This window comes from Arachis hypogaea, chromosome 5, assembly GCF_003086295.3.
Source record: "Arachis hypogaea cultivar Tifrunner chromosome 5, arahy.Tifrunner.gnm2.J5K5, whole genome shotgun sequence".
Classification (NCBI taxonomy): Eukaryota; Viridiplantae; Streptophyta; class Magnoliopsida; order Fabales; family Fabaceae; genus Arachis; species Arachis hypogaea.
In genome coordinates, this window is record NC_092040.1 from 37,114,185 (window position 1) to 37,186,273 (window position 72,089).

Here is a 72,089-nt window from a genome sequence, read left to right on the forward strand (position 1 = left end):
AGAGTTTTTATTATTCGCATTTCATAATTCCTTCGAGTTAATACTCAAAATGATCTCTGAAATTTGGAGACAGACTCAATTTGATCCTTAAAATTTTAATTGACTCAATTTAAACTCTCAATTTTTAATAAGTGATTCATGTGAGTCCTTCCGTTAATCTCCATTAATGGTACGCTTACCTGGAACATTAAGTGACACATGAGCCTAACATGTGACCTGATAAAATTTTGCTGACATGGAAAAAAAATTTTATACTCAATATAACCCCCTTTTTAATGAATATAAAACCCTAATAAGCGCCAAGTTTCCAAATTGATATCGTTGTTATTTGGGTGTTGGAGAAGATGATGAGGAGCACCAGTCAAGGTTCAAGCTGCAACAAGTCTTATTTACATGGAAGTTTGGGAAGGAATCCAAATCGAGCTAGATTTGGAAAGGTTCCACACTGGTGTGGTTGTGAAATACGTCCCCTTTTTTGTTGGTCTGGAACAGAAGCAAATCCAGAGAGACAATTTTTTGGATGTCCAAACTATAATGTAAGTTCATGAATTACTTTCTTCTTGAATTTACATCTTCTTTTTGTAATACATGCATAATTTATTTTATGGTTCTTGTGACAGACCTCTGGGAATAAATGGTGTAGACTTTTTGTGTGGGCAAATGGCAAGGAGGAAGAAGACATGACTGATAGACATGAAAATAAAAAATAGCGTTGAGCATTGGAAGATGAACGTGGGTTGGAGAATTAGTGTAATAGAATTAGAAGCTGAAATTAGGATTTTAAAAGTATGGAATAGTATTTTGAGTTTTTCTCTTGTTTTGTTTGTAGTTGTATTTATTGGCTATGCCTTGAGTGTAAAAAAGTGATGAATGAAATTGAATTAATGTCACTACAATTATGTTTTTTACAATACAAATCTATTTTGTAAATTGTAAGTTGTGACTAAACCTACAAATTCAGTGAGGATATTACAAATATGTATGATTATGTAAATTAAAAGTTATAACTAAACCTGTAAAAGTAAAATGGTAAGAATAAACAAGAGACTGATTACAAATCTGCAAATAACAGTAATGAACTAACTTGTCATATATATACCAAATCTCTAAATTACAAAATAAGTTATAATAATAAACCTTGAATATGATTTCATAGGTCAACCATAGTCATGACAATGACTATTGTAACACATGATAAACCAAGAGTGATGTCTAGAGTATCATCATGACAGACACAAAATAAAAAGGCTATTTAAAAGATTCCAAAACAAAGTCCTATACAAGACATGACAAAAGACATAAACAACCACTGACACAAATTTCAGCCACAAAACGGCCACAAAATAACCTCAAAACACACAACTTTGAATTACATTTATCAAGTCATCCACAAAAGACAATATAATTTAATCTCTATTTCTTTCTTAGTGCTTTGAAGCCCGAAGTGGGGACAAATTTCATAAATTCTGTAAACTTTGAGTGAAGGTGGAGGTGGAGGCACCTACATGTAATTGAAAATATTTAATAGATGATGAATAAAACATGATATTTTCATAAACGTAATGAATTAATGTGTTATATAATGGGATCTGCTCTATAATTTTTGGCTGTGAAACAGCGGATTGGGTGATGTCAATCTCTGAATCCTATGGAGCATCCACAGTTTGTATGCCAATAGTTGCCGCAGCATTATTGGGTGCATTTGCATTAGCTTCATCTTGAGATTTGGATTTAGCTACAACAGTTGTTGCTGCTGCAGCAAGAGCACAGGCAATATCATCAGCTTTTCTATTAGCACAACTTCTTTTAGTGTGTCTTTTAACACCACAGTAGGTACAAATAAATTCTTTGTACTTTCTTTAACTTTGTTGCAGTTTTAAACTTCTTACTGTTCGAAGGCTCCTCATCAGCGTCCTTTCTCCTTTTCTTCTTAAAATTTCTGGTCTTCTCCTAGTTTTAGGTGGTTGAGGTTTGTTGTATTCAGATTTTTCCCACAGCTCCTCACCCGGTATTGGATTTAAGGAATGCATGCATGTATGTATTCCTATACGTTTCCATAGTCAGTCAATGATGACAAAAGTCTTCGAAATTTTTATTTATCCCTGAAATTGCTGCACATACATGGACACACGGCATGCCTACAAATACAAATTTTTATTAGTCATAATCTAAAACTCTTAAATGCAATACATCAAAAATGTTAATTAAGATATCATGTTGGACCTGTTATCTGCCAGAATCTACAAGTGCAGATGCTTTTGCTTAAATTAACTGTCATGTTAGTATGCCAGCCGTGAATTTCAAACCTTTGGTAGCCATCATCTCCACACCATATAGGTGTCCACTTTTGCGAGTCTTTCCTGATCTTCTGCAGCCGACTTTGTTGGATTGGGGGTAGCTTGCCAATATGGTGAGACAATTTCACTTTGTTTTTGGCAATTGACCTCATTGCAAACATTCGAACCTCCTCTAGTAGTATTATAATTGGAAAACTCATGTACTTCATCATCATGAGGTTGGAAAACTCCATGCTCAAAATATACGTGGACTCTTTCTTGGTTCATTCATGCAAGATAGCACATCTCTATTAATTCCTTGTCATGTAAAAGTGCTCTCATTCCACTCTTTAAAGGTCTCCTAGGAATATGCCACCAATATTCAATAATGTTAGCATAACCAAGATCCTTGTAGTAATCCCTAAGTAAAAATACATCCAATCTATCTTCATCTAGTCCAGTTAATTCATTCGTATTGTTCGTTTCGTAAACTACACTGCCATCATTCTTAGTAACAAAACTGCCTCCGTAATGATAGACAGTAGTTATCAAATCACCTATCTACAAATATAATTCAAACAATTAAGAACTTAACTTCAACATCCAACGCCTTTTATATCATGCATCAGATGACTCTACATTAATATGCCAAGCAATCTTTTTTCAGAATAGAAAATATAAAAAATCATATACAAAAGTTATCTCTGTAACAACAGTTACACACTTTTTGTTATCTATAATTAACAGCTACGCATTATCACATTGACAAGTATAATCTATTTACTCATTCATGAATTTCTCATTTTATACTTTTAGAAAAAAATATCATTACTGAAAAATTAACTAAGTAATTTGTCAAAAAAACACAGTTAATACTAATCATAGTAAAAGCTCAGCTATTGAAATCATCTATAAAGAGAAACTGGTACATAAAGAAGTGGTAGACTTCATTAACTTGGATGTGCTTTCTTCTCTGTAACGTAGTTAACATTAATTATAACTAGTCTTAAAAAAAAACCTAACAGAAGAGGATATCAATGACTCAAACTATCTTCTTTCACAATGCACCCAATCCATTTGAGAATCAAATAGAGCACAAATCAATGGCTTGTAAATCCCAACCAAGAGAAGACACAAAACATAATATTGAACCCAAACATAAAATGCTTGCGTTACTAACCTTTTTTGGAGAAACAGTGGTGCACAGCTTCTTCTTCCTTGTGCTAGCAAACGGGAACACGTGCGACGAGTTTTGCTGGCGACCTACACTAGCAGTGACTTGATCTTCCACAGTATGGTGCATGTGAGAGAATGAAGAAGAAGAAGAAGACTTTTCCTATTTTGAGTAGTTTGATCATTGGGTAATATAGTGTTGTTGAATTTTAACCTCAAAATGGCTTTAAACGATGTCGTCTGAAGAGAGATTACGCGCCAAGGAGAAAACGACGTCGTTTAACAAGGCTGGGTATCAGGCTCACGTGTCATTTAGCGTTCCAAGTAAGCGTGTCTTTAATGGAGATTAACGGAAGGTCTAACGTGAGTCACTTATTCAAAATTAGGGGTTTAAATTGAGTCAATTAAAATTTTAGGGGTCAAATTGAGTCTGTTTCCAAATTTCAGGGACCATTTTGAATATTAACTCTAATTCCTTCACATCAGAAAGTTGTTTAAATGCCAAAATGCTAATTAATTAATTAGCTAATTATTAACCAGATTTTAAATGATAGATCTATCTGTTTCACTTAGTTTAATTTGTGAATTGTGATTAGCTTGCTTTAAATTGTAGTAAAGACTAGATGGATTAGAAGTTTAAGCTATGATTGAATTATAGAGCAGTAGCCAACACTAAAATTGGGGAGTATTGTTTAAATAAACTAATTAAAGTTAAATTTAAAATTTGAAGGTAGCTGAAATTTAAATCACCGCACTTTAATTTTAATTTGTTGCTGAAAATATCATTGAATTAGATTTTTTTGTTTCTTAAAATCATCATTGACATGAATTTATTTCTAATTATCACCACTAAACCTTGAATAATTTGTTGTGCTAGTTTTTTTATTGCTTAAAATTATCACTAAGATGAATTTTTTATTGATTATCATCAGTGAACCTTAAATTTATTGCTGGCTTACTCAAACAATTACTTAACTAAATATTTTTATTACTAAAAATTATTACTAAATTAAATTTATTAGTGATTGAACTTTGAATTTATTGTTGTCTTGTTGAATAATCACTTAGTACATGAAAATGAATGTTAATGGGAGATTTTTGCTAGAAATTATTATTTCTCCTTTTTTTGATGATTTACGGTTTAATATCATGTTTAGTTATGCTTAGAGCTAGATAGATTTACATGGCTGTTCATTTATTTTAATGATTTATTATTTGTTATATGTCTTTAATTGTTACAAACATTAGCTAAATACATATGATTCATTTTGGCCAAAATATTTGAGATTAGTTAGCACCTGAATTTTTAGATAGATTTGAACTATAGATGTAATTGAGGTCGAGAAAAAACAGTTTACAACAAGTGATCACAATTGGCTAATTGCATCGACTATATTGTCTTTTTTTTATTCTTATAATTTTTATGATGGTTTAAAAGTTATGATGGAATAATATTTTTTCTGGGTCTGATCAGGTTATGATGGAAAAAAATGAGGTTTGATTAGGTTTAAAAATGAACCTCAGCAGTTAGAATGATCGGAACATTTTGGTCAAATTATCGTTCATCGGCATGAATTTTTCTAGTTGAATCGATGTTCTGATCAACATTTTACTTAAATTTACTTGACTTAAGGTGTGCCTTGTGCAAGTCGAAGATGAGACACTTTAAATTTTCAGTATATGTTTTTTTAAGCTGGATCTTTTCCCTTTTGTACAGAAGGAAAAAAAATTCATCAAATGGAATTCTGCTATATTAGTTTTATATGGTCAATGTTTTTCTTAAAATTTGATTGCAACAACATTTTCATCCATTGGCCTATAATGAGCTCAATTTTTTATGTTAAATGCAATTGTAAATAACTTAAAAGGAGGTGAAAATTATAGTTTTGTCATTATTTATGCTTAAGTCCTTCATAGTTGATATACAATCCATAACTATTCTATACATTAATATATAAATGTATTAAAAAAAAGAAAAAAATAGACAATTAAAATTTAAACGATAGAAAAATATGAGGTGGTCAAATAAGATCTACATGTAAATGGTCTCTTTATAGATATGATATATGACAAAATTCAATAATATTGTTTGATTCATATAACTGACTCTATTTAATAGTACAAAGCTTTGTTGTTGTTGTTTGTTGTTTGAAATTTAAAATTGAAGGTAATATTTATACCGTCAATGCGTATCTTGACACAGATGTTAAATCATTTTGCTCAACACCTACCACATGGTATGGTAAGGTTGCTAATTAGCTAAATTCATAAAATTGTTTCAAGATAATCATGAAAAGAAATTTGTTAGTATTTTAGTTTTTAAAATAATAGATTTTATTATTTCATCTTTCTTTTTAAATATTATAATCATGTACGAATAATATAATTTGGCTGTAATAGTTTTGCCCACAGTGAAACTAAAGCAAAGACTACAATTCATTTAAGCATGTTGATAATGAATTAAATTAAAAAAGTAATATACTCATTGTTCTTATCTTGACCCAACACTGGGGTCCAAGTTTAAATAAACCAAAAGGCCCGATCTAAAGATTGGCCTCTCCGCATATCCGACCTCTTCCCAAAAAATTGGATGTAACACAGACTTCACTGCAAGGAAGTTGGGATCGAAGGTCAGTTGGCAGATAACACTTATTCAAATAAGTAACTGCCCCTAAAATCTCTCAACCCACTTTCAGGAGCCATACCTTAACTACCCTAAGATAAAGGGACGGTTATCTATCTTAAAAGGTGGCACTACTCCAACGGTGGTTATTGGATCACCACTATAAATACCCTGACACTCCTCAGGTATCTCTAAGTTCCAATATTCTCAAAACCTGCTTAGGTCCCCTACTGACTTAAGTATCGGAGTGTCTTTGCAGGTAACACCTCCCATTCTTTCACATACACAACTTGGATAGCGGCTTCCAAACATAAACCAAGTCGGAGACCACCATCCTCTAGCGCTTGGGCCTCACAAACAAGCCCAATCACCATAATTGATTTCCTTTAACGAATTAAACGAAATAAATCAGGAAACACCTTAAGAGCATCAGTTCTGTTATTAAGTGCAAAAATCTTATTTTTATATAATAGAATAGATAGATAATAAAGATATTTTCTTAAATTAGTATAATTATGCATTATTCATTAAATATTAATTGTAATATTGTAATATAATTATAATAAAGATATTTTTTAAAATAAATTTATTTAGAGAAATATAAATTGGTTATTAATAACCGGTGTCATTATCATGTAATTATCATATTATTATTATTATTATTATTATTATTATTATTATTATTATTATTATTATTATTATTATTATTTTCGATTGATAATTGATAAGTAATTTAATAATACATTAAATATTGATTTTATATAACTATAATAAAGATATTTTTTTAAATTAGTATAATTATGTATTATTACTTAAATACTAATTATAGTATAATTATAATAAAGATTATAAAATAAACTTAAAAGCGAAAACAGTGCATTCATTTTGGCGGAAAAATAGATTCATGAGAAATTGACACCTCACTTCCATTAGTATGTGGAAAACCCAATTTTAGTATATTAAGTAGATAGATAGAATTTTAATAATAATACACGGGTAATTGAAATAGTTTATATATGGGTTTTTCAAATTATTATTATTATTATTATTATTATTATTATTATTATTATTATTATTATTATTATTATTGGATAATGAATAAGAATTAGAATTATATCAATATTTTTAAAATTAATATAATTAAAATGACTAAAAATATTTAAAATTAATGTACGTCATTAATATCATAAAATTTGATTATTTTATGATTAGATTTAAATATTCTTGTCATGATTATCACGACCGGTGCAATTATCATATTATTATTAGTATTATTATTATTATTATTAAAATGATTAAAAGAGTAATTTAATAATGCATTAAATATTGATTTGATATAATTATAATAAAGATATGTTCTTAAATTAGTATAATTATGTATTATTCATTAAATATTAATTATAATTAATTATAATAAAGATATTTTTTATAAAATAATTTAGAATAAAGAATAGGAAAGTTCATTTTGTAGGGAAAACGGAGTCATAAGGGATCGACACCTCACCTTCATTAGTCGGGAGAAAACCCAGTTTTAGTATATTAAGTAGAAGTAGATAAGTAGATAGATGTTGATCCCGTAGATTTTTTTAAATAGTTATTACACGTAAATGATGTTGTGCTTGTTTGAGCGCCATTAAATTGATAAAAAATATCTTTTTTAATGAAAAAATATATTTTTTATTTTTTAATATTTGACAAATTTTTAATAATAAAAATAAAAATACTAAAAAAATAAAAAAATTTTGAAAAGCTACAATTTAGATTTTTTTTAAAAGATCTTTTTCGTTAAAATAAGATATTTTTCACATAATAAATTAATAAAAAAATATTTTTATCTTATTTTACCCAAATATAATTGATAAATAAAAAAATCTTTTTACATGAGATATCCAAATATAAAATTACTTTTATTTTATAAAAAATCTTTTAAAAAAGTATCATTTAAAAAAATTATTTTTGAGATTGACGCCCAAACAAATCCGTTATCTCCCTTAACTCAAATTATACTTGACTTATATTTTCTTTCTTTATTTTAAATTGTTTGATGAGTTAGAATGAAATTTAATTTGGTATCTATATGTAATTATGTATTATATCCATATATTAATTATTTGTTAGACATTTTCAGTCACATTAGTATTTAGTGTACAAAATTATCTCTATTAACTATTTAATTTAATTCATATTTTCAGTATTTCTCCTTCATTTACTAATAGAGGTACTAATGCAAAAAATAAAATTAATTACTCTTATATAATTTTTTAAAATTTAATTATTTTAGATCAAATAAAATTTAAAAATGAACAGTTATTTTGAATTATAGCATAAATTCATTAATTACCATAAATAAGAACCAAAAGAAGAAAAAATATATTTCATTATTAATTATTAAAATTGACTATCATTTCCGATTCTCCTTTATTAATGAATATATAGGACAACTAGTGCGACTTTCCATTCAGTTAACAGGGAAGATTTTTGTGTCCAAAAGAAGGTATCTACCTCATTAAGGAAAGAGATAAAGAAAATTTATAAAAGGAAAGAAATATTGTAAACGGAGAAAAGGTTCATGCACCAAATTAAATAACATAATCCATTCATATGATACATGAGCAGATATTCTACTTTCCAGAAATAACATTACCATGTTTTCAGAATGAATAATGTATTGTATTTCATTTAAGTTCATCAGATCTTTCAATTAACCAAAATAACTATTATATAACAACATCAAGAAGGGTGAATATAATCATCAACTTATATATAACCCTTAAGAGACATTGTCATAGTGACTTAGAGAGGAATAAAACATTTTGAAATGGCATCCATAGAAGGCACCAACAGCATGAAGCAAATAGTTTTACAAATCCCAACGTTCCTAAATGTCTACAACGATGGTAGCACAGAACGCCTTGGAAACATGCCGAGGGCTCCACCATGTCTCAATGACCCTGAAACCGGTGTCTCCTCCAAAGACATTGTCTTCTCCATTAACCCCCTCCTCTCTGCTCGACTCTACCTTCCCAAACTGAACGCCAATGATCAGAAACTCCCCATCTTGGTCTACTTTCACGGCGGCGCCTTCTGCCGTGAATCAGCCTTTTCAGAACATCACCATGAATATTGCAACATCGTAGCATCCCAAGCAAATGTTTTGATTGTCTCCGTGGAACACAGAAAGGCCCCAGAGCATTATCTCCCTGCAGCGTACGAGGATTGCTGGGCTGGTCTCAAATGGGCTGCAACTCATGCCAATGCCACCCAAAACAGCCACATTATCAGTGAACCATGGCTCATCGACCACGGGGATTTCAGCAAGATCTTCATAGGGGGTGATAGCAGCGGTGGAAACATTGTCCACAACGTTGCCATGCGTGCCGGTGTTGAGCCTTTACCTAACGGTGTCAAAATCATTGGTGCATATATGAACCACCCTTACTTTTGTGGTTCGAAGCCAGTTGGGTCGGAACCGATTGAAGGGTTCGAGAAAAGCTTGCCGTATATGGCATGGGGTATTGTGTACCCTGATGCTCCTGGTGGGATCGATAACCCCATGGTGAATCCAATGGCTCCTGGGGCACCCAGCTTGGCTACCCTTGGTTGCTCCAAGATGTTCATTTCGGTTGCCGGCGATGATGTATCGTTTAGGGATAGAACTGTTTTGTATTACGAGGCCGTCAGGGCCAGTGGCTGGAAAGGGCAAGTGCAATTGTTCGAAGAGAAAGGAGAGCAACATGTTTATTACATGTTCCATCCCCACACTGACAAAGGCAAGAGATTGATCAAGCATGTTACTGATTTTCTTAAACAATGAAAGACAATTTATCAGCCATGATTATATGTAATTTGCTATCTTTAATTAATTTAGTAATAATAAAGTTTCAACTTTCAACAATATACATATATATGTCACGTTTTCGTGTAAGGCGTTCATGGATCGGATTCGATCCGCGTGTTTGTCTGAATCTCATCGAAAATTATAGATATGGATTCGATTTGCAAGACTTTTAGATTGGATCGGATCCGCACACTAATTGGATCGGATTGTAGATTTTGTGTTGCTATCCGCGTATCCGATCCACATATCCGCAAAAATAAAGAAATAAATAATTAAATATTCTTTTTATGTTTTATTTCAACTTATAATTATTGTATATGTTATATTATTTTAATTTATTATTTAAGAAAAGCATGTTTAATATTATTTTAAAAGTAAACATATTTAAAAGAATAAAAAAATGAATTTTATTGATATTTTTTAATAAAAATAAACTTTTAAAAATATTTTAGTATTTTACAGATATATCTGATACCCGATCCGATCCGCACATCGGATCCAACTTTAAAAACTGCGGATATTGGATCTGATTCGATCCGATGATTTTAGTGCGGATCTAATCAAAATTTTAGTCATATTCGATCCGATCCGATCCGCATTCACCCTTATCTGTGGCAATGCAAGGCTACTATTATATTAAATTTTTTGAAAAATATGTTTTTTTACGTCTAACTAGTGTATGTTCTCGTACCCTATACGGGATAATACATAAAATTATATAAAAATTTTTATTAAAAAATTAAATAATATATAAAATAATTATTATTATAAATATTTTACAAAGTTATAGTTAAAATCAAACTTTCAGAATTTTTAATATTAAAATATTAAAAATAATTAGTATTTGTCTTAATTAATTTGAGTTTGTTAAGTGATCATCTCACTCGTTCACTTAAACAACTATTAGGAGTTAGAATCTCGTATTGTGTATATAACAATCCATTGGCTAGCGATAAACCCTTAATAAATGGAGTATCAATACGTGGTTAGACTTGGCAGGAGTTTTCGAATACGCGGGTATCCGACCTGTCCATACTCGGATGGAGAGGGTAATAACTTGACTCGAGTCGGGGCATATTTTACTCAGGACAGGGCATGGTCGTGTTTAAGGTGTACCCGCCCCGGATATATACATATAAACACTTTTTAGGAATTAAAATTTGCCTCACATCACAGATTCAGTGATTCATAACTTCAGTCTATACTCTATAGCCATGCAAGATAAACTCAGTCATCCTCACCCAAAATTTTCTTCTTCTCGGCTTCTTCACAAAAAACCACATAGCTCTTGTCATCGTTGTTGCTGAATCCATCGCCGCCTACCCCTTTACAGCCAGGGATGGACCCACGTTTAATATAAATGGGGCATTTTCCTCCATAAAATTTTTTTAATAAAATTAATACTTATATACATATATACCACTTATTATATTATATTTGTATCAAAACAAAATATAAATAGTTCTTTTGTATTTTATGTTAAAAAATATTTTGTTAAACTTAACACATAATAATAATTATATTGTTAAATTTGATTTAGTATGAAAAATAAATAAATAAACTTAAAAAATAGTGATAATTAATTTTATTATATTGTTAATTAATTAATAATTAAATTAAAACTTAGTTTTCTAATTAAATAGAACTTAAATTATTTGTTATTTTTTAAAAATTGTTTAAGATAAAAAATATATTATCTATATATTAATATACTGTAATTATTTTGGTTAAAAAATTTATTTATACTATAAAAATTATAATAAGTAGATTTGACAATTAAATATGAGATAATAAAAAATAAAATAATTGTTTAAAAATATATATAAAAAATAATATTTAGTCATGTTAAAAATAAAAATAAGTCCTTATAAATATTTTTTTGTTATTTTAAATATTATACTATGTGTATGAAATTATATTTTTATTATTTTAAATATTATAATAATAATAATTGTGTGTATATTTCTAGTTCTTATCAATATGTATTAGATAGTTCTAATTTTAAATTTTGAATATATCTAAACCAATTTGGATTGGTCAAGTGATCAACTTAGTCGTCCGCTTAAGTAAGTATTGAGGGTTCGAGTTCCGTCTCGTATGTATAGCAACTCGTTGCCGCCCAATTGTAGATTCTTAAATGGAATTCAAATTCATGATGAATTAGTCCTTAACTTGTTGAGTATCATGGGAAGTAAAAAAAATATCTATACCTAAATTTTATTATATTTTTACCCCCATTACTAAATTTTTTTGGGTGCGTTACTGTTCATAGCTCATGTCATCATCGCTGCTCATCCCGTTACTGTCACTGTTGAGCCCGTCGCCACCTTTTTTCTACCGAGTCCCTTTTCTCTAGGTAAATTTCTCTCTCTCTCTCTCTCTCTCTCTCTCTCTCTCTCTCTTATTGTGAGTCTGTTAAGTTCTTCTCTTCTTCCACAGACTCATCATTTAGTCGCCGTCGCTATGAGCTCGGACGTTGCCGTTGCAGTTTCATCTGAGTCTGTCACTGAATAAAATAGAATTTTTATTCAAGTTAAAAATAGACATGCATGAGATCATTTTTGCATGTAATTTCTAAAATTTTTTATCCAAATTTGATCTATGTGGTTGAATATTTTAGTATGGGATCATCGTGATTTTGTTACGACACTAATGTGATAAAAGTTTCGGTAATTTCATAACTAATATATGAGATATGTAACACCCTAATATTCAAATCCTTAAGCTCGAGTCATAAGTCAATGATATTACGGTGGTACGACTCTCAGGTGAATTTTTAATATATAAATATAGGTAAATTTAGAAAGCAGTATTAATCGAGAAGCCTGAAAAGAGTAGAAATAAAATAGCGAAGACGTATCACTCACGTTTCGACAACGAAAAGTTAAACTGTTAAGCCAAACGCAATATACGGACAAGACATAAAGGAGATTAAGAGATAGATAACAGATAGATATTTATAGCATAAGTAAATAGCCACTAGTCGCGACCCGCGAAGTTTAGGCCGGCTAGGGTATAGTATGAAAGTAGTTGACAACAGTATATCCTAATCTCTCCCAAAGGAAACATAAGAGCCTCTATAGGCAAGTTTCAAAAGAGTTCAATACATAATATAATCTTTTCAAAACAAAGGTGGAGAGATTCTAAGCAAAACACAAAGTAGAGAGAATAAATATCTTCACCGTTTCTCAAACGAACCACAGCTCATTTCTGAGCACCTAAACCTGTATCTGAAAAATAAGAGACATATACGGAATGAGAACCCCGGGCCCATGGGTTCCCAGTACGGTAAAAGTGCCAAATAAATACAATGCACTGCAATAAAAACTCACTAAGCAATCCTAAACTTCTTCACCAAATATCCAGCCTAGATTCTCACTAATCCATGAATAGGCTACTGTTGTAAGGGGATACTAAATCTAGTTCATGTTACACATGTTTCCCAACTCGCTGACTCTTCCACGAATCAGACTCAGAATCATAAGCAAAACCATCACCAGTTGTTCTACCTCAGCAATTTTGTATCAATACATCATACCCTCACCTGGAGCTAGTGAAACCACATCACTGCGTCTTCTCAGGGAGCTCAAATTATCTCATCAAGAACAGCCCCAACATCCACCGACACCAGCATGAGGGGACTCTCAGTTGTACAAACACAAGCAATACAGGCAAGTAATACACAAATAAGGTACAAGTAGAACAAGTAGCACATAATCAGGTAACATAGCATATATGATGTAGAAATCCAAAACAAATAGGCAAACCCAAACAATTCAAACATATGCAAATGATGTATGCCTGCCCTATGGCTGATGATATCATCTATCAGTTATCAAGCCAACCCGACGTGTCTGGTAGCTAACCCGGGCACAGTCTCTCTGTTGCGTATTAATATCATCAGAGGGTATATGCGCCCTGTCGCCATTAGAGGGTATCTGCGCCCTGTCGCCATTAGAGGGTATCGGTGCCCTGTCACCCTTACAACCAAAGAGAAAACACAAGCATGCTTACATTCAACACTTTCCATCATTATTCATTTATCATATTCGTTCATTTATCATATATGCCTTTATACTCAGCCATAATCCATAATGGCTTTGCCGTAACTCGGCAATAACTCAGCCATCCGGCTCACAGTTCAATCCAGAACTAGCCAATTTATCAACATGGCTCCGCCGTATCCGGCAATAACTCAGCCATCCGGTTCACGGTTCAATCACGAATCAACCATTTATCAATAAATATAGCCCTTCGGCTCATGGCATACACGGTACTTCCACCGCCATCCTCCGTATCTCATATAATCATCTTTGATCATCATTGATCATAACTTTTCGCCTTGCTTCATTCGCAAGTTACCCATCCCCTAGCGCATTTCTCATTGTTAGGCATATCATTATGATTTAATACATAAGGGGTGAGATCGGAGGCTTAGAATTATGAGATTTAGCTTTTAAAACTCAAAAATCAACTTTGGGATGAAAATAGGGCTACGCACACGCGTGGATGGTCACAAAGCTCATCGATGCGTATGCATCATACACGCGGACGCGCGGATTAAAACACAGCCAGACGACGCGTACGCGTCAGCCACGTGTACGCGTGGGTGCATTTGCGTCCCAGGCACAAAACTGGCATAACTCTCGGGAAAATGGCTGGGCATTGGGTGCAGCGCATCAACGCGCACGCGCACACCACGCGCACGCGTGGATGGTGCCTTCTTGAAGAACGACGCGTACGCGCCAAGTGCGCCTACGCGTGGAGGGTCATTCTGCTAAGAATTTTTTTAAGTTAAAAGCTGCAGAATTCACAGATTCAACCCCCAATCTTCCGACAGACATAACTTTCTCTTTTTAAATCGTTTTTCGCCCTTTCTTTGAACGGCATGGACATCCTGGATCCAATTTCACTTCTAAACAAGTTTGGCACAAAACGGAGATCCAGAGTCCAAGTTATCTCCCATCAAAGTATGCCCAAAAACCATGTTTTCATACAAAACCACAAGGTGCCCTTTTCAAAACAAGCCATTTTCAACCCTTTTTAAAATCAACCAAAACATGCTAGTTTCAACCCTTTTCGAAATCAATCAAAATATACCAAAATCAACATCAAGCCTCCTCAACTCATACATTAACACTTTGCCACGATTCACAAAACCGCCATATAACCATTTTTACCCATTTCAAACAAATGGCTAAATTACAAACACATCAACATGTCATACATCCTTCCTCATCCCAATTTCCTACAATACTATTTTCAATCAACCATCATTATACATAATCAATGTCATACTCACTATCACGTGGTTTCACCCACAAATCAACCTTAATCATTCCTCAAGCATATATCACAACATACATATCTCTCATGCATTATCATACCATCAAGACATCAATAATCATAATCACATATATGACCACAATATTTCTCAACTAAAACCAAACATACCTCATCTACATAATTTCACCCAACATTACCAAATTCCACACTTCAACTCCTCAAACCTTATTATTCAATAACCAACCCAATCATTCACATATTCATTATCTGAAATTCATCCAATCACTTGTGTCATCATACAATGCACACATCAATTTACCTTCCTTACCTTTTTCCGGTCTCCGGCCCAAAATTTACGGCCTCCGGCCCAATCTCACAATTTAAATGCATAAACCACAAATTAATACTCATTACCCAATACATCAAATTTTCAATACACCAAGCATACAAGGCCACACAATTCTCAACCCAATCATTAATTCACATTACATACCAACTATGCATATTAGCACCAACCATTTACACAATCCAAACTTAATCCTAGGGACATCTAGCCTAGGAATTCTCATCACACCACACGGTACTTGAATGAAACTTAAACCGTACCTCTTGTAGCCAAACCAATTGAGCCTCTTCTATGAAAGCCTCCACCAATCCTTAGCTCCACGCCTCACCAAAGCTCCTCAAGAGCAATACCAATCTCCCAATTGTGCACCAACATTACCAAATACACTAACATAACCAATATCACATACATACATCAATCTAGGGCTCATAAAAATGACAAATCACAAGGGTTTGAGCACTTCTTACCTCAGCCCATATGAAGTAGGGATAGAACCCACTTGGAATCCATGTTGGAGGATCCCTAAACACCCAAAATCACAAGATTTTAACACTAACTACCCAAAAACATGTAACAGTGGAGAATTTCGAAAACTGGACAGAGATGGTTGGAGTACTCACCACAAAACTTAGATAGAATTGTAGAGGATGAGAAGAGCGACTCGTGGCCGCAAACGGCTCGTCAATCGAAGCTCCGTAGCTCAAGTTATGGTGGTTTGAAGATCAAAGAGAGTTAGGTTTTCTATCTTCCCTTCTCTCTTCCCAATTTCAGCACCCAACACCCCTTCTTTAGGGAAAAATGAGCTGAAATGCTCATAACTAATGTTTATATATGTTGGGTCTTGGGCCCACTTAGGCCCGGTTCACTTATTTTTATCCGTTGGCCCAATTTTGGACCAAAACCTTTAAGATTAGCACTCTAAATCGCACTTCAAATATTTCTACCTCCCCTAATTATAATTTCTCATTTCTTAATCCTATTTACTCATAATCAATTTTCTCAGCTGCAGTACCAGACAGGTCTCAGCCGGTACTGTCGGTCAAAATTCCACTGCGCGCTTTTACGCAGAAAACTATGTCTTCCGACTCGGAAAAATTGACTGAATCCAAATATCATATTTAAATCATCAAATTCTAATTGCCAAATCTTCCAACCATATTTGATCCTACTTAACTTATTATTTAATTAATTTTGGTTAGACCGGGTATTACATTCTACCCCCTAACAGAAATTTTCGCCCTCGAAAATTCCATCAATCACTACGAGTACGTGAGCATAGTCTGCCTTTATATCAAACGCATAACAGTTCCAAGGTTCTTTTTACTCTGCATGCTTCCATTGCCGCGCTCTGATTTCTCTACCCCTGAGGGCTCGGTCGTTCGTTCAACGCCGACCAACAGCCTCGTCCCTTACTTTTACCGTCTCATCAACTCACACCTTATTAAATCTCAAATCATGTCATCAATAAGATTGCCATCATCGTTAATCATAGCCATTATCCCACATCACTATAATCAATCAACAATCATCACCACACCTTAATCATACTCCATCACTATCCTCTCTCTCTCTCTGCCAAGCCAATTCCTCTAATCACAGTTCAACTCCAAGCATAATCTCCAAACTAACTTTCTTATTCTCAAACCCTCAAATTTCTTCATGACTTGATGATATAAAGTCTCTGGCTTATCAATCAAAAACCCCTTTCATTTCTAGAAATCAAATGAGTTTGGAATAGCAAGTTAACAAAATCATAAGAGTCCACATTTCTTTTAATAATCTATAAAAGCATTTGAAACACATCTCGTTTGTTAAAATTACTCATATCAAAAATCATCTTCAAAACCAAAACCAATACTCTTTCAAATTCTTGGGGAAAATTTTCAACAGTACCTCCCCAAAAATTGGAGTTTACCACCTGTCACAGGTTCCCTCAAACCAATCTCAGTACTGCATCAACATTTCGATTTAATGGTTTTTCACATTCGTATTTTAAAACCAATCATTATAAATCTCAATCTAAGTCCAAGGTCATTATGACCAATCATCATAGTACTCATCTCTCAAACACCACAACTTGCACTCTCTCATCATCTAAATCCAATTGTGCATTAATGATAATTTCCTCATCCACTTTAGAACCATCAAAGCTCGAGGCCGCAATCATTTCCAACTATTTGGGGATCATTACTTGCAGTAACCCACTTAACCTTTCTTGTATTCAAACATAAGATACTATAGTAAACTTTTACAGCTCTTATTTGTAGCTATCCTGTGTTACTGCTTCCACAAGTTTCCGTTGCTTTATTCTGATCTCTCGTCTAGTACGAGCTCTATCACTTACTTCCTCAAGTACTCAACCACAAATTAGCATGACTGGCATTCACTAGATTTCTATCTATGATAGCCAAAACCACATACCAACTTAATCGTACTTTTAACACGTTGTTACCAATCTTTCGCTTACCAATTCCCAAACCGTCGGATCTAACAGTATCACCCGTTATTGTAGTGAACACACGACCTTGTTGTTGGCCCTTGGTAGTATTCCGGTTGACCTTCTTAGGACGTTTCCAGGACACATGTCCAACTCCTTTACAACCATGCAAAGTCCCAATCTACCTCGACACGGAGTTCCCGGATGATGGCTTTGACATCGCCCACCAGTCATTCCACTCTGAGGTTGCTTTCCGTTAAAGGCCTACCTAATCATTTATGCTCACCAAACCTTCTATTAAGATAACTTAGGGTTATCTAGAACAGATCATAATTTTTCATTCGACCATGTATTATGAGTGAATACCAGCCTTCAGCATTATCTAAAGTGGTAAAGAATTAAGTTATCAGTTTTCTTATTACCTCAGGTACAAAAATCGGACCTGGCAGTCTCCTGGTCCTTCCGGTGTGGGCAATCTCTGACCAAATGTCCTAGCTTTCCACAATTGTAACACAAACCCGAACCATAACGACACGGTCTATTTGGGTGATGACCTCCACATCTCTGACAGCTCAAAACATCTGAAGCAACCACTATTTGTTTTTCCCTACCTTTTCCTTAGGAATTCTTATTCGTCGCAAGGTCATTTTGCCTTTGGGGAAAACGTTGTGGATAGCCTCTTCTCTTAAACTCTTGACCCCTTATTGGGTATTCTCGATTGTACTCCCTGCGGTGGGACTCCCAACGGTCATTCTTCGCCTCAACAGCCTTCCTCACACATTCTTCAGCAATACGGCTCTTGTTCACAAGTTCGGAGAAGACCCTAATCTCCATCGGTCCAACGGAGCTCAGGATTTCACTTCGAAGTCCTTCCTCATACTTAATACACTTTCATTCCTTGAAGTCTCCCAGAGTTCCTTGACACATACGAGAAAACCTGAATAACTCCTCAAATTTATCCGTATACTCAGATACGGACATTGTACCCTGCTTCAGCTGCAGTAATTCAAGTTCCTTGACCGTTCTAGCAGAATTCGGGAAGTACTTCTTATAAAATTCCACTTGGAAGGCACCCCAGGTGATAGAATCATTCCCCTGCTTCAGGAGACGTCGAGCCCCTTGCCACCAATGCGATGTTTCCCCCGTGAGCAGATAGGTAGCAAATTCAACACACTGCTCTTCAGGCACCAATTGCGCTTGCAGTGCTCACTCCATGGCCTGAAACCAGGTAACTTAGGTGGATTAACCTTTAAGAAAGTTGCCAGTGTCATCGGGCCCTGAGCTCCACTTCCGCCATTGCCATTATTGTTTATCTATTGCCCAAGAGCCTCCGCAGTGGCCTGCATAGTAGCAGCCATATTCTCCAATGCCGCCATAAGGTTTACTGGGTTATTCGGGTTAATTTCTGGTTCCTGAGTACTAGTACGATCTCTCTCACGTCCCTGACTGGGTCCACGAGGCGCCATCTGGTTCCTATACACACCAAACAATCGATATCAAGTTGATCAGTCTCAATATCGGAAGTATAGTGCTTCAAAGTACCAAAGGTACACTCATGGACTTCATGCTAGATGTATCGGTTTGATACCCTAACTAGCACAGGCACAGACTCAGAGTATGCATTGAAGCATAAGCAGTTCCATCCCTCAGGCTCACGAGGACGAACTGCTCTGATACCATAATGTAACACCCTAATATTCAAATCCTTATGCTCGAGTCATAAGTCAATGATATTACGGTGGTACGACTCTCAGGAGGATTTTTAATATATAAATATAGATAAATTTAGAAAGGAGTATTAATCGAGAAGCCTGAAAAGAGTAGAAATAAAATCGCGAAGATGTATCACTCAGGTTTCGACAACGAAAAGTTAAACTGTTAAGCCGAACGTGATATACTGACAAGGCATAAAGGAGATTAAGAGATAGATAACAGATAGATATTTGTAGCATAAGTAAATAGCCACTAGTCGCGACCCGTAAAGTTTAGGCCGGCTAGGGTACAGTATGAAAGTAGTTGACAACAATATATCCTAATCTCTCCCAAAGGAAACATAAGAGCCTCTATAGGCAAGTTTCAAAAGAGTTCAATACATAATATAATCTTTTCAAAACAAAGGTGGAGAGATTCTAAGCAAAACACAAAGTAGAGAGAATAAATATCTTCTCCGTCTCTCAAACGAACCACAGCTCACTTCTGAGCACCTGAACCTGTATCTGAAAAATAAGAGATATATACGGAATGAGAACCCCGGGCCCATGGGTTCCCAGTACGGTAAAAGTGCCAAATAAATACAATGCATTGCAATAAAAACTCACTAAGCAATCCTAAACTTCTTCACCAAATATCCAGCCTAGATTCTCACTAATCCATGAATAGGTTACTGTTGTAAGGGGATACTAAATCTAGTTCATGTTACACATGTTTCCCAACTCGCTGACTCTTCCACGAATCAGACTCAGAATCATAAGCAAAACCATCAGCAGTTGTTCTACCTCAGCAATTTTGTATCAATACATCATACCCTCACCTGGAGCTAGTGAAACCACATCACTGTGTCTTCTCAGGGAGCTCAAATTATCTCATCAAGAATAGCCCCAACATCCACCGACATCAGCATGAGGGGACTCTCAGTTGTACAAACACAAGCAATACAGACAAGTAATACACAAATAAGGTACAAGTAGAACAAGTAGTACATAATACGGTAACATAGCATATATGATGTAGAAATCCAAAACAAATAGGCAAACCCAAACAATTCAAACATATGCAAATGATGTATGCCTGCCCTATGGCTGATGATATCATCTATCGGTTATCAAGCCAACCCGACGTGTCTGGTAGCTAACCCGGGCACAGTCTCTCTGTTGCGTATTAATATCATTAGAGGGTATCTGCGCCCTGTCACCATTAGAGGGTATCTGCACCCTGTCGCCATTAGAGGGTATCGATGCCCTGTCACCCTTACAACCAGAGAGAAAACACAAGCATGCTTACATTCAACACTTTCCATCATTATTCATTTATCATATATGCATTTATACTCAGCCATAATCCATAATGGCTTTGCCGTAACTCGGCAATAACTCAGCCATCCGGCTCACAGTTCAATCCAGAACTAGCCAATTTATCAACATGGCTCCGCCGTATCCGGCAATAACTCAGCCATCTGGTTCATGGTTCAATCAAGAACCAACCATTTATCAATAAATATAACCCTTCGGCTCATGGCATACACGGTACTTCCACCGCCATCCTCCGTATCTCATATAATCATCTTTGATCATCATTGATCATAACTTTTCCCCTTGCTTCATTCGCAAGTTATCACATCCCCTAGCTCCTTTCTCATTGTTAGGCATATCATAATGATTTAATACATAAGGGGTGAGATTGGAGGCATAGAAGTATGAGATTTAGCTTTTAAAACTCAAAAATCAACTTTGGGATGAAAACAGGGCTACGGGCAAGCGTACTTCACGCGCACGCGTGGATGGTCACAAAGCTCATCGACGCGTATGCGTCATACACGCGGACATGCGGATTAAAATACAGCCAGATGACGTGTACGCGTCAGCCACGCGTACGCGTGGGTGCATTTGCGCCCCAGGCACAAAACTGGCACAACTCTCGGAAAAATGGCTGGGCATTGGGTGCAGCGCATCGACGCGCACGCGCACACCACGCGCACGTGTGGATGGTGCCTTCTTGAAGAACGACGCGTACGCGCCAAGTGCGCCTACGCGTGGAGGGTCATTCTACTAAGAATTTTTCTAAGTTAAAAGCTGCAGAATTCACAGATTCAACCCCCAATCTTCCGACGGACATAACTTTCTCATTTTAAATCATCTTTTGCCCGTTCTTCGAACGGCATGGACATCCCGGATCCAATTTCACTTCTAAACAAGTTTGGCACAAAACGGAGATTCAGAGTCCAAGTTATGTCCCATCAAAGTATGCCCAAAAACCATATTTTCATACAAAATCACAAGGTTCCCTTTTCAAAATAAGCCATTTTCAACCCTTTTTAAAATCAACCAAAACATGCTAGTTTCAACCCTTTTTGAAATCAATCAAAATATACCAAAATCAACATCAAGCCTCCTCAACTCATACATTAACACTTTGCCACGATTCACAAAACCGCCATATAACCATTTTTACCCATTTCAAATAAATGGCTAAATTACAAACACATCAACATGTCATACATCCTTCCTCATCCCAATTTCCTACAATACTATTTCCAATCAACCATCATTATACATAATCAATGTCATACTCACTATCACATGGTTTCACCCACAAATCAACCTTAATCATTCTTCAAGCATATATCACAACATACATATCTCTCATGCATTATCATACCATCAAGACATCAATAATCATAATCACATATATGACCACATAATATTTCTCAACCAAAACCAAACATACCTCATCTACATAATTTCACCCAACATTACCAAATTCCACACTTCAACTCCTCAAACCTTATTATTCAATAACCAACCCAATCATTCACATATTCATTATCTGAAATTCATCCAATCACTTGTGTCATCATACAATGCACACATCAACTTACCTTCCTTACCTCTTTCCGGCCTCCGGCCTAAAATTTACGGCCTCCGGCCCAATCTCACAATTTAAATGCATAAACCACAAATTAATACTCATTACCCAATACATCAAATTTTCAATACACCAAGCATACAAGGCCACACAATTCTCAACCCAATCATTAATTCATATTACATACCAACTATGCATATTAGCACCAACCATTTACACAATCCAAACTTAATCCTAGGGACATCTAGCCTAGGAATTCTCATCACACCACACGGTACTTGAATGAAACTTAAACCGTACCTCTTGTAGCCAAACCAATTGAGCCTCTTCTATGGAAGCCTCCACCAACCCTTAGCTCCAAGCCTCACCAAAGCTCCTCAAGCAATACCAATCTCCCAATTGTGCACCAACATTACCAAATACACTAACATAACCAATATCACATACATACATCAACCTAGGGCTCATAAAAATGATAAATCACAAGGGTTTGAGTATTTCTTACCTCAGCCCATATGAAGTAGGAATAGAACCCACTTGGAATCCATGTTGGAGTATCCCTAAACACCCAAAATCACAATATTTCAACAATAACTACCCAAAAACGTGTAACAGTGGGAATTTCAAAAACTGGGCAGAGATGGATGGAATACTTACCACAAAACTTAGATAAAATTGTAGAGAATGAGAAGAGCGACTCGTGGCCGCAAACGGCTCGTCAATCGGAGCTCCGTAGCTCAAGTTATGGTGGTTTGAAGATCAAAGAGAGTTAGGTTTTCTCTCTTCCCAATTTCAGCGCCCAACACCCCTTCTTTTGGGCAAAATGAGCTGAAATCCTCGTAACTAATATTTATATATATTGGATCTTGGGCCCACTTAGGTTCGGTTCACTTATTTTTATCCGTTGGCCCAATTTTGGACCAAAACCTTTAAGATTAGCGCTCTAAATCGCACTTCAAATATTTCTACCTCCCCTAATTATAATTTCTCATTTCTTAATCCTATTTACTCATAATCAATTTTCTCAGTTGCAGTACCAGACAGGTCTCAGCCGGTACTGCCGGTCAAAATTCCACTGTGCGCTTTTACGCAGAAAACTATGTCTTCCGACTCGGAAAAATTCACTGAATCCAAATATCATATTTAAATCATCAAATTCTAATTGCCAAATCTTCCAACTATATTCGCTCCTGCTTAACTTATTATTTAATTAATTTCGGTTAGACCGGGTATTACAAGATAGATCAGATTATTAAAGTAATAAGAGAAATGACATTCAAATTTACGCGTAAAATTTATAAGAGGTGATTATCTCAGGAAAATATATATTTATAACCCAAGTAGAAGATTATTAGGAAATTATTATTTCTTAATATATTTTGGATAATATATATATTAATTATAATCGCAAATTAAGTAATTTTATATTAAATGACTTATATAATGGTGATCTCATTTATTATCATAAATGTTGAATTAAATAAGTCTTTATTACTTTTGATTTGGATAAATAACATTAAAATTATATATACTATTTTATTTGAGTTTTAGGGTTTAATGAATGTCACACTACTCAAATATAAATAATGACTTCAGGATTTTGGTCTCCAACACATCAAATTCGCCTTCGTAGCTCTTTTTCTACAGTAAAATTGTGATTCATTCCTATCAGAAATACAGAAGGTTTTGGTTGACGAAGATCAAAGAACCACAAGAGCCAAGCTCTCTGATCTCAATCATACTCTCGAATGAAGAGACGCTTCCGCGTTCTTAGTTATATTTTTTAATGATTTAATATGAATGATCTTGAGATTGAGAAATCCTAAAATTTTCAGCTAAAATAGAAATTTTATCAAATGATAATAAATAATTTTATTAAATTAAATTATATTAATGTGATCATTGCATGATAAAGAATGCTAGAGAAATAAATAAATAATATTTTAAGAGTATAGAAATATTAAATTGTCATTTCAATTTATTTTTTTAATCAACGATAATAAATATCTTAAATTAATTAAATTTTTACAAAAATTATACATCTAAAACTATTTCAATTTTTCAAAAATATTTTGAAAATTCAATGGTTCAATGAGAGGTTGACTATTGAAAATTTTTATATAATATTTTTAAATTCGTATTTTCAATAAAAAAATGTACTTAGTTCTATCCATTCTAAATAATTATATATTCACTATTACTTATCCATCTAAATAATTCTAACATTGATAGAATATTATTTTTAGATACAAAAAATTTAAAATATATTTATTTTATTTCAAAAATTAATATTCATATTTAACTTAGAATTCCAATAAATATGGCAAAAAATATTATATTTTTTAGTTAAAAAATAAAGTAAAATATCTATAAATATATTTTTGTACTTTAGCTTTAGATTTTTCAAAAAAATTTGGCAAGTTAATGAAATCAAATCATATTTCTATAACATATATAAGAATGTATATTACACATAAATAAAAAAATAGGTATAGTAAGAACAAATACATAAATTAAAATAAAATTTATAAAAATAAGAACCAATAAAATATTGAAGGAAAGAAATATAAATAGAAGAGAAACAAAATTATTAGACGGAAGAGAAATAATTTAATAAATTTTATGTCTATATAAAAGAAGAATAAAAAGAAAATATACAGTACCTTATTTGATTTAGCAATATTTATGGGAATAAACACATAGAATAAGAGAATAAAAAATAGTAATAAAAAGAAGCTAAACATCTGAATTAATATAAAAAAATAAAAAACAATAAAATAATGATAATCTATCATAATCTTAATCTTTTAATATAATTAATTAATAACAATATAATTAGTCTATCATAATCTTAATCTAATCTTTTAATATAATTAATTTTAATTAAATAATCAAATAAATTGAATATAAATATGTCTAATCTAATCATATAAAGAAATAGTAAATTTTCTACAATTAGACATATTATATATATATATATATATATATATATATATTGGGAATAAAATATCACTTTAAAATGAGATTATTATTATTAATGACATATAAATATTAAAATTATATTAATACATTAATAGAAATACATTATTATAAAAAAAATTGCAAGAATTAAAATAACTAAAATTTATTAATTTTAATTAGTTAAATTAACATAAAATAAGAAAGAGATGATTAATCAGATTAAATAAATTAAAAAATATTACTAAATAGTAAATGTCACAATAATTATATTACTAATTGAAAAAAAATTAATTTAATCAGAGAAAATTTTTATTAAAAATTGACAATTAAAGATCATCAATGAATAAAAATAAATAGGATATAATACATTAAAAAATAATTTTGGTAGTATAAAGAATAAAATTAAATTATTATATATAATTTTTATTTTTTACCTTATTATGATTGAAGTTAACATTAATGGTAAAAAAACTAATTTTAAATAGTCCCAATTTGTATTTTACAACACAATTAAAGCACAAATCATAATTTTTTATTTTGTGATTAATCAACATTTTTTAAATTTTTTGGTTAAGTCTTCTGTATTTTATAATTGATAAATTTTTTCTACAAAATACAAAGTATATAATTAATTAAAAAATCAAATAAAAGATAAAAAAATAGAGTAAACATTTATTTTGAAACTAAAAATTATTTGTTAATTGTGATAGAAATTTTAAAAATTTGTATCTTATTATATAATCAATTTTGTTACTCACTTTAACTTTATTATTTATTTATTGTATCTAAAAAAGTATATAATGTCACACTTATTCTAAAAAATTTGAAATTCTTCAAATACACGATATAACATATAATTTAAGAATAATAAAATAAAAATATCTAGAATTTTATAATAGTATTTAAAATTTTCAATGGCGATAATACAAAGTGTTTAAATCGATCAAATGAATTCAATAGTTATTCTTTGCACATTTTATTTAAATTTGAATTTTAAAATTTAATTTGTATCTTTTTTTTCCTAATATAAATTATTTTTGACAAAAAATAGAGAAAAAAATTTATTAGACCAAAAAAATATCTTATTAAAAAATTATTATAAGGAGATTTATAATTAGAGAAGAAAAGAATAAAAGTATTAATAATAATTAAGAAAAAGAAATGAAACTTGTATTAAAGAATGTTAGAAAAGAAATAATAAAGTTCATATTAATAATAATAATATTGAGGAATGATGTTGCTGCTTTAGGCTTCTAACCTTCGTTTTTGGCCATCTTTTTTCTTTTTTTTGCTTTTTTTTTAAATTATCAAGTCATAAGAAAATAAAGAATAATTCAAGAAAACGAAAACAGTAAGATCAAAAATAGTAAGATCAATAGTAACTATACAAATCAAAATACATAGGAGAAAAATAAACTATTATATGATAGAATTAACATGAGTATATTTCATCATTAAATAAACAAAGTTAACGCACAACAAAATTATTATAAAGAGAAAAAAAAAGAAAAAAGAGTTAAAATATCCAAAGTGATAAAAAGATTATTTTATAGAAGACTATAAAATAATGAACTTCTAACTAAATTAAATTGTATTTATTATTATTATTAGAAAGGGTAAGAGAGAGCAGTAGAAAAAATGTTTGTGTGTATTCAAGTTATGTAGAATGATACAATATACATAGAAGGATATTTATTGGTGGTAAGAGAATCGAAATAATAAAGACGTAATATCCTATAATAAATACTCAGATATGTTAAATAATGCTAATTGATCCTAATTATACTCTAACAATTATATTTTGATATACATAATATTAAATTGTGTGATACTTATATATCTAATCAAATCAATTAGTTGATATAATTAATCCACCGTAATAAATTATATTTAATGAGTTAAAAAGAAATAAATCAGAAAATATTCTAAAAAGCATGCCACGTCAACTTTATTATTAAGTACAAAAATTCGATTTTTAATTTATATAATAGATAATAGATAATAGATAGATAGATAATAGATAATAGATAATAGATAATAGATAATAGATAATAGATATAATAGAATAGATAGATATCTCATTATTCATTATTTTAACTTATCTATTATATATATATTTTTTATATTTACCACTCAATATATTAAAATATAATTTATATCTAGATAGGAATTACATAGATATTTAATTAAAAGAGCATTTATTTTTTTAAAATATAATAACAGTTTTAATTTCTTTGATTTTTCTTTTTACATTTTTTTTGTGTTTTTTAAATAAAAGATAAACCTATAACAAAAATAGGAAGAGATGGTAGTATTTATTGAAGAGAAAAAAAACAAATATAATTAAAATTCGTACATTCAAAATATGTTTGAACAGAAAAATGAGATGAGACATGAGAACACACAAACACTTGGCTTTAATGAATCTGTTTACACTATTCAACTCAGTGTTCTTTAGCTTTCTGCTTTCTTCTCTTTTATTTCATATAAATTTATCAGTGCATACATCATATAGAGTATTTTTTAACTGCGTCCTAATCCATATATTATCTTTGCTAAACAAAATATAAAAGAAAAAAAGACCGTAAATAAATTAAAGTTATTATTATTTAAAGAGAAAAGAATAGATTAGTATTTTTTATTTTAAATTAATTAAGATCTAAATGAAAGATAACGTTAATTTAAAAAGTTAAATTAAAATTAACTCAAATATTGATATTTAAATTATAAAAAAATTGATTTTTATATTTTATAAAATATTATACTCGCGGTAATTATAAATATGACACTACTTAAAATTAAATAAATTGTATAAAATTCACCTATAAAATTCTGTACCAAAAAATGAATTTAATTTTAGTATATTAATAATATAAAATATTTTATATAATAATTCAATTCAATTAGATTTATCTATTTAGATCATTATTGAAAAATAAATTTAACATACCGACATACAATTACTTTAAATTAAGCAACAATTATCAATATTATATAAGGGATACACTATTTCACTAAGAGTGACTGCCATAAAGAATAATTTTTCAATTTTCTATACTAATATTGGAAAGTTTATATAATACTATATAATAATATTATCATTATCAATACTATATGATATCAAAAAAAATTTACCGTGCTAATATAATATTATTAATATTATATAAATCATCTTTGTATTTATTTTTCTATGCATATATAATATTTAATTAACACATTAAGACATATATAATATTTTGTTAATACATATATAATATAAAGTGATTTACAAATTATTTTATTGAATATTATAAATTAGAGTGATTTATAAATTATTATTAATTTGTATATAATGTATAATTAAATTTAATAAATTCAATTAGAATAAAAAAATAAATTATTTATTTTATTTCAGATTTTATAAATAAATAAATTAATTAACTAATATAACAAATTACAATTAATGTAGTAAAATTAATTAAATAATATATAGGGCAATTTACGTTTTTAAATTGTTTCAACCCCAAATTTACGCAAATGCATTGTTTCAAAAATGGTTACGCAATTACGTTGTTTCACTATATTATATAAACCACTACTGGCAGTAGCGGTTTATAATTGCACAGAAACCGCTAGAGCCTGCAGCGGATTCTGTTCAAAAAGTGCAGCATGGAAACCGCGGCAGCCCATCGCGGTTTATGTTTGAGAGAAGTTGGTCATAAACCGCTGCTACCAGCAGCGGTTTATGTGCGTGGGGATGTGTGCGTAAACCGCTAGAGGCTATAGCGGTTTACGTTAAGTATGCATGACTATATAAACCGCTGAGCCAGCCGCGGATTATGCAATTGGAGGTTGGGAGAGGAAATTCTAGAGAGAGGTCAGAGCAAGTTGAGAGGGGGTCCGAGGTATTTGAGCTGCGACTTCCAGCGGGATATCATGGCAGAAGACAGAAGGAGCATGTACCGACTGAACAGTGTTGCGCATGTTGCCGGTTCCATTGGTGACGAGGTTAGTTAATTATTTTGGTATTTTTTTAGGCTTAGCAATTTTTTAGCTAGAAAAAATGATATGAACGCAAGCATATACGGATTTTATAGATTAGTCCCTTTTAGTTTTAAAAATAGTATGAAGGTAAGAATATAAAGAATTTTTTTTTGGAATTTTATTGTTTAAGATTTGTAATACTTTTATAATTGTGGGTGTTATCTAATAAGTTAAGTTTGTTGTCATTTGTGCTATTGTAGTAAGTATTTTACAAATTAATTTCGCTGGTTTATTGACTACTTATTTATAGATTTTAGGGATTAATTTGTTTACCGGTCAAAAATTTGTTGACATTTTTAAGATATGTGTTATTATTAGATAGGGAATTTCGTTATGGATTGGAGAATTTAATTGTATTCTGTATTTATTGTGCTGTTTTTTGCAGCCCACTAGGTATATATACAGTGTGAGACGGCAACAGAATATGCCCATGCATGATAGGATCATCCCGTATTTAGAGAGGGTTGGATTGTACCATTTGGCCAGACTAAACAGCCATTGGTTCTGGTTGGATGAGCCATTGGTTAGTGCGATCGTTGAGAGGTGGCGTCCTGAGACGCACACGTTCCACATGCCTTTTGGAGAGTGCACAGTGACATTGCAGGACGTGGCTTTTCAGCTTGGGTTGCCTGTCGATGGGGAGGCTGTGAGTGGTTGCCTTGGTGAGTTTGATACATATATTGAGGGTGGTCGACCAGCCTGGGAGTGGTTTCAAGACCTATTCGGTGAGCTGCCACCACCGAATAAGGTCAAGCAGATGACGGTCCACTTTACATGGTTCCACGAGAGGTTTAGTGTGCTACCACCAGATGCGAACGAGGAGACAGTTCGCATCTACGCACGTGCCTACATCATGATGCTTTTATCTACTCAGTTATTTGGGGACAAGAGTGCGAACCGGGTACATATACGGTGGTTGCCATTTGTGGCGAACCTTGATGAGATGGGGCGATATAGCTGGGGTTCGGCTGCGTTGGCTTGGTTGTACCGATGTATGTGTCGGGTAGCAAACAGAAATGTGACTAACCTTGCGGGTCCCCTCCAGTTGCTACAGAGTTGGATATTCTGGCGTTTTCCCTCGTTGAGGCCGTCCGGGTTTGATTATTTCTCTTTTCCACTGGCATCCAAGTATGGTTTATGTTTTTTTCACAGGTTAAAAAATTTATGTTGTGTTCCAGAACCGGAACCTCCATGGGCTGCACCTATTGGTATATCATCTTCACTGTCCCCACCAATATCGAGCGGCTCCTCATCGGAATCATTATCACAAAGCGCATTCTCAACTCGATCCGGTCCAACCTCAAACTCAACCTCAGCACGTTCTGGCTCGATAGGTAGAACTACCGCTGCTACCACAGGCAGTGATATCGATGCACCGCCCCGTGTGGTCGACTGAGGACCCGGTGCCGATGCCCCAGAGCTATCCACACGATCTTCCAACTTCGTAAACATCTCAGGTATCCTCACCTCCGGAAAACTACGCCTGCAGTGAAACAAGACCTGCAGGTCTTCATCCGACCCTATCACAAAGGTCTCAAACCACACACCGGTTGACACAACGGTAATGGAAATCTTGTAAAACAACTTTTTAACCTGCTTCGTACCACAGGTACCAAGCTTCTGTAGTATGCTGAGCTTAATCTCTGTCAATGTACTTGAAGCTCGAATAAAAATACTAACCGGTTCTTTATCTGTGAATTTCACACCGTGGTGTTTGCTCTTTTGAATTTTTCCAGAGCAATGGACCAAAGCCACAAAACTATCCTCCCCATCCATTTGTGAATAACACTCTACCTCTCCACATTTTGCCCCTCCATGGTTTATATAGGGAACCCAATGACACAGAATACACGTAAACCGCTATGGCCACCAGCGGTTTACGCACGCATTTCAACAAACATAGACCGCTGCTGGCAGTAGCGGTTTATGAAGAACCATAAATAAACAGAATCCGCTGCAGGCTCTAGCGGTTTCTGTGCAATTATAAACCGCTACTGCCAGTAGCGGTTTATATAATATAGTGAAATAACGTAATTGCGTAACCATTTTTGAAACAATGTATTTGCGTAAATTTGGGGTTGAAACAATTTAAAAACATAAATTGCCCTAATATATATTATAATAAATTATATTAATATTTAAATATCTAATCAAATCAATTAGCTGATATAATTAAATCATGGTAATAAAATGTATTGAATGAATTAAAATAATTAAATCGAAAAATACTCTCCGGAACATGCTACATTAACTCCATCATTAAGTGCAAAAATTCAATTTTTATATAATAGAATAGATAGATAATTATATATTTTTTAAAAAATATTTTTAACATTTAATTATATTTAATTTTATTTTTAATATTTTTAAATTTTAGCAAAATTACTTTAAATATTAACTCCATCTAAATCACTAACAAAGCTAAGTGATCTGACAATTGAAAATTTGACGTGGCAAAAATTGGTAACAATAGACACAAAAAAAAGTGAAATTACATATTTGCCTCTTTCCCCCCAATTAAATGTTTAACTTTCTCTTTTCTTCTCTCACTCACTCACTCCCTCACACCACACCCTTTCATATACCCTTTCACTCACCCATTCTTTGTAAACAACTAAAATTAGGGGAGAGACACATCTGACTCACAGCGACAGGAGGCTATCATCGGCAGTTCCAAGTGCACCGATGACATGACCCGTAGCAGAAAGGAGATGCCACATAGGCGCTTCTTCAGACCATCTCCAGTAAAGAACTCATCCCAATTCTTGTTTATGACACATCTGTCATAAAAAGTAACTCCACATCAACTTTTGCATCATAAACAAAAAATAAGAACTCAAAGCATTTCTCTCTTCTCCATTAGGAGGAACTAACTTTAGTCCCAGTTGTAGTCCCACTTAATTAATTAATTAATTAAAATACTTAAAATCAATGTAAAATTAATTTTTTTGAATAATGTAATTTCACTACTAGAAAACTAGTTATTACAGACGGATATTTTCGACGAATTTTATCCCACGGAAATACAGAGATAATTTCAGAGGGATTTTTTGTAGGAAAACAAAAAAAATAAATTAGCATAAATTACAGACGGAAAAGAGAATCCGTTGATAATTCCGTCAGAAAAATTAATTTTTTTCCGTGAAAATGGTTACAGACGGAAAATCCGTCTGTAATTAAATAGGCAAAACGCTGCATTTTATTAAATTATTACAGACAAAAAATCCGTCTATAATTTAAAATATTCCGTCGGAAAATGTTCATTTAAACCTAACTCTATCTCCCCTCTCTCGAGCTCCATTCACATTATACACAACTAAAACCAACTACTTCCTCTCTCCGTCCATGAGCTTCTTCCTCTCTCCGTCCACGAGCTTCTTCCGCCGCTGCCGTCATTGCTCGCATCGCAGATCTCTCTCTGTCATCCCTTGTGTTGCATGAGCCCCCTCCTTGTGATTCTGTTGCTTAGGGTTCAATTTTTCTGTGCCAATTTTAGATTTATTAATTTTTCTTTGCAGTTTCTATCTTCTTGTTGTTGTTGATGTTGATTGAGCTTCTTCTTCCTGTTGCAGTTTCTATCACATGCTGGTATCTCGAAACCGATGGTAATTTTGCCTTTTCCATTCTCTTTCTTCTTTTTAAATGTTTCTAATTTTCAGCTTAGGGATTTGATCACCTATTTTGAGCTTGTTTCACGATTCTATTCTATTTTTGATTTTTTTTTGTGTGGATAAATGCATTGCTTTCAATTATTCATATTTTTCGTTCTTATACAATGTGCGAAACACTTGGATTTCAATTTTATATATATATATATATATATATATATATATATATATATATATATATATATATATATATATACTTGAAGAGGCTACTGAAACTTTTCAGTTTCACCATTGTAACGCTGGTTTAATCTATTTCTTCTCATATTGCACATTCTTAATTAATCAGTGTTCAATTCCTATGTTTATGTATGGTGTATTTTTCAGGTGATTGATGTATTAGTTAGCCTCTTCTGTTGTTCTATTATATCTGCAGAGACGTTGTGGGATGGTGGTTGACTTCTATGCCAGTTGCTTCCTTACAGTGAGTTAGAGTTCAACAACAACCACCTTAAGATGGTGTTTTGCTCTTAATAGGTACATCAGTGTTTTGCTCTTAATACGACAGTTGCTCTTTATAGATTTTGGTTCCATGTTTCTTATTTATTTGTTTCTTTATTTACTTATTTGAAGTTTGAAATTGGATTGCAAGATAAGGAAAATGTTTGAGGAAAAGAGGTGTTACAGGAGGCTAATCTGATTCAATCTACTCTTATTGTCAATTATCTATATTTCCATCTCAATGTGTTCCTGTCCTAAATAACATTATTCATCTTTTGTTGTTTAGGAAGCTTGTAGACAAGATTGCAGCTTCTGGGTACTATGTGGTTGTTCCGGACTTCTTTTATGGTGAATCCTATGATCCTCAGAATACTAATGACCTTTAGGAATTGGGAGTTAGTGATGGCGTGGGTGTAAAGTCTTTAATGCAACTTGTGTTAGTGATTAGATAAATAAAATAAAATAGAATAGAAGTTACTCACATAAATGTTTGATAAGCAATAAGCAATAAGCTACTTCGGACCTGTCTCAGCTGCCAATAAGGTTAGAAATCAGTATCTTTTGTCCATATATGTATTTATTGCTGTAAATCAATGGCTTATTGAATTCTATTTTTGGCTGCAGTTTTTCTCATCAAATGGTTTTCCTTGCCCAAGTCTCCAGAATCCTCCTGATCACTTTGTAAAAATTATTAACAAGGATTTTGAACAGGTAGGTAGAATATGAATCAATCTAAGATCTTTACTGAACAACAATTTATTTTAAAGGTTACAATGATAGGTAGAATAAAAATCACTCTAATATCTTTCTTGTTTTGCTTGATGGATTAAGTCTAGGTATAGCTTGCCACTTATTTTATGCCTTCAACTTTCTCTGATTTCTCATTCATATGAAGGTAAACAAAAACAACCCTCCTACCCCCAAAACACACATTCATTCATATGAATGGAATTTATGGAATGAAAACATAAGGTGGAGATGCTTTGATGTAAAATACTTGTTATATAAGTAGACAAGCATTTGATTTTAAATAACTGCATTATTATTGATCATGATAGTTTAGGTAAGTTAGTTTTAGTTTTAGGCCTGTAATATCTTATATGTACTCAAATTGATTCTTAACATATTAAAATAACTTGCTGGAGGTGAAAGGTTGGATCAAAAAATTAAAAAGAAGAGATTTGTTGGAGCTGTAGGAAATAGAGTCATGACTGGTGAAAGAGATGTGAAACGATCTGCTCTTCCAAAGGCAAATGCTGATTTGAAGATGCGTTTTTATGATACACAGGGTTTCAGGTAGTTTGTCTTATTATAGATTTCAGGACTTAGGTTTTAGTTGTCATGCTAATACTGACCAAATAGTTTTTTTGAGGATTTATTAGATTTTCCATTAATGATGATATATATGGAGTAATTTCACACACTGGTTTTCATCTAACAGAATTTGTTAATGGTAGAAAATATCATATGAATAATTCTATGCTTTTTGTGTATGTTAAAACTGAATGGATCATGGTCATGGTATTGAATCAACGTCACTGTTATAGGGTTGAGTTTGCTTTTTTGTGTTATCATTCTTGTCTTTCTTACTCTAAGATCAAATATTGTGTCTGTCCGTACTCTGTATATGGGCAATTACCTTATGTTCAGGAAATCAATTTAAGTAGCTGTTTGTCTTTTGTTCTAGTTGATTTCAAGACCAGTTGGTGGGAAAGTCTGGTGTTACCCCCAATCTTTCAACCTCTTTCATTGAGACACTTGAAGCCAATGAGCTTCTCAAGGTATCAATTTCAATTTCCCTGTTAATTGTGTTGTTATTTTTATTGGAGGAACATGCTTGAGAGATTGTCTCGCTTCAGTATTGTTATGCTTGCCATGTGTTTGATGAATTTCCTAAGAGAGATGGAAAAGAGCGGAACTTGTTTTTTGTGTTTCCTTTTTCCAATTCACAAGATTTAGGTACTTTCCTCTTGGATTGCTTATGAAATTGGGTGTAAGTTTTCTCATGTTTTACATTTGTAATTGGTAGTATTTTTCCTTGCTTGAAGTTGTTAGTTATTATTAAACCACTGTTTTGTGCCTAATATAATTGATGAGTACTACTTGTATGTACTACTTCATGACCAATAATTATTTTAGATCATTTTCGTTATTGTATATATTGTACTTATCCTTTTAGATCATTTTCGTTATCATTTTAGATCAACAATTTACTTAAAGACATAAACATGCAGGTCTTGGTAGGTCAGATGTATTACAGTGGTTATGGTGTTCCCAAAGATGACGAAAATGTGTGTTCTTTCTTTTATTTTGGTTTCTTCTTCTGCACCTGCAACAGCAGTAGCGCCCATCACCTTTGGCTTCAAGAATTTGATGGAAACTTTCACTGTTGATGTGCACAGAGCAGAGAACAGGCCACTGAACGTGCCTTTGATTGCACCTTTTACCGTTGCATCATCAAGGTTGGAGATGGTAGAGAACGTGGCCATTAGAATTGAACCCAGCAATGACTCTGTGGGATGGGGTGAGGCACCAATTCTGCCTTTTGTTACTGCTGAGGACCAGAAAACTGCCATGGCCAAGGCTTCTGAGGCATGTGCCTTTCTCAGGAGATGTCCTTCACTGACACTGGGTTCCATGTTGGAGGAAATTGCTGCTATTATTCCTGGCCATGAATTTGCTTTTGTGAGTGACATTCAGTTAAACTCTTCATCTTCATCATCATATTAATTTTTTCTACTCATTCTAATGTTTTCCTTTTGTACTTTTGAAAGGGACGTTTTGCATGCCCCTTTGCTACATGAATTCATATGGCTTTAAATTAACTACGATCCTTTTTATTATTGGTAATTAAGGAAATGAAACGAGACTTGTAAAATTTGAGAAAGTTTTAGTCTTCAATTAGACATTGTATTTTGTTGTATTTATTTGGTTGACTTTTACCATTATGCCCTGCTTTTTGCGCCTAAAATTTCTGCTTTGATTCTTGTCTTTGGTTGCTTTTGAGAAAATGTGTTGTTTCAAGGTAGCTTAGATTGTTTGAAAGTTGCTAGCTTTTCTTGTACAGGAATCAATATCAAAATGTACAAAGGAAAATGAATCTTGTCCTGGTGCTTTCTAAAGGATAATTCAACATTTTTCTTTCATAGTACATAATTTTCTCTTAATACTACTATAGCAATAAAGCTATTTTCATTCCGTTGGTTTATGTAATGTTAAAGAAACTGGGTTAATGGAAATAATAATAATAATAATAATAATAATGGAATGGTGGAAGTTGCAAAGAATAATAAGAGAGGACACAATAATAGTAGTAAGCAAACTGTTCATAGGAAATCCATTGAGACATTTGGTCAAAGAACTTCACAGTACAGAGGTGTCACAAGGTTAGTCAAATTTTTCACTTTCATTTTCATTTCATTATTAATTTTATCAACTATTTAAAACATACTTTTATTTTGCTTTTTTGGTTTTTATTTTATTTTTTGCCTTTTTATTTAAATATATATATTTTTTAACATTTTTTCCTTTTGATTTTCTTCTATTAGGCATAGATGGACCGGCATATATGAAGCACATTTGTGGGATAATAGTTGCAAAAAAGAAGGGCAAACTAAGAAAGGAAGACAAGGTAATTTGTGAAAAAAATAAAATAAAATAAAAAATTATATATTCTTCATTTGTTGACATTTTAAAATTTATTTGTTTGAATTTCTTCATTATTTTTTTCCCTTTTGCAAATATTTTTTGTCCAATTAGTATGGATAGTTATGAGCTGTTTCCAGTTTTCACTCTAACTTTTTCTCTCTCTCTTGTGAATATCCAATGTTCACATTGTGGATTACAAATTCAATCAAGTGAACGTTGCATGATATAGTTTAGTTGGGTAAGTTCTTAACTAAAGACTTTTATTTTCAACCATCTTCTTGTGATTGCTAATAAGTGTTTTTTTCTTTTTATTTTTTCTTTTATATGAATTGATTAAAGGTGGCTATCATATGGAAGAAAAAGTTGCAAGGGCTTATGATCTTACAACCCTTAAGTATTGGGGACATTCAATACACATAAACTTTTCGGTATATTCTATAGTTTTGTTTCTATTCTAATTATTATTCTTTCTTTTTTCTTTTATTTCATATTTATTCCAGTGATATAAAGATGCTATTTTTTTCATTATTAGAACTTGTTATGTTGGTTGTGCAATTGGGAATGTGATAAGGATACTGTTAGAGAGGGCAAGCATATTTTTGGTGTTGCTCACATTTTTGCATCATTCATTGACATTTTTAGTGTGAGTAAACTATGTTCGTATTTTCTCCTTGTTCTTATTTTATTTGAATTTGCTGAATCGATGGTTTTGATCGGGTGATTTCTCATTGCAGCATGTGATTGATTTGTCTAGAAAGGAAACCTTTGTCCGCATCACTGGTAAGTGTGTTTCTCTTTCCATTGTATTAAGCTATAAACAAAGATTCTTATTACATGGATACTTTATTCTATAACAGTTCTATAGCCAATTTCAATTTTTTGGGGTATTTGAAACTCCTGCCGTATATTTTTTACTTTTTTCAAGATTATGATTGGACTGAACGGCTGATGATCTCCTATTTTATGAAATTGTTTCAAAATACTGAAAATATTTATTTCTGTGATAAAAGAGTAGAAATAGGATTATATAGGAAGCTAAAACTACTAGTAGATAAGTTTGCACCAAAAGAACAACAAAGGTAAAGGAAAACAGAAAATGAAAATCTCCATATAAAACAAGATACTGATACAATGTAATAGTTTATGATGAATCCAATATTTTTAATTAATTTCTGTCCTCTACATATGCACTCTCCTGTGAAAATGGTACCTACTAGCATAGCCGAAGAATTCGCTGGCGTAAATGTATGATGGAAATGATATGACATTTGGGATATCATCAAGAATGGCTAGCGTTGTTTTAATCACTCTGTGTGTATTTATGTAAAAATTTCACAATGAAATTTTGATAATTAACTTGGCACTATTGTCTTTGTTCTTGATACATTGTAAAAACAAAAAAATTTCAATGAAAATTTGATAATTAACTTGGTACTATGGTCTTTGTTCTTGATACATTGTAAAAACTAAACACCATGTTTGGTTCTATTGCTAATATCAAATACTGGTTATTTTGAAATACTATGAATGTTTGGATACAAGTTAGATAAAAATTAGATGAAAATTTGTATTCATTAAATTTATATTTATTTTGTATGAAAACTGGTTTATTTTGCAATAGAAAAATCTAAAAAAATGTTTTACCTTACTGACGGATTTACAGACGAATTTTCCGTCTGTATTTAGAGTTTGGAATGCTTTCAAGGCTCCAATTCCGTCGGAGAATCCGTCTATAATTACAGACAGAAAATCCGTCAGAAAATTCGTCTGTAATTATCAACAGAAAATCTGTCGGAAAGTTTGTCGTCCTCGAAATATGAATGGAGAATTTACAGAGGAAAAATCCGTCGGTAACTAGTAAAAATCCGTCGGTAATTTTCCGATGGAAAAAAATTCGTCGGTGAATAATTTTCGATGAGCTTTTACAGAGGGACAAAATACGTCTGTAATTTTGTCGGTAACCAAAAATTCGTCTGTAATAAAGACTAAATCTGTCTGTATTAATTCATTTTTTAGTTGTATTTAAATTTATAAATTTAAAAATAATTTACTATTAAAAGATATTAATATTAAATAAATTCATATATAACAATAACACACAATATATAATTCGGGATTATACTAATTTGTAAAATTACTTAATACAAAGAAAAACATAATTAGGCTCTATAGTTAACGACAAGTATTGTGAAATTGCCATATGTGTTCAATCAAGTCCTCTTTTAATTGTCTATGTTGCTGCCTATTTTCAAGTTAGGCATTTCTTTGGAGAAATTGATGGTATGATGCAAAATCTTTTTCTCCCAACTGAGGTTGTGATAAGCCATTTTCGACATCATCATACTCTAAGCATTGAGTAAAATTTTCTGCATAAGTGTCTCTTTCATCCTCAACAATCATATTATGCAATATAATACAAGCTCTCATTATGTTGGCAAGCTTCTTCTTTTCCCAAAAACGAGCTGGACCACGTATAATTGCAAAGCGTGCTTGCAACACTCCGAATGTTCGCTCCACATCTTTTCTTTGCCCTTCTTGGTATTGTGCAAATAACTTACGTTTCTCCCCTTGTGGCTTTGAGATTGATTTGATAAATGTGGCCCATTCAGGATAAATATGGATGAAAATGGAAAATGTGGTGTTTGTGAATTTTGATTTTGCGGTTGGAATATAGGAAATTGATTATTATAAGGAGCTTGACAATTGAAATTAAAAAGATTTTGTGGATTTAGATTTTGAAATGTATTCGGTAGTGTGAAGTTTTAATTTGGAACTTGAGAGTTTGAGGTTTGAGATTGTTGGGTAGTTGGAATTTAAGGAAAGTTTTGTAAGTAATTGAAGAAAGAGTTGAGTTGGTTTGAATCCTTTTTTTCAAACAAAAAATAATATTAGCAAAACTTTGATTTCTGGAAGAAGATGAAAAAGAGTAGTAGAAAGTGTGAGAATAGAAGTGTATCTAAGTGGTATATATAGAGTAACAAAATATAATTTATTAATAATAATGGTAACATAGTAACAGCTAGTTTTCAACAGCTAATTTTGCAACGGTTAGTTTTGCAACGGCTAATTTTGTAACGACTAATTTAATATAATAATATAAATAATATTCAATATTAATTATGACAAAAATAATTAATATAAATCATTAATTAAATAGAAATTTGATTATTTAATCTAATTAATTATTATAATTATTATTAAATTAATTATGATTTAATTATGATTTAAATAATTAATTAAAATAAATAATTATATTTTTATTTAATTAATTATAATTTAATTATTTAATATAATTATTTATTTAATTATAATTTAATATCTAATACTAAACTATTAATAGAGGGTTGTCAGGTAGTGGAAATCCACCGTGTCATGCTAAAGAGAGCTTGAGAGTTGGACATTTTATGGTATTCTCTAAACAGTTAGTTCATGTGTGGTCTCTCATTCGATCATTTATTTTTTTCAAGTAAACTTTGCTTCTTAAAACAACTTCTTCCTTCAATTAATTCTCCTTCGTCTTCTAATTTAATATTTATTTCCTCTTCACCTAATAAGTATCAAAAACCTAAAATTTTAAATTTGAATGGCGAAAAAAGGATATAATTATAACCCAGCATTTATTGTTCAGTTTGTATAGTTGCTTCAATGTCTTTAATATTTTCTAACAACTCCTCCTCTTATTCTCTTTCACTCCCAATAATGTTATTCACTCTTTTATTTCAATTAATTTTCTCTTTCTTTTTTTTTACCTATTTTTCTAATTTTTAGTGAATTTCAAATTTTGAATTTAACTGCCATACATCATACGAATCACTCTTACTTATTTATAACCCCTTAATTTTATTATTCACTGCAATTTTGTGATTGCTCCTCCATTTTCTTATTTTTCAATTCGTTATTGTGGTGGTGATGGAGGGCATTGTAAACAGATAGCATATTTAGAAAATTTGAAAGATTCTCCAGTAAGCTTCTTGGTACATTTTTCTCTCTCTCAAATTCATGGTTTCTTTTCCGTTTTTATAACTGGGTTTACGTCAAATCTTGAATTTTTTGTTTTTGTTTTATTTCTCTCTTTGCCTCCTATTATACCACAGCGTGGTTGCAATTGTTACGCTCGGTGAAGAGCATGGTGGTGGATACAGGGGAGGAGGCAATGGTGGTGGTGTTTGCTACAACTGCGGTGGGAAAGGTCACATGGCCACGGAGGAGAAGACTGTTCATCTTTTCCTCTGCTGTTAACTGCTTTTCCTACGACCTCATAGAGACTAACATTTTGTCTTCCTGGTATGATATCTCATTACCCCTTCTTTCCATCTAATTAAATTGTATTGAGATTAGATTTTGGAGAAGTGGTAGTTGAGTTTGTAGCAATTTCTGAACTAAAAGCTTTTATTTTTCAGCTCTTCTATTTTTTCTCTGATTCCTAGCACAATGTTCAGAAAACTCACGGCCAAGTCTAAAAACAAGCTTTGATTACTTTCGATTTCATAAATTTTCAATTTTGAGGATGCATGCAACTTTGGATGTGAACATTTGAAAATGTTACTATATCTTAAATACAAATGGGGATTCTCTGACTGAACCAGTGAAATTCAAATTCCATATGGACTTTTCTCTTAGGGTTGCGCTAGTGTACAGATCAAAGTTGATACAGATATACAAATTTGTTTTCACTTAGTTTCACATGTCGACACGTGTTGGTCCCTTGTTGCAGCATGTTGCTGGCGCAGTGGAGGTGGCGTGAGCTCATGGAAGGTGCAATGGAGCCGGCTTGCTGGATGTAGCCGAATGGGGTTTTTATCGTCCCGCGATCCATTGGAAGGAGGCTCGCGACATGGTCCTTGTCTAGGGCCGAAAAACCAAAAAAGGTTGGAACCCAGCATTTGGGTCTTGGCTTCGACCATCTCATAACATCGAAGGAAGCCCTAGGTGCAGTGAGGAGGACCGTCGTCGCTGGTGTTGTTGCTGCCGCTCCTGTCGGTGGCGCGCAGGATCTGCCCGTGGTCGAAGTGGTCCGAGGCGGTGAAGGTGCTGGCCCACTATGCGAAGCCCCAATTTTGTCATGGTAGGTGAGGAGTGGGGGACCAGCGACTCGTCATCCTGGTAAATAAGGAGCTGCGTGGACCCTATCTTCATTCATCTTCCATAATTGGAATTTAATAATGGGCAATGGTATAGGATTAACCAGGACGTGAATGGTGTCATGTTCTTTGTTCTGTGAGTGTATAAGTGGGAAAATATAGTAGATATAAAATTAGTTAAGAGAAGTAATATTTTGATGCTGGGGTAATTAATTTTGAAATCCAATTGTAAGAGTAATTAATTTTTTGGAAAAAAATATGTTGCAGGAGGCAAAGAAAACAAGGAACAAGTACTGTAATTAGAAGCTAAACAACTATAGAGTATTTAGTTTGGTGTTATCCATGATGATTCTTGGTTCTGAAAATGGTTAGACTAATATTAATAGAAAATATTGTCCCTACTAACATTTTTCACTTTTAAGGTTACCATCCCAATTAAAATTCACTATATAGCTCATACTGAATACTGATGCTTTTGCATTTCTACAATGATATGATTATATGAAGAAGTGATTTTTTATTCCATACATTTAACTAGATTGTTATCCATTTAGTCACTCTCTTAACTTCCTCATCCAGTATTACATATGGTGTATGTATGAAATTGTCCCATGTGAGGAAAATAAATGAAACAGCTAGCTGCCTTGGAAAACATACAAGTGTCCCTACTTACCAATATTGAATTGAATTTCCAATTCTTCACCTTACATTGTATTTCTCCACTGCTGTATAGTTTTCATTTAGTTTAGTTTAGTCAAAGATGTTTACTTATTACTTTGGGAATTGACCAGATGGTAGACAGGATAAAGAAGGTTAGATTTTTTGTTTCATGCCATGTATGGAATTCACAATGAAGCTTGTATAGGAGGTATAGTAAGATATTCAATAGAAGAAGTGATATTGTAATACATGTTATTGGTTAAAGTATCTTAATTCCTGTGATAATGAGGTGGAGAGGGTGTTTCACCCTTTCGTTAATAGGTGTGACGAGAACCGCTTTGTGCCGAAGATGGGCTTTAGCTTGTTAAGTGTTTTTGTTGATGTTATTAGTTAAGAATAGTTACAATTGATGAGCTTTGGTGAAGGTGGTAACACCTCCATGAACCATGTTTTGCATTGAACCCAGAAATAGCTGAATTAAGTTTACTCAGTTAAGAAAGACAGTTGATGGTAGCTAATTTGCTGATGGTTTAGTTATGCCCTTAAAATTTTTTTCTTTTGTTGTGAATGTGTGGTTGGATTCACCAATTACTAACATTGTATTCAATTATAATGAGTTGCTTTTTGTCAATTTGAAATAGTCCTTGTTCAATTCTATCTTAAAGTAGATTCAATGCAGTGGTTGTATGCCTTATTTGTGGAAGTGAATATTTCCTCCGTTGTATATTTGTGGTTCTAGTTTTTAGTGTATATCTACTACGATCATGAGTTTCATTTCTTTGATTTTTATAGATTCAGGGTAGAATGTTGCACAGCGTTGGCCGATGGAGTTCAACCGTATCTTCGACAGTGAAGGTCAAGACTCGGATGGGGACAGTTCAGATGATTGTTTCGGACATTATCATGGTACTGACGAAGAATACGATGAAAATGAGGTCTTTGAGGCCCGAGGTGGTTCCAAAGCAAGGGAAAAAGGTGTTGGTGATGGTGTCAATTGTAGGGGGGTCTGGCGGTGCAAATGAGGAGGCAGGCAGCGTGCCAAGCCAGCAAGTCTTCGCGGATGACTTCCTGGGCAGAGACTTTGCAACCGAGGAGGATGCTTATGCTGCGTACAAAGAGTTTGCCAGATTAAGGGGTTTTGGAGTTCGGAAGGGAGATGTAGCTCGAGTTAATGGGGTTTTGGTCAGAAGAGACTTTCTTTTGCCATCGACAAGGGACAAGACATCCCAAGCACTACAACCGTCCTGAGCGAGTAAAGGAAGAGAGGCTCGAGAGCCGGACGGATTGTAAGGCAAAGTTGAAGATTTACTACGATTTTTTTGACTTAAACCGATCGGTTCGGTTTGGTTCACAGTTGGCTCCTTCAAGACCGAACCGAGCCTAACATTATCTGAAGTGTGTTTCAAATTGTGTTAGTTTTCTTTTTTTGTTAGCCATTTTAAACTGTATTCCTTCGTATGTTTTACTGTTGGATTAAGTTGAAATTGTCCTGAATTCGAACGCCATATACTATTGTTATTTTAAGTCACTCAAGGTTTTAAACTTCATTTTACAGTGACTTAACTTATGATTATTAGAGTTTAAAAACCCGAAGTAACCGACCGAACCGATTCGCTGTCGGTTTTCTTCGGTTCATTGTCCATAACGCAGTAACCCAACTTGTTTCCATCACTTCAGGACCGTATAGGCCGGTTCAGTTGTTTTACGGTCCAAAACAATAACAAACCGACCAAATTACACCCCTACAACTAATATCCTTCTTCTTCAATGAGCAAATCTCAGATCAAGTTATAGTCACCAATAACCCCTAAATTCATTAATTTTGGAGTTTTCTCCCGAATGGTTCGGTTGAACAGATTTTTATCGATTCTAAGAAGTTTTCACATGCTTTGACCGACTTTGACCGGTTCTAACTGACTTTGACCAGTTTTGTTCCTTTAGCTATTCCAAGATTGCACCAGACCAGTTGCGAGTCTGGTCCACCAGTTTTTGCAGTCGAACAGGCCGGTCCGGACCGATTCTTACAACTATGTCGATTCATTTAACCTTTCTCGCCTTCCACCAAAAGCCACGTCGTCTCTTTTCTCCCGGCACTCCTACTCTTCGGTCACATCATCCAACAACGAAGAAAGAAGGAAACGGAAGGTGCAGAAGCTATGGTGGGTTCTAGAACAAAAGGCATGTTCCCGCATCCAAACAACAAGAAAGGGCTAATACCAAGAGCCTAGTCACACTAAGGTCAGAGCACATCAAAAACTATTTTCCCTCATTTGTACTGCAGCAAGGATACAGAAGAAATCTACCAAGTCTCAAGCACAAAACAAGCAATGAGGGAGAAATCAAAGTCAAATCCGGACAGTAGAAGATCCACAGTCCAAAACTAAACTTCGAGCCAAACCAAAACTCTATGTGCTAGATTCAAGAAACTTGAAAAAAAAGGATGAGAACGTATGGGTAACATGCATGCAATAGATTCGGATCTCTCTCTCCTCACTGACGAAGCTGCTGCAGCTCTGATGCAAGACAACAAGACAGTATGGGTTTTGAACTTACTTCAACCTTGGAGGCTCCACTCTTCTATAATAACAGTGAATGGCCAACGGTTGAATGCAAGAGGGTAAGAACAAAACACAGGATTCACATCTCATTGCTGCCTCAGTTATTTGAGTTCTTCTCCTTGATGGTTCTCATTTATTATTTCTTTTTCTCATTTTGGTCTGTCTGAGTCTCATCAAAATTCTCCAAACATGGTGAGGTTAGTCGAAAACTGCCAATGAGAGGTAAAGGACAGTGACTTACACTTGGAGAAAATGCCGTAAGATGTTCCTGATTTTCTTTATACATCTTTCTATTTTGTTTCATGATCTTATGGAGATTCCCTTGCAAGTTGAGTTATCACTTGGCTGTTGAAAGCTACGATGAGTTCTAGTCAAATTCAAATTTGGTCAGAATCTGGATTAGTCCCAGATAGGATTTGGTAGATCCTATTCAAAACATTGGTGTATGTAATTCAGCAAAAAAGTTAGTCAAATTTCATCAGTATTGTGATGGAGATTGGATGTACGCTACATTGCATTAGTAGCTAAACCAAAATACATATAGGTGTTACTTATACTGCTCTATTCCATTTCTGTTTCTGTTGCTCAAAAGACAAAAATAAAGTGTCCCTAAACCCAACACGAGACAAAATTAACAAAAATCTCCTAACTTCCTTTGAAAAGGCAACAAGTAAGATTCAAAAGAAAGGGAGGCTAACTGCTAACATACAACCCCCCTCTTCTCTTAAGCACTGATAGTCATCAAAGTTTAATTTTAATACATTGACAGTGTCAAATATTTTGTATAGTAATTCGATTGCATTCTTACATTTACATAACTATTTATACTATTAACGTAAAATGTAATTATTTCTCTTGACATGTCACTATATAATTGGATGCATATGAAAAATAATTAATCGTAAAATATTATTTTATTCTTTTAGAATTAAATAAAAGGTTATTTCACTATTGTTAATATTAAATTTGAATTCATAATTACTGACATAATCTTTGAACTTCAATAATAATTTAGTATTTTTTAAAATAATGCTTAACGGAATATGTTAGTGCTTAGGAATAAACTAAAACCTATATCAATTTTTTAAAATTCAATCTTCGAATATTATTTTTTTATTTTGAAAAATAATTATCAAGGTGTTTTCATATTTTTAAAAAGTAAAATTTAATATTTTGGTAGGCATGTTTTTGAAAAATGTTTCAGGTGGCATTTTCATATTGCCTGTTTTCTGTATTAATTTTTTAACTAATCCTTTTCTAATTTCATTTAAATTTTATAAAAAAAAATATTTTTACAGTTTCAACTTGTATTTAAAATTAAATATATTCATAATAAGAGAACCACCTCAACTATTTTTAATATGCTGTTTCATCTTTACTTTTTTTAGCTTTGCATGCATATTATTTTGGGCAGCCTCATATTTTTCCTGAAAGAGAACTTTTTTTCCGATTTGAATAATGTTACAACTTTTACTCCCTAAACCCATTAACAGCCCATTGCCTATACACCTTGGTCCACACTCTTCTCTCCAAAACATATTAACTTGCCGTTATGGGGCCCACCTCCAAAGCCCATTACGGGCTTCCCTCACTCTAGCTAGCTGGCGCGGCTCCTACACCATTCAGTCTCGACAAGGAGTCTGACACCACTGCAAAGCTGCTCCCTATCAAAGATCATCATGCCACTTGTCACCACAACCTTCTCCAAAAGAAAATCTGTATACATTAATATCTGTATGCTATAATTTCCCTTTCTCTTATATAGTACAAATGGGGATGGATTTGCAATTAGTAAAAAAGCAGATAAAATTGAAGGCATTCATGGAATGCCGCTAAATAAAGCTGAGGTGGCAGTAGCTATTGAAGAGAACCAAACTTATGCTTTTGAAATTAATCCTTCTTAGATAATTTAGTTTTGAGCTTTACAAAGATATTGTTTTGTTCTTTTACTGTTATACCAATTCTTTTTTATTTTAGTTTTCTATCATTATTATTATGATTTGTTGATACTGTAAAACAATTCTCACTATATCTAACAGTTTCTTGAATCATTTGTGCACCTCAATCGTGGTTGAAGCTTGAGTTTATATCAATTAGTGAGAAAGACAACTTTGATGAATAAGATATTCTTTGATATTTGATTGTCTTCAAAATTATTTATCTTTGTTGATTCTTATTGTATTTTGTGATTTATTTTTGTATAGTTTAACGGTATACCAAAGAGCTTCATATTCTTATATTTTTCTAATAAATATAATTTAGAAATGTGAATAATAAGTTTAGCAATTAGTACAAAGAAACATTTGGAGCAGATTTTTTATCAAAGGAGGTGCAATAAGAACATAGGATTTTCACCTTACAAGTTTGTGATTGGTAATTAGTTGTACTCTTATTTCTTTTTCCTTTCTTGGTGCTTGGGTGTGTGTTTGAGCATATTTATATGTATCAACTGGATAATTAGGAAATGTTATAAATTTTGGAGATTTAGTTGACCATTGATAGAAAAATGTTATGTGTTGGATTATCATATGACCATTTGTATTTAAGTACTCTTTATTAGTTTTTGTGCATTGTGTATCCAGTTTTCTAAAAAAAATAACAATTTATGTTTTTAAAATGATTTAGGACTAAAAAATTCTTGAAAGATTTGCTCATGTGACCGATAAATTTAATATCATTCAGTTCTTGAGCAATTAAGTGGGCAAAAAGATTCTATATATCTACGTGTTCTTTCTTATTTATTTTTAAAAAAGTTGTGTGCTAATTTTGATTTATCTATATATTATATTTTGATTTGAAGGATATAATTTTGGCTTTAAAAATTTTTTATTATTATATTATTAAATTGATTTATAACAATCTATAAAAATTAAAATTGTGCACCATCTTTTTTTGGATAACATGTTTGGTTTCGTAGCACAATTTATTTATTTATTTATTTTTTCAGATTTGGTTTAGTAGCACTTGCCTTTTTCAGATTTCAATAGAGGAAAAAAGTAATATTCAGTGTTTTGCTATACAAGTGATACAACTGGTATCCAAAAAAATACTTTGAGAAATAGCCTATATATACAAATTAAAGTTTGTTGTATCATTCGTTTTCATTGTAAATCTAATGAGAGACTAATATTATTTCTAAAGTTTATAGAATATATAAGTACATTGTTGACATATTAAGTAATTATTGACACGAGTATTGTTGATTTAGTTTGAATCTAATCACTAATAAAATGAAATACCATGCCTTTGTGTTTATTTTTAGTATGGTCAGTGACATTCTGCAATTTTTCTTGCGAGATTGAAATAAATGGAACAAGTTGAATACATATTTTAGTATTGTAATAATTATAGTTGTAATCTTTAACAAATTGTCTAAAACTTTAATAGAGATACAATATGATTTTTAATATTTTATAATTTATCTTTTTAGTATATAAAAAATTAATATATGTTTAACATTTAATTCTTTTAACTATTATAAAGATAATTAAATTTATAATTCAATATGCATTATGTGTTTTATAATGCATATTATCAATATTACATCGAAGCAATATTTTTTTTATTAGAGGCTAATATTAGAATATAATTAATAAATCATGATTTTAATGAAATCCTAAATATTTCTATATAACTATTAGAGTACTAACGTTCTCCTATGTTTTTTTATTATGTACTTCTAAATAAAATAACCTTTCATTCATTTCATGTTTAATTTCATTTGCTTTTTTTTTTTTATCAATTTTTGTTTGTCTTTTTTTGCATGCTTTTTAGATCCTTTTGTTTCCTAATGCATTTATGGCCTTTGTGTACAAGGAGATTTTTTATAATCTATGATTCGGAGCATTAAATTTTTTATGCGTAGAGCTCTATTTATATCATCTAATATTATTGATTAGTAAATTGTGGATGATATTTTTAAGTTGAAGTCTTAATATTTTTTATTAGGTGGTTCAATGTTTAATAGGAGATTATTAGGTAACTCTATCCAATGTTAAACCTATTTTTTTTATTGTTAAGCAAATATATGAAATTGTGTTTTTGTTATGTAACATGACATGAAGAAACTTTTTTACATTAATAACAAATATGCAAGGAATGATTTTCAGTTTCTTATTTATGTTGAAAAATTTCTATATGTTAATTTAATTCGATTAAAGACAGCTATTAAGATTTTTAAGTATAATTTTGTTTTATTATGATACACACTATATTATGCATAAATGATGTATTTTGTTAATTTCAATTCTAAATATTTTTCGTGCATCGCACGGGTCATTCACTAGTAATTATTTATTTAAAAGGTAAGGCAAGTTACCGTTGACTGCCATGAGTCTCTCTGAAAAGGGACTCCTCTCCCCTTGAATTATGTGAAGGAACTCACTTTGTTACCTCTCCAACAGATGGAACCAGAATTTGTCCGAAAAAATAGATTGAAACTCACCCGTTGAAGTTGGTCTCACAGTGCATGGTACATGAGACACGATTAATCATTGTCGTCTCTGTTTTCTTTTTTATTTTTTCATTCCTGATTTACAATTTTGGAGTTTCTTCATCATGGTTCAAGTGTTTTTATGTGTCTTTGGATGATGATTTTTGAAATGCAAGGTCATTATTGTTTGTTGTTAGGGTTTAGCATATTTCTCCGTTGATGCTCTGTTTTTATTGTTCTTCACCCTACTTTTGATTTTTTTATGTTATTAAACATATGAAACTCATATTTTGGGGGTTTAATGTTCTTTCATATTGGCTTTTTTATACCGTGTAGTAGGGCACCAATTTTCATTGTAATTTTTTTTGTGGGTGATCTTGGTTATAATTGAGTATAAAAAATTTGATTCTAATATAAAATTTTAATTGCATGATAGGATTTGATTAAAAATAAATTATTTTAGCGTTAAGATCCATTACAGAGGAAGATTTAACAATGAAGAGGGATGATGGAAGTATTTAGGAGGTGAAGAAACTATAGTAGATTATTGGACAAACTATTATAAATAGAGAATAATGAAGGTATATGACGTGCTGGAGAAGTTAGGAAGTCTTGAAAGTAATATTGTTGAGCTCTGGTACAAAGATTGTAATCTCAGTATAAATAAAGGGTTAAGATAGTTGAAGACTAACGGAGATGCAATGGAGATGGATAATGTTGGAGTTAAGAGAAAAATTATTGATTTGTTTGTTGTGCACAAGACATCAAAGCCATATGACTTTCCCTATGATATTGATTATATAGATGTTGGTGGGGACGACAACGAGGAGGAGGAAACCAAAAATGTTGAGGAGGAGGCCTAAAATGTGGAAGTGGATCAGAATGGAGTGGAGGCCCAAGTTACTAGTGAGGTTGGTTTGGAGGAAATTCTCATAAATGGAAAAGTGGCCCAAAATGTTGCTGACTTTTTAGGAGAGAAAAATGATAAATGTGGAGATTTCGAAGAAGGATCCAATGAGGACGAATCCACTTTAATGACAGTGAAGATGATTTCTGTGGGGATGGTGATCTCTTTGATCTGGATATCACTTTGGGAGAGTTTCATGGAGAGATCAGGGAAAAAAAAAAAAAAAGAAACGTTAAGCCAAAAACGAAGAAGGCTAGTGGGGTGCAAAGTTCTGAACTTAGTGATGATGAAGGGCTTAATAGTGATGACTTGGAGAATTTGCCTAGTGGTGAGAATGATGAACAGAAAAAATTTTCAGTGTTTAAAGAGTTGAATTCAAGGAGGATGTGACTACATATACAGTGCATAGTGGTAAAAACATTAATTTCCAGTTGTGGACAAGGTTAGAGTACGAGCAACGTGCGAAGCTGGCTGTGGATGGTTTGCATACGCTGTAAGGATGACAACAAAGATAGTTGGCAGCCGAGAAGTGCCAATAATCATCACAGATGCAGATTCTCATTTAATATTCGAGTCATGAAGCCGTCTTGACTTGCTAAGGAATTTATGAGGACGGTTGAGGAGAACCCAAAGCTAAAGTTGAAGGACATACAAGGAATGGCACAAACCAAGTGGAATTACAAGTTTCAAATGAAAAAGCATTCAAAACAAAGCAAATTAAATTGGTGGACATCAATAGCATTTTGAAGCTCAATACAAGAGGCTTTATGACTATTGTCACAAGCTCTTGAGGGAAAATCCTAGCAGCTCAGTTAAGCTCTAAGCTCATGGCCTCCAGGGGCACTAACTGAGACTTCTACCATCCCAGCAGGAGTTAATCCAAAGTTTTAACGGATATATATTTGTCCTGATGCCTACAAGAAAAGTTTCATGGTGTGTAGGCCAATGATAGAATTGGATGGTTGTTTTTTGAAGACTCCATATGGTGGTTGGTTGTTATGTGCAATTGGGTGGGATCTAAACGACCAAATGCTACCGATTGCATACGCTGTTGTGGAGGCTGAAACAAAAGACTCTTGGAAGTGGTTCTTAGAACTCCTGGCTGATGACTTAGGACATGAGAAAATCAATAGTTGCACATTTATGTTTGACAAACCGAAGGTATAAGAACTTTATATACTTATGGCTGATTATGTTAATTATTTACTAATTAATTATTTACTAATAATTAGACGAAGAGATGTGAATTATAATTCAATTAATTAGTTTGATTACGTTGATTTGCTGCTGGTTCTACTGTTACTTTAATCTACTATTGTTTTTGTTACATAAATTTGCTACTAGTTTAATTTATTGTTGGTTCTGTTACTTTAATATGCTGTTGTTTTTATTACTTTAATCTGCTGTTGGTTCTATTACTTTATTTTGATGTTGGTTTATGTTATTGCTGGTTCTGTTACTTAAATTTGCTGCTTGTTTAATTTACTGTTGGTTCTGTTACTTACTACGTTTGTTTACAGAGACAGGACACTGAGACAGGAATACTGAGACACAAAATCGTGTTTGGCAGAAGAGATATGGATAGAGACAATGTGTCCAAAGACACTAAATTAGTGTATTTTGTGTCCATCCTGACAGGAAGGACACAAAGACACTAACAAAAGATACAACTTATTTTTTATTTTTTCTTTCATTATTCTTGTTAATTTTTCATAATTATATTTTTTATTGTTATATTTTTCATCTCAAATTTTTTGAACGAAAAAAATGAGAATAAATTGAATTTTCATAATTTGTTCTAGTTTATCACCAAATAGAATACAAGAACACAAAAATTTGTATCTTTGTCCATCAGTGTCTTGTCTTATCCTGTTCTTAGAAACAAACGCAGCCTTAACTTGATGCTAGTTTTGGTACTTTAATTTGTTTTCTTTCTTTAAGTTTATATGATTGCTAATTTTGTGCAACGATTTAGGGATTAGTGTCGACTTTTAATGAATTGTTGCCAGGCGTGGATCATAGATTTTGTATTCGGCACTTGTATATAAATTTTTGCAAAAAATATGTTATTTGCAGCTAAGTCCACTTACCTTCAAGGATGGGAGAGGGAAGTAATGGAGATAAGACAGATAAATAAAAGGACTTAAAGATATTTGATAGCCATTCGTCCAAAGCTTTGGTGTAAATTCAGGTTTTCTTTCAATCTCAAATGTGAAACTCTTGTAAACATGTACGAGAGTTTTAATAATGCTATCCTAGGGTCAAGAGATAAGCCAATTATCACTATGTTAGAGGATATAAGGGTATATTTGAAAAAATGGGCTGAAAATAGGCAAAGAATTGAAAGATACACGGATTACATTCTCCCTCGAATTAAGCTGGGGTTAAAAAAGGGGATTAATACAGCTCGTTGTTGGTTTCCTGTTGCTACTGGTATAGGTTGATTCGAGGTCATACGAGGTAGAGAAAAATTTGTTGTCGATTTGGTTAAGCATGAATGTTCTTGTCGGAAGTTTCAGCTCACCAGGTTGCCTTGTGCACATGTTATTAATGTTATAAATCATGCAAAGGATGAGATTGCTAAGTATGTTGATGCCTGTTATAAGAGAGAGACATATGTTGCTTGTTACACATATTCCGTTAGCCCTTGTAATGGAGAGCAGTTGTGGGAGAGAACTGAGTATCCAGATGTATTTTCTCCAACCTATAGAAAACCGATAGGGAGGCCAACCAAAACAAGGTCAAGGGTTGAGGATGAAGAACCAACTGGCCCAAATATGTCCAGAGCATGACAGCAACAAAGGTGCTCAGAATGTGGTGCATTTGGCCATAACAAGAGATGTCTACAGAAACTTCCATCTATAAGTTCCAACTATTTATCCTACTTTAGTTATTTACCTTTTTCTATTCTTGTCTAACTTGCAACTTCATTTTTGCTATTGTGGTTATAGAAAATTTTTAATGTGCAAACTCGAAGTCAAAGCACAAGCATGGCCAGATAAGCAGGAAGAAGGCAAAACTTATACAGGAATCAAGAACAAAAAAAGAAGGTTGCTACCAGTACAAAGAAGATGAAGGCAAGAGGAACAATTTTAGGAGCTACTAAGGCAAGCAACAATTCGAACAAAAGTACAGATGCAAGCAACTCAAATTTCTCCCAATGACAAAGTTAAACCCAACAAAGTGGAGTCACACAGTAGCAATGGTAGTATGAGGAATTTATTTTGGTATATCTGTGTTTTCTTATATGACTTTGTTTTGTTACTTATTTTGATGGGCATGAATGTTGGCCTCGGATGTAGTTTATGGATAGACCAGCCAATGTCACATTATTAGAAAGATGGATTATGAACGTACTTTATGGTATTAAAGCTATGTGATAATATTATTAAGAAATCTGATATTATGTTTGAATTTCTGAGGCAGCTTTCATTGTGAATTTGGTTATTTTATACACTAGCACATATTATCAAACACTTTATGTTGCTTAAGATTGTTCCGGGACATTTTTTAAAAATATCAAACTTCACAGACAATATTGTACGTTAAGTTTTCGCATCAGATACATAAATGAAACAAATTTCAAACTTTTGGGATAACATTAGAAAATAGTTTTCGACTCATGAACATTTTTGAAATATCATATGCCGATCAGTTGAAACTTGTTGACAAAAGACAATACTCGTTGCAGCAATACTTCCAAGCCTCAACCCCTTCCTAAAATCTCCCATTCCTATAGTATGGCAGCCTCAATATGGTTCTATTTTTACACAACAAATATAACAATAAAAATGTTATAATCTATCCTCACTCAAACCAAAATTTTTAATTCCACAAGAATCCAAAAACCCTAATCCCACAAGAACATAAATTTATTACATCATAATTTACACAATCCCAAAACCTGCGTCCTCGATTTTCTGGGGTTTTCAATTTCTTCATAACAGGAGTATTGATCGGCGCCTACATCTCCTCTATATAGCATAGAACTTTAAAAAAATCATGACTTTTACCCAACTTAACCGTTATGAGAGAGAGAGAGAGAGAGAGAGAGAGAGAGAGAGAGAGAGAGAGAGAGAGAGAGAGAGAGAGAGAGAGAGAGAGAGAGAGAGAGAGAGAGAGAAGAGAAAATACAGTTACAAAGATTTGGGGATTTAGAGTTTTGTAAAAATTAAATTTTAGTTTAAAAAATAACAAGTTTGTTGCTATTTGCCACATCAGATTCTTACATTGCTGAGTTAATACTCAAATTGGCCTATGAAATTTGACCCCAACTCAATTTAGCCCTCAAGGTTTCAATTGACTCTAATTGTACTCTGAAATTTTGACCCGCGCCTCAAATTGGCCCTTATATCATTTTCCGGCATCGGAGAGCTGACCTTGCAATTTTAAATAACACCTGGTAGTCTCAAAACGACGTCGTTTTAATGTTGGCGCCGAAATCTTTAGAAACGACCGAAGAATAGGACGCAACCCACAACCGCACTAATGCAGAACCTTCCCACCTCTGTCACGATGTGCGTTCTTCACCCAGCCACCACGCGAATGAGCTTTACTAGAGCTACCTGAACCTTGGCTGCTACTTCCCAACATTCTTCTCAACTCTTGGAGACACTCTTGTGATTTGGGAAAATTAGGACTTCTAGGTTTTATTTGAAATTTTCAGGAGTTAAATTGATGCCTTCAAACATTTTGCCACGTCATCTAACTGCTAGGGTGCTAGGTGTCAACCAAAATTGCCAGGTCAGCTCTCCGGTGCTGGAAAACGATATAAGGGCCAATTTGAGACGCGGGTCAAAATTTCATGGTACAATTAGAGTCAATTGAAACCTTGAGGGCTAAATTGAGTTGGGGGTCAAATTTCATGGGCTAATTTGAGTATTAACTCCACATTGCTAGATCACCAAGCTCTGTTAGTGATTTAGACGAGATTACGTCTAGGGGTAATTTTGCTAAAATTCAAAAATTTTAAGAGTAAAATTGAATGCAATTAAACGTTATGGGTATTTTTAAAGAAGAACGCAAACGTTAATAACAAAAAATATATTTTACTCTCAACTTTTTTATTTGAGGTTAATGACACTTAAAGGCAAAACTAATGACGGTAAAGTTTTTTTTTTTACCTTTAGGGTGTAATACATAATTTCAACCAAAATTAATATTGAAAAAGAAAAAAAAATCAAATACAAAGGATATTTAAAAATTCTGTGTTTTGCAAAGAAAGAAAATGACGACGAAGTTAAAATTTTTTAGTATTCAGCGTGATGTCTGATGTGATAGATAATAGATTCATGTATTTGAATGCAGTTATTTTTTTGTTTTTTTCCGTTTTCAGGAGATTTACTTTGCGTATAGAAATGACTGAAAAATATATATAGGATTAAGGAGGCGAAGCCAGAAAAGCTTGTCTAATTGTTAGAAGCACTTAGAGGGAGCTCTCTTGTCTCTTAGAAGGACAATGGCAGAGAATTCTAAGTACTTTAGAGTACAAAAATCTCAATCTGAGGCAATGCTGCCGTTGAAAGTCTTAGGGCTAATTTTCTAGAAGCTCATCGTGAAAATCATAGGCAACTTTGAGGCAAATTCATTTCCCCACCTTTAACAGGATGTGTTTGTTTGTTTTTTTTTAAACAGGATGTGTTTATTAAGGTGTATTTTGTTGAAAATTTTGGATCACATATAAAAAAACTTATATATTTAGATGTTTTATGATTTCTTTTAATTTGATAGAATAAAAATCAATTTGTTGTAAATTTAAATTCTATTTAAAGATTTATTATTAATTAATAAGTTATTACATGCACAAGATATGATTTAAATCTACTGATATTTATTTAAACAAACGGAAAAGCTCTGCATACAAGTCATTAGGGCTTGTATGCTTTACAAGTTTATTAAACAATAAAATCAAAATACGCGCTGCTCCACGTACGTTGATTACACGCGCTATATAATATCCCGCGTATATCTAACTTCCAAATTTAAAATATTTGTTTCCTTCTTCGTTTTTGTTATTTTGAGATTTGGTTGTTCTTCTTCTCGCGCGTCTTCCCTCATTCTTCTCCATCGATCTTTTCCTCTCCTTTTCTCACTGGTATGTTCTTCGTTTACGTTACCTTTTTCTCTCTCTGCAACTCGAGCTTCGTTTTCTCTTTTGATTTGTTGTTTTCTGAAATCAAAGTTTGAACTCGTTTTGAAGATAATGGATCCTTCAAGCTCAGATTGTCTGCTGAATCCAGGCAAAGTGGATTATGAATTTGAATCTAACGAAGTTCCTGAGGTTTGATTTACAGTAATTTGTATAGCATTGTGTAGTTTAAAAATTGCTGAACATTGATTAATTACCTGGAATTTATAGCAGACGCTCGGGTGTAGATCAATTCTTCTTTGGGTGTATTTTAGCTAGAAGTGTGGGTGTATATACACTTTACTGGTTTTTTGTTATTTTTAATTGAGTTGTTGTTATTCAGGTGTATTATATCAGACATGATTGGGTGTGTTTTTAGTTTTTGACATGGTGTATTCTGCAGCCTGTGTATTGACAGTTTATGGCTTTAAAGGTCATTCTGTAGTTGAGTTGTTGCGGTTCGGGTGTATCATATTAGACATGATTGGGTGTATTTGAATCATATCTATGGGTGTATTCACAGTTCTGACATGGTGTATTGTGCAGCCTCTCTCGGTTGTTGATGATGAGCTTGTTCCGAAGGTCGGAATGACCTTTACCACCCTTGAAGATGCCGGAAAATTTTACAGGAACTACGCCAAGGCTACAGGTTTCTCTACAAGAGTTCGGTGCACAAATAGGAAGGGAAACGAGATTAAGAATCAACTAATTACATGTAGCAGAGAGGGAAAATGGAAATCTAAAATATCTCCAACCGAGAAGACCAATCCGACAGCCGGTTTAAACTGTCCTGCAAGAATTTATATACACACATTGAAGGATGTCGGTGCTTGGATCATTTCAAAGGTTGTGCTAGATCATTCACACCCCTGCTGTCCAAGCAAAGCAGAGATGCTCAAACAGCACAGGGAACTAAGCATGTCCATTCATCGTACGATAGAGAATAACGATGAGGCCGGTATCAGACCAAGCAAAACCTACCAATCATTTGTTGCGGCTGCCGGGGGTCACCGCGAGTTAAATTTTATCGAAAAGGACGTGAGGAATTACATTACCAGGGAAGTGCGGAATGTTTCCGAACAAGAAGATGCAAAGGAATTCGGGAAATATTTCTTAAGAATGAAAGAGAAGAATCCGAATTTCTTTTTTGAGCTCGAACTCGAGGAGGATCAATCGATTAAGCTGGCTTTTTGGGCCGATGCAAGAAGCAGAGCTGCCTTTGAGTATTTCGGAGACGTCATTTCATTCGACACCACCTACAATACAAACAGGTAACAAACTGTCCATGTTTATGATGCTAAATTAATTTATTTTTACGAATCCGCAGCAGAGGTGTATATTGGCTGTTTCATTGGGTGTATTCGAAGCATTTGTTGGGGTGTACCTAATGATTTTGCATTCTGGACCATGGTAATTCGTTTCAGGTATAATTTGGTCTGTGGTTCTTTTGTCGGGGTGAATCACCACGGTCAGTCAACACTTCTCGGATGCTCTTTGATGAAGAACGAAGAAATTGAATCATTCAAATGGTTATTTCAATGCTGGCTTCGTTGCATGGGAGGAAACACTCCGAAAGGGTTTCTCACCGATCAGTGCGCGTCAATGAAAAGGGCTTTAGAGTCCTGTATGCCAACAACAGTTCACCGCTGGTGTATTTGGCACATCATGAAGAAGATTCCAAGCAAATTAAACAGGTACAAGGGACATGCCGATATCGAACAACAAATGAGCCATGTTGTTTGGAACTCTCATAGCAAAGACTCATTCGATAGGAATTGGAACGATTTTCTGCTGAATTTTGGTCTTGCGGACAACAAGTGGCTTTCAGGTAATGTGTTTTTAAAATCTGCAGCAGAGGTGTAAATTGTACGATCTCTCGGGTGTATTTTACAGTTTGTGTTTGGGTGTATTATGCAGATCTGTACGAAGACCGTCACATATGGGTTCCTATCTATCTGGATCACCACTTCTGGGCAGGGATGAGAAGCACACAAAGGAGCGAGAGCATGCATTCATTTTTTAACAAGTACATCACCCGGAACAGCTCGCTCATTCAGTTCGTCAAACAGTACGATAATTGCCTCGGAAGCAGGGAGCAAGCAGAGAGAGAATCAGATGCTGTAGATTTTCATACGGTCATACCGTGTGCAACCAAATCCTCCATTGAAGCTCAGTTTCAAGATGCGTACACTCACGCAAAGTTTAGGGAAGTCCAAGCACAATTCAGAGGAAAGGCGAATTGCATCACCAGATTAAAGAATTCCGCTCTAGGCTATTCAGTATACGAAGTCAGAGAACAAGTTTCCAGCTCAATATTCAACAAGTTCGCGGTTACCTACGACTAAGTTGCAGCCGAGGTAAAATGCCAATGCTTATTATTCGAGTCGAAAGAGATACTGTGCCGTCACGCACTAAGCGTGTTAAGCTTCGAACAAGTAAGCCAAGTGTCCCCTAGATATATACTGGAACGATGGAGCAAGAAGGTAAAGAGGCGACACACACACATCAAGAGCAGCCACGACGAGCCACTAATGGAGCCAAGAAGCAAGAGGTTCGACCAATTGGTTTTTCGTTCGCAAAATATTTGCGAATTTGCCTCCGAATCGGAGGAGCTGACTGCAATTCTGCACCGTGCGTACGATAACGTCATGGCCGAGAAGGAAGCATTAAAAGCCAAAAGGAAGGGGACATCTTCTTTATCCCACGAAGACGCCAACTTGGAATCCGTTAACGAGCTTCAAAGCCCGCCAAGGATTTGAACAAGAGGACGTCCAAAAAATAGGCTAGGTTCAAAGCTGGAGAAACAGATTGCAAATGCCACAAAGAAGAAGAAGACTAAAGTTTTAAGCGAGGTAAAAGTAATGTTCTTTAAATTTGTGGCGATTGAGTTTATTTTTCTCGTTAATAGTTTAGCTAATGCGTGAGTGTTATATTCAGATAAACCTGTTTGATACTTCATCAACGGCGCATTCAAATTGCAGCCAATATCAAGGACACGTTATAAATTATCAGTTCAGGGTACCAGCAGCAGGGGATAACTCTTTGGGTGTATAGTTATATAGAATATGGGTGTAAAAGCACTGTTCTTTTTGGGTGTATTTTTATAATTCACAATTAATATATAGACACATATATAGATACATATAGAACAAAAGCTGTAAAAATTCACAGGTTATGGGCGTATATTTCAGTTGATGTTTTTCTTCATATTTTAGTACATGTAATTCATTCATTTTGAATACAGCACAGACAGTTGGGTGTATATTTTATTCAATCTTGGGTGTATTATTAGACTTGCGTTGGGTGTAACAGTTATATAGATACATATAGAACAAAAGCTGTAAAAATTCGCAGGTTATGGGCGTATATTTCATTTGATGTTTTTCTTCATATTTTAGTACATGTAATTCATACATTTTGAATACAGCACAGACAGCTGGGTGTATATTTTATTCAATCTCGGGTGTATTATTAGACTTGCGTTGGGTGTAACAGTTTATAATTTACGTTTATATATGCCTTGATTTTTTGCTTCATATTTTACCACCTGTAATACAGCTTTTGAATACATCACAGGCAGTTTACCAGCACAGATAGTTTAACTATCGGAAAAAATATACATGGAATAGAAGTTGTTGATAAATGGCAAATATTTACATCATTTGTTCAATTTACAAACTACCCAGCAGTTGGATTACCCAGTTTCTATATCAGCAGAATTAATCTGACAAAACGGACTCAATAATACAGAGGATGACTTCGACAGCCTTATAGCACTACTCTCTCTAATTGACCGATCTCTCTGTTTATTCATCTCACTGAATAGTATCCGGGAAGCATACTCCACTCTATAGTGGTCCACCTCCTCCTACAATTAAAAAGTATGTTATGTTTAAACAGAAATATTAATTCAGTAAAGTAATACAGAGTTATATAGTTCTAAAGACAGTTACCTGTGGCCAATTATCCCATTCATACTTCCCCTTTTTAATGTTTTCCGGCTCAATTAACTCAAGCCACTTCATTATGTAGATAGCGCAGTCATAGTTGAAAACGAAGAAAATAAATTACAAATCTCATTTAGGAAAGTTTAATGTTCAGAGTCACAAATTTATACCTTGTTTTTTGGCCTGATATTTTAACATACGAGGCTTTAATTTCCTTCTCCTTCTCGCCTTTCTCCAGAGGTTTCCCGCCGGCATATGTTATCAATCTTGAAAATACATATCCCTTAAATACCAAAACAAATCAGTAATACACCCGAATGAATGGACAAGATACACCCAACTGAATATGGAATATACACCCAACACAACCTTCGAAATAGACCTATCTATTAAAGTAAAGAAGACAGAGGCAACTTACAGTGAATTTATTAATGTCCTTTCTCTCATCACTTGGAGCTTTTTTGTGTAGCGGGTCAAGTATTTGACATTTCCGCTTTGTTGTATTTATCAACCATAACCACCAATGTCCCGAGTGGCAAACAGGAGCAAAAATCTGAAGGATTGCCACATTTCAACAGTGTGTTATTTTATTTGGCATATAAGTAAATAAGCATACTAACAAATTTAGGAAACGAAAACTTACATATGGATGCGAACTTAATTTTTTTCTATCTATGAAGTGAATGAAACTCGGGTAGGCTTCCACCCTGAATTCCTTTTTCGTTTTCGGGGATATGAATTCTCCCCTTGGGTGATCCGAAAGTGCCATGCTCTGCAAGAATTGCGAAACAAGAAATGAAATACTGAAAATACACAACTTACACCCAATCTAAGCTAAAAAATACACCCAAATCAATGCATAAAATACACCCAAAGTTCGTAGAAGTAACACTTACCACAATATCGGGGGGAGACGGTATATTTGTTCCTGAAACCTCTTTTCATTTTTCTGGTTTAGGATGAGGCAGATGGCAGATACAATCTAGAAATATATGTCAAAATCAATTTTAAATTAATAAACATTGCAGTTGACTTTGGTGTAAAAACATTAATGTTAGTCTAAAATTACCTGAGATTCTATATCACTTTTTGCCTGGAGGGATGCAAGGTGCATTCTCATCAAAATGTATTCTCCTTGGCCAATCAGAGTGCATATCTCCTCATACTCGTCAGTATCGCCATTTGCATCTTCCTTCAGTCTCGTCCCCCAGATGTAGCACTTTTGTTTCATATCATCCGGAATTTGATTTATTCCCCCAGGAGTTTCAAACTTTGCAGAACTTTCTCCCCCAGTCTCCCTCTGAATTTGTGGACTTTCGTCTTTTCCCTTTGCCGCACTGCTTGCTAATTTTTGGACCAAACTGTCTAATTGTTCTAGCATAGTTGCAGTTTCTGGAGATTTTTCCCTTTCTGTCTCCTGCGTTGACGCTCCCTCCTGGCTTGAAACTGTCAATCCAAGGCTGAATGATGGCATCCCTGGATTTGTTTTAGGAACATAGGTTGCTGTCCGTGCCATCATCAACAGGGCAACAACGTCTTCTGCGGCTGGATGACTGCGTCATTATGTATAAGAATAAGAGTAAGAATAAGAATATACGGATGATAAGCAAAGATTGATTTTAGTCTGATGAACTTACATTTTAGTTGGAGCTGGGGGAAGCTTGGGTGTTGTTTCTTGAAGTTGTTTGGGGGTTTCAAGAGTGCTGCACAGTTACACAAAATTAATCATGGCGTAAAAAAAATTGATCAGGAACAATATACACCCAAACTGTTAGCAAATATACACCCAAACCCTAAATAAATATACACCCAATACTATTTTCTTACGTTTCTCTAGTCCCTTCAATCTGTAGCATAGGGGTTGGTTCGAAATCTGCGTCAGTGGTTGTTTGTTGGGATGCCGGCACAAAAACCTGGATCGGGACTCTAAACAAGAATAAAAATGAAAGGTTAACAACGTATTTGAAAATAATAAGGTTATAAGGTTGAAATATTCTTGGAAAACTCACATTGCAAGCGCTTCCGACGGTGTTTGTTCCCTAACAACCATCATATTCGAATCAGTCGGAGTCAACCTAAAATACACCCAAAGAAGGTCAAAAAATACACCCGAACAATTCAAAAAGAAGACGGGCTTTGTTTTTTGAGAACTTACATACTTGCAGTTTTTGCTTTTTTTTGCTGCCTTTTTCTTCTTGAATAAAATAATAAAGGGCTTTTTTTTCTAAAAAAAATATATACAGAATTAGAAGTAGAAGGTATTAGAAGAACAAAAGTAACGGTTATTTGAAAGAGAAATTACATGCTCTGTGACGGCTGGTTTACACTACTCTGTTCTGTGCGTCCTTGAGAGGAAGGATCATCACTTCCCAAGTTCACAGCCAGTAGTCTAAACAGATTTCATGTTATTTAAACGAAATATACATCCAACTTAGTAAACAACATACGCCCAACTTGATCCACAAAATACACCCAAATTGTTTCACAGAATACATCCAAATCATGATAACAAGATTTTATTAAATAATAAAGCTTCTTACGTTTCAGAGGACACATAGCGACCTTCTGTCGATCGCAGGTCAGCTTGGTTCTCCCTGCGAAACAAGATACAATTATTAGCAAACAAAAGACACCAAAATCTCAAATACACAGCCCAGCAAGACATACCCCTCTGCAGCAGATTTATCAACGTTTTCCCTTAGCCATTCATCGAGTTCGTCACTTGATATTTCATATCTCTCACTACATTCATAAAATAAGACGTTAACAAAAATAATTACGATGATAGACTGTAGTATAGCTTACGAGGTACTGTACCCGTCAAAGTATTGATCTTCTTCAGGAGGTGAATCCTCCACAACAACTTTTTTTTTTGTTGTGTTCTGGGTGGAAAAAAAAAACAGTACCAATCAGAAATAAAAAATTAATTTTATCACAAAATTTTATCCAAAGAATTGCTTACTTTTTTGGAGTTGTTTTTGTTTTTTTCTTTTTCTTCTCCTTCTCCGCAGGTGATGATTCTTCGCTCCTATAAGTTAATAATAGACACTTCAATTAATACACAAAATCTTTATAATGAAGCCAAAAGAAAGGAGTATTAATTTCAGGACATTACGCATCACTTGGTTCAGATTCAGATTCTGAATCAGAATCTGACTCCTCTTGCCTCTGCTTTCTTTTTCTTGAGTCCATTCTAGAAGGCAAACAATTGTCATTTAGAACATACTAAAAATACACCCAAATGAATTCACGAGATACACCCAACTAAATATACAATATACACCCAACGCAGCAAACGAAACACACCCTGCTTAATAAGCTACATACACCCAACGTGGACAAACAAAATACACCCAAACCGAAAAAGAAATTACACCCAAGTATGGTACTTACTTTTTCCCCTTTTTGCCAGGGTGTTTTCTTCCCGAATCCTCTGAGTCTTCTTGAGCCTCAGACTCAGAGGTAGAAGTGTCACTGTCAGTAGTTTCTGTCTGCGAAGACGATGTTGGGCTCGCCTTCCTTTTTTTTATTTTTTTTTTATTTCTTGTTTTTTTTTTATTTTTTTTTCATTTTTTCTCTTGTCTCTGCCATCTTCACAATCCCTTGAAACATGAGATATTTTAGTTAGCAGCATTCGGGTAAATGAAATACACCCAACTTATTATGTTTACTTACCAAAATTTCCTCTCTTTCTGCGGTCATTCTTTCCACCAACTGCTCCTTAGTCCAGTTGGCAATCCAGGGCTTTGGTGGTCTTTCAGTCCTGTTCTTGCCTTTGTTTTTTGAAAGATGAAAGTAGATTATCATCAGGGCGAAGAGGCAGCCATTAATTGCCTTCTTCTTCTTCTCCTGGTAGTCTGTGATGCCCTTGATCATGAAGGTCAAAACATGCCCCCCCAGTTTCTCTCCGATATGCCGTCCATCTTAAAAATTAGGGCCAGGTGCACGGGCGATATTTTGTTTATCGTCGTTGGCAAAAGGAACGCCATCTGTATGTAGAGGATGAATATCCTCTTGAACATCAGGCGTTCCTCTTCGTTGCCAACGCCGATTTCCATCATTTCATCGATAAGACTTTTGAGGGTCTTACCCTGGAATCTTCTATAAATTATTTTGTCATCATCAGAAAGTTTCTTATACTCAACTTTCTCAGGAAATAGATTTCCTACAAAAAGGAAGACAACAAAGCATCCAAGTCGGTTCAAATACACCCAAGCATCAACTTAATATACACCCAAGCAACAACTTAATATACACCTATAATTTTGAGCTAATTACCTGTTGCATTGATGCCAAGCGCATCACCTATTTTTTTTGGGTTATTTGGAAAGAACCATATCCTGTCTTCAGTCTGTTCTCCCCAAGTTTGAAGTTGTTTGCCAGCTCCCTTAAAAGTTGGTGTTCCATCCTTAATGGTGGGATGTGCATCAACCCACCGAATCCAAGATCCCTCACAATCGCCTTCTTCTCCTCAGTCATGTTTCTGAACTTATCATTCAGGAGATGTGTGGCACATTTAAGGTCTTTTGTTTGGTTTCTTGCTGCCATTTTCTCTAAAACTAAAAATACACCCAAAGATATCAGTAATATACACCCATATATATATGACTCAGATACACCCATTAATAACAATAAGATACACCCATTGATAACAGTAAGATACACCCATATATATGAGTCAGATACACCCAAAGATATCAACAAGATACACCCATTGATTACAGTGAGATACACCCATAGATATTATTCAGATACATCCATATAGATATCAGTCAGATATCACTCAACCATGCTTCAATATCAAGCCACATTACAAGGTTAAGCAGTTTACACCCCCGAATCTACGGAATAAACCCCCCAAAAATCAACAAAAATAGCAGGAGAACTTAGAACAACAACGTAGAATGACGTAGAACTTAGAAGAACGACGTAGAACTTAGAACAGTGTAACAAAGAAGCAAGAATAATAGTAATCCCTAGAAGAACGACGTAGAAGAAAAAGTAAAATATACAGGAATCTTAATGGACTTACGTTGAGTATTGTTGCTTTGTTTTTTCTTCAGATTCTTCACGGAGAGTTTGATGGTGTTTTGATGGAATTTTCGAACAACGATTTCTATATTTTGAACTTTGATTTTCGCTCGAAAATGGGAGGGTTTCCTTGTTTTCAAAGCGCCTTGAGAAATGGAAGAAGTGGAAGAAGTGGAAGAGTCTGCCATACGTAACCGTTCGAGTGTTGAGTGCGTGATTTTGACGCGCCATGTTATCTCTTTTCATGCGCGTGAGTTCTCTTTGAGTTGGGCCAACTTGTATGCTTGTAGGCTTGTATGTGTAGCAGGCCCGTTAAACAAATGAGTGATTTGATGATGCGATTAATCCAAGTCGATTAAAGAATGATATAATTGCTATTGAAAAAAATAAACCTTATTGATAAAGTGAGTTGCATCAAGTTTTATGATAATTACTTTAACAGTTATATTTAAAAACCAAAACTAAGCAGGTGAAACAATCCCTTTGGTCACATGTCTCAATTCAATTGGCTGTCCATTTATAGCTACTATAGCCAGCGAATTAGTGTAGCCCCCCCACAGACGGCACCGTAATTCATATTCTTTATTGACTTGATCGATCTATATTCTATCCAAGAAGGAAAGAGGACAAGCGTTTGACGAAATTGAAGGCAGCGTGAGATTGAGGATTGTGGATATGATAAACATGGTCCTCTTGAGTCTCCTCGTAAAGATCCAATTCTCCAAGCCAGCCACTATTCTTGACAGCATCGTAGTACCAAATTCCTCTGTCCCTTAACTTGTCTTTGCCGGCAACACAGATCAGCATCTTAGAGCATCCAAGTCCAGCCAAGGTTGGTGCCCCATCAGCCATTGGATTGATCATAGGGCAATCAATCCCACCAGGGGCACAAGGGAACACGAAGTTCCAAACTTTAAGCATGTAGTCGGGGGTAGCAATAGCCTGTTCTGACCCGATCGGTTGTGAACCATAGAAGAATGGATGGGAAAGAAAAGCACCCAACACTTTGACAGAAGCAGGTAAAGTCTCAGAGCCAGCACGCATAAGCATGTTGTGAACGATGTTCCCGCCAGCGCTATCACCTCCTAGGAAAACTCTGCTGAAGTCACCGTGGTTGATCAACCATGGCTCCTTGTTGGGTGGGTTTGGAGAGGAATAATGAGCGGCAACCCATTGAAGAGAAGCCCAACAGTCATGATATGCTGCTGGGAGAGGGTGTTCCGGTGCGAGCCTGTATTCTACAGAGACAACTATGACATCAACTTGGGAGACAAAGCAGTTGAAGTGGGAGTGGTAGGATTGAGAGAAAGCGGATTCAAATAAGAATCCACCGCCATGGAAGTAGACCAAGATGGGGAGTTTGTTGTTGTGAGTGTGTTTTGGAAGGTAAAGGCGAGCGGAGATGGAGGGTTCGTGTGAGATGAGTGTGTCTTTGGAGGAGACAGTGAGTTGTGGGTCGTCAAGGGAGGGTGGCACAAACGGGGATTCTCTGAGGCGTTCCACGGTGCCATCCTTGTACACCCTCACCACAGTGGGAATCTCTGCGGCTATCTCTTTGCTGTTGTTGGTCGTAGATGAAGCCATGTTTGAGACACACACAGAAAGAGAGGAGAGGTCTATTTATTCTTTTCTTCTGTGCGAGAATGAAATTGAAGTGATGATCAAATAAAATATAAAGAGAAGATGGGGAAATACTTCTTAACGTTTATGTAATTCATGTATGCTTAAAACGTCAAATGTGGAGTGCGGACATATATAATGACTCTCATCTTCATCTAGAGCACTTAAAAATGAAAATAAAAGAGAAATGCTTGTCCTTGTGATTTGTGACAGCAAACTACTACAGCGATTTGAATCCATAATTTTCAATAAAGCCAAGGTGAAGCTACATGCCATCATCGGCAAATCCTAAGCCAGATCAAAATATTAGATTAACATCCTCTAAATTTTGAATTTTTTTTAAGAATAAAATATGATCTTTTACTATTTATTTTATAGGATGATACCCATAAAAAATAAAAAAAATAAAAAAAAATTATTCAAAAATAAAAGATCACGTTTTAGGTTCTAAAATAAAAATTTAAAATTTAAAAGATCTAAATTCTATAATATTAGTACCAATCTCATATTATATATAACTGCCGGATTTTCCTTGGTCGCTGGGTGCAGTCCAATTTGTCTTTTTTAAAAAACATAAAAAATAAAAAACAACTTTTAATGTCGATACTTTTATTCAGTGTAAGCTGAACTATTTATTTTGGCTACATTAATTTCATTGTCTCCTTTGTATTATACAATACAATTTGCACCTTTTGTTTGTATAATTTAAGTCATTTCTTCAGGAAAAAAGTTATTTATTCCATGGTGTCAATTATTTTCTTCTTTCACCCACCATACTTATCTATTGTTTTCTTTTGTTTATTTTTTCTCTTTTTTTTTTCTATAAAATATAGATACTTTGCTAAATTATCATGTTCGCATCTCGGATACATTTTGAACACAACATTTATTCGATATGCGTGTTTATTGTATTTAAACGCGTCTTAATAAAAAATAGAAAAGTTTTCACCGAACACACTTGAGCACACATAAATAACATCATCTGTCAGCGTGTTCAGTCATATTATTAACATGTATTCTTGAAATAAGTTTAGAAATAATATATATTATTATTTATTAAAATAAAAAATATTTTAAATATTTTATATAATTAAAAAAGACATTAAAAATTTATTTTATATTATAATATCAATAAAATATCAAAATATCATTATTTTTTATCAAAAAATACTTTATATTTTCTAGAGTAAATAGTCATTTCTGACCATGAAAGATTTGAACGCTGACAAAACTAATCATAAAAAATTAAAACTAAAGTTATACCCATACAAGATAAATTTTGTTTAACAAAAATGACCAATCGTTAAATTTTTATTTATAATTCCATAAATACCCCTTCTCTTTTTCTCTTCATTTCTTGTCTTTCTTCCAAAATCACCACCACCTTTCAAAACCATCACCACCACAGTTTTAAAATCTACCATTCCACTAGATCTACCCATCTTCTTCCTCATTCTCCGAACAAACAAAACAACAAACACTTTCTCCGTGTTTGTTCATGTTGCTATTATTAGATTCTGCCCTAATTTTATAATTGGTTAAATGATACCTTTAAGATTTGATGTAGTGTGTAAATTTTAATAAACCACTTTTGAGCATATTCTGACTATATGTACATGCTATTTAAGATGTCTGCTTGACATATATAGTGCATAAATGTTCATGAGTATACTTTTAGATATTCGAAGCATTGAATTTGAGATATTAAAACTAATCACCTTAATATCAATTGTTTGGTGTGGACAAGAATCAAAGAGCATCTCGTGGATGCGAGTGAGGTGTTATATATGGAAATAACGAGGAGCTGTTCTCGCTTACTTTTTGTAAAGCGATCAAAATTTTTTAGGACAAAAAATTTTATTAGGGGGATAGGATGTAAACTCCGGGTAATTAATAAGTAGTTAACCAATAAATTAATTATTATTAAATAAATTAAGAAATTAAAATTGATAATTTAGAAGAGGAGAAATAATTAAAATATAATTTTTGACACTAATTTTAAAGTTTTTGGCCCAAAAACGGGCTAACAGACTGAACCGCCCACCATATAAATATAGGGTTAACTACCAAAAATGCTCCCAAATTTTTCAAACGCTGACAAAAATGTAGCTGAATTTTACTATCGATAAAAATGCCTTTAAATAATTTTAAAATGCGATAAAAATGTCCAATAGTAAATATATATTTTGAAAAAATGCCTTAAAGATTGAATTTTGAAGTGATTTTTTGCAAGAATAATTAAAAAAAGAGATATTATTATTCTTAAAGTTTGGTGGTTTTTTCTAAATATATATGTTTTTGTGATTTTTTAAAAATATTATTGGTTGTTAACAAAAAAATTACAAAAAACATACCTACTTAATGGAAAAATTACCAAATTTTAAGAATAATAATATCTCATTTTTCTAATCATATTTACAAAAAATTGTATGAAAATTCAATCTCTAATGTATTTTTTGAGAAATATATATTTAATATTAGATAATCTTGCAAAAAAAAACTAACATTCAATATATATTTCTCAAAAAATAAACTAGAGATTGAATTTTGATACAATTTTTTGCAAGCATGATTAGAAAAATGAAATATATTATTCTTAAAATTTAGTGATTTTTTGTTAAGTACATATTGTTTTGTAATTTTTTAAAAGTATTATTGGTTGTTAACAAAAAAATTATAAAAAATATATATACTTAATAATAAAAAATTACCAAATTTTAAATATAATAATATATTATTTTTATAATCATGTTTGCAAAAAATTGCATCAAACTTCAATTTTTAAGGTACTTTTTGAAAATATATATTTACTTTTTGAAAATATATATTTACTATCGGGTATTTTTGTTGTGTTTTTAAATTATTTGAAGGCATTTTTGTCGATATTAAAATTCAAGTGTATTTTTATCATCGTTTAAATAATTCAAGAGCATTTTTGGTGGTCAACCCCATAAATATGAGAATTCAGCCTTCTCTTCCTCATTCTTTCATTTGAAGCATGCTGAACTTTGATTTGGGGGAGGAGAATAAAAAACAAACCCTAACCCCTTATTCCACTTTCAATTTCAAATTCTTATAACTTTCAATCCGGAGTACCGATTGATGAGCCGTCAGCGGCCATGCGTTTGGCTCGGAACTCTCTGCAAAATACTCCCAACAATTTGGTAAGGAATTTGTTATTGTGTGTCCAGTTTTCTGTTTCCCCATTTTCCACAAATTTGGATTTTAGTATTGAGAGATTTTGTGATTTTGATAGTTTAGGAGTACTCTAGCAGTAGATGTTGGGTTTTACTCCAATTTTGAGTGGATAAGGTAAGAAACTACTTAACCCTCTATAAATCATTAATTAGCAAATCCTATGTTAATTATAGTGAATTTGGATTGTATTAGATTGAATTGGGTGATTCGGAGTAAAATTGGTGAATATTGGAAGCTGGGAATTGAATCCTGGGAGCTGAAAATTCAATTGGTGAGGAGTTAGAGCTTTGGAGCTTGAGGAATGGTGGATAATTGAGGTGTTCTGGGCTTAGGGAGGAATCGGCTAAGGTATGGTTTTGGTTTCTCGTAGATAATATATAATGTTTCGTGAAAACATAGACTAGTTGACCATAAGATAGGTTGAATATTGTGAGATTAATAATGTTAGTAGTTTTGGTGAAATATTGAGTTTGCTATAAGTTTGAGATGATGATTGATGAGAATGATGACTTTGAGTTATAATTATTGAGGTATTGATGAATTGCATTATTCTGATTGAGAATTTTTGGAATGGAATTGCTGAGATTAAGAATTGGTATGTTGTAGAAGGTATGGATTAATTGGAAAACTGTGTTGAAAGTGTTTAATGTTGTCTTGGAGTGTAAAACATTGGTTTGAGTTGAGGTTGTTGGTAAAATAGAGGTTTTGGAGATTTTTATAAAAACTTGATTTTTGACCAAACTACGGTCGGTCATAACTTGGCTTCCACACCTTCAATTTCTTTCAAACTTATCTCAAACAAAAATTGAATCTGTGAAGTGTAAGAACTGAAGTTTTTTTTTACGTAAAATTGTTTTAATAAAATAATAATTTTTAATTGCTCAAAATAGGTTCAAAAATGTAAAAATGATCTTTTTAAAATACAAAGGTGAAATTTGAATTCAATAAATTTTTTTGAGTTGAAAAATGTATTTTTGCGAAAGATTTTTGTAAAAATGTGTACCGGTACTTAAGCCGGCAGTACCGGCTTTAGACTGTCCGGTACCGTGTTTTAAGAAAATAAGATTTCAAAAATTTGATTTATTTTTTTGCAAGGAAAAAAATAAATTAGAATCGAAAACTGGACACCAATCTTAAATATTTTGGCCCACTTCTAAAACATATAACGAGTTGGATCGGGCCCAAACTGGGCCCAAGATCCAACATATATATGTCTGTTTAATGAGCATT

At 33.3% G+C, this 72,089-nt stretch overlaps 6 protein-coding genes across 28 annotated transcripts; 4 read left to right on the forward strand and 2 right to left on the reverse strand.

Moving 5' to 3' along the window:
- Positions 1 to 8,839: 8,839 nt before the first annotated feature.
- Positions 8,840 to 9,886, forward strand: LOC112801248 (2-hydroxyisoflavanone dehydratase). The gene has a single exon (XM_025843881.3). It carries the CDS (start codon positions 8,891 to 8,893, stop codon positions 9,884 to 9,886), a length of 996 nt encoding a protein of 331 aa, XP_025699666.1. The 5' UTR covers positions 8,840 to 8,890.
- A 19,550-nt stretch (positions 9,887 to 29,436) lies between these two features.
- On the forward strand, positions 29,437 to 30,645 carry LOC112803457 (protein MAIN-LIKE 1-like). Its single transcript, XM_025846952.1, has 3 exons — positions 29,437 to 29,508; positions 29,930 to 30,536; positions 30,590 to 30,645. Exons 1-3 carry the CDS (start codon positions 29,437 to 29,439, stop codon positions 30,643 to 30,645), a joined length of 735 nt encoding a protein of 244 aa, XP_025702737.1.
- A 2,161-nt stretch (positions 30,646 to 32,806) lies between these two features.
- Positions 32,807 to 42,786, forward strand: LOC112801250 (small ribosomal subunit protein uS11-like). Of its 23 annotated transcripts, none has more exons than XR_011882004.1 (14): positions 32,807 to 33,014; positions 33,117 to 33,149; positions 33,537 to 33,686; positions 33,937 to 34,193; positions 34,275 to 34,361; positions 34,847 to 34,946; positions 35,338 to 35,431; positions 36,053 to 37,036; positions 37,199 to 37,281; positions 37,509 to 37,536; positions 37,638 to 37,726; positions 37,831 to 37,941; positions 38,033 to 38,078; positions 38,516 to 38,735. XR_011882004.1 is itself a non-coding variant. In XM_025846953.2 (8 exons), exons 3-8 carry the CDS (start codon positions 37,649 to 37,651, stop codon positions 42,080 to 42,082), a joined length of 540 nt encoding a protein of 179 aa, XP_025702738.2. In that variant the 5' UTR covers positions 36,703 to 37,281; positions 37,509 to 37,536; positions 37,638 to 37,648; the 3' UTR covers positions 42,083 to 42,786. The 23 variants fall into 23 exon arrangements, 1 of the variants encoding a protein (XP_025702738.2); XR_011882005.1 differs by having other exon boundaries at positions 38,521 to 38,735; XR_011882011.1 differs by having other exon boundaries at positions 32,837 to 33,014; positions 33,586 to 33,686; positions 36,053 to 36,335.
- LOC140184686 (uncharacterized) lies at positions 42,220 to 44,544 on the forward strand. The gene is made up of 2 exons (XM_072237126.1): positions 42,220 to 42,363; positions 43,832 to 44,544. The coding sequence occupies exons 1-2, from the start codon at positions 42,340 to 42,342 to the stop codon at positions 44,285 to 44,287; spliced, it is 480 nt and encodes a 159-aa protein (XP_072093227.1). The 5' UTR covers positions 42,220 to 42,339; the 3' UTR covers positions 44,288 to 44,544.
- Positions 44,545 to 61,902: 17,358 nt separating this feature from the next.
- LOC112799658 (uncharacterized) lies at positions 61,903 to 64,225 on the reverse strand. The gene is made up of 7 exons (XM_072238090.1): positions 64,217 to 64,225; positions 63,678 to 63,799; positions 63,551 to 63,604; positions 63,020 to 63,085; positions 62,838 to 62,936; positions 62,368 to 62,563; positions 61,903 to 61,959 (listed from the first exon to the last, which is right to left on the reverse strand). The coding sequence occupies exons 1-7, from the start codon at positions 64,223 to 64,225 to the stop codon at positions 61,903 to 61,905; spliced, it is 603 nt and encodes a 200-aa protein (XP_072094191.1).
- A 2,193-nt stretch (positions 64,226 to 66,418) lies between these two features.
- Positions 66,419 to 68,238, reverse strand: LOC112801251 (2-hydroxyisoflavanone dehydratase). Its single transcript, XM_025843884.3, has one exon. It carries the CDS (start codon positions 67,623 to 67,625, stop codon positions 66,648 to 66,650), a length of 978 nt encoding a protein of 325 aa, XP_025699669.1. The 5' UTR covers positions 67,626 to 68,238; the 3' UTR covers positions 66,419 to 66,647.
- Between the last annotated feature and the right edge of the window lie 3,851 nt (positions 68,239 to 72,089).

Excerpts from the sequence above, each read along its gene's own strand:
- LOC112801250 (XM_025846953.2), top strand. The coding sequence starts at position 37,649 with ATGGAAGAAAAAGTTGCAAGGGCTTATGATCTTACAACCCTTAAGTAT. Across the intron at positions 37,727-37,830 it reads CAATACACATAAACTTTTCG|AACTTGTTATGTTGGTTGTG; the intron begins GTATATTCTATA and ends TTTCATTATTAG. Across the intron at positions 41,583-42,012 it reads ACTAACATTTTGTCTTCCTG|CATGTTGCTGGCGCAGTGGA; the intron begins GTATGATATCTC and ends CCCTTGTTGCAG.
- LOC112799658 (XM_072238090.1), bottom strand. Across the intron at positions 63,605-63,677 it reads GATAAATCTGCTGCAGAGGG|GGAGAACCAAGCTGACCTGC; the intron begins GTATGTCTTGCT and ends CTTGTTTCGCAG. Across the intron at positions 62,564-62,837 it reads ATTGAAGGGACTAGAGAAAC|TCATCCAGCCGCAGAAGACG; the intron begins GTAAGAAAATAG and ends ATAATGACGCAG.
- LOC140184686 (XM_072237126.1), top strand. The coding sequence starts at position 42,340 with ATGCGAAGCCCCAATTTTGTCATG. Across the intron at positions 42,364-43,831 it reads GAAGCCCCAATTTTGTCATG|ATTCAGGGTAGAATGTTGCA; the intron begins GTAGGTGAGGAG and ends TGATTTTTATAG.
- LOC112801251 (XM_025843884.3), bottom strand. The coding sequence starts at position 67,625 with ATGGCTTCATCTACGACCAACAACAGCAAAGAGATAGCCGCAGAGATT.
- LOC112803457 (XM_025846952.1), top strand. The coding sequence starts at position 29,437 with ATGGCAGAAGACAGAAGGAGCATGTACCGACTGAACAGTGTTGCGCAT. Across the intron at positions 29,509-29,929 it reads CCGGTTCCATTGGTGACGAG|CCCACTAGGTATATATACAG; the intron begins GTTAGTTAATTA and ends TGTTTTTTGCAG. Across the intron at positions 30,537-30,589 it reads GTTGGCTTGGTTGTACCGAT|TTGCTACAGAGTTGGATATT; the intron begins GTATGTGTCGGG and ends GGTCCCCTCCAG.
- LOC112801248 (XM_025843881.3), top strand. The coding sequence starts at position 8,891 with ATGGCATCCATAGAAGGCACCAACAGCATGAAGCAAATAGTTTTACAA.